Source organism: Neopelma chrysocephalum, unplaced genomic scaffold, assembly GCF_003984885.1.
Source record: "Neopelma chrysocephalum unplaced genomic scaffold, ASM398488v2 Primary Assembly neopelma1_98, whole genome shotgun sequence".
Taxonomy (NCBI): Eukaryota; Metazoa; Chordata; class Aves; order Passeriformes; family Pipridae; genus Neopelma; species Neopelma chrysocephalum.
In genome coordinates this window covers 2,375,268-2,442,641 of record NW_020897761.1, presented here as the reverse complement: position 1 = coordinate 2,442,641, position 67,374 = coordinate 2,375,268, and the positions used below count along the sequence as shown (strand labels likewise).

The window sequence follows — 67,374 nt, the reverse complement described above, 5'->3', positions numbered from 1 at the left end:
CTGCTCGTGGTGACTCATCCCCAGTGAGGGCAACCACTTTGACGATACTAAATTAGTCACAGCCAGAGAGTTCACTGGCAGCCTCAACCTACATTTCCTAACCTCTTCCAGCTTCCTAGAAGCATTTCACCTTGCTCCTCTCATTTACTATCAATCCTCGAGCAGGCTATTAGGTTCATTCCTCACAGGACACTTTGCATAGAACAATCCCAGGAATGACTAACGTGTTGACTCTCCCGGGAGGAGTGTTTATCTGCTGACTAACTCCCAACTCAATTAGACCTCCTGAAAGACGCGAACAATAACTCCGAGCTGAACAAAAAGTGCAGTCGCAACGCAGAGCCTGGAATTGTTAAGTCCTCTTTCAAGTACTGACAGGCAGATGCAGCTGTGATGCAGCCCAGTCGTGATGCTGGGTTGTGTTATTGTACTCATAACACAACCACGAGGGCCTGACTGCACCCGCCCCCCCACGGGGGTCCCTCTGCTCCGCTGCATGGGTGCTTGGCACAATCCAGGTGCCTGCGAGGGGAGCCCCCTACAAGGGCTAGTTTTACTCTATTTTTGGGCTAGGAAGGCTATTGCAAGGCCACTGAGGAGGACCCAGATTTCCACCAAAGCGTGTGGGTGTCTCAGGGAATGCTTCAATGCCCGCTGCTCTCCGTTAGCGTCTTCCTGCTGTTATTCATGAAGCTGGGTGAGATTTTAGGGACTGGAGGGCTGAATCTTGATTACAAATGTAGAGTACAGGTAGGATGGGGGCTCTCCTATAATTTGGTCCAGTTGTGAAATTTCCTTAGCACTGTTATAACGTTGGCATGCTTAAATGTGAAATGACCCTTAAGCGATGCAGAGGGTTAATCTGTATTGCTGTCACCCACAATAAGGCAGACAGCTTTACTTTCCAGGCTCCTTTAAGTTTGGACACTGGGTTAGTAACAACAAATACCAACTTTTCAGCCATTTTTTTCCAAACAATAACCCTAACAAATGCTGATTGCTTTGCTAGGGAAAGAAAACAGGAAAACTCCCTTAGCTGGCTTTGCAAACAAAAGGCAGTCATAAAAGTGGGGTGGTTTATTTTTTCAAGCCTCTGCTCCAGATATTGTAACACTAAGCCGTTATGGGAAAAATCAAACAATTTATTTTAGATCAACAGAGTTTGAAAGCATTTAATGAGAATGTACTAATAGTTTAACCCCAGTTAAAAGTTCATTCAGCTGTATATCGGGCATGTTGTGAAGAATAAAGGGAATAGAGAAATCACGGTTGGCAGGAGAGAGGTTAGGCTGAGTCAGCACTTTTGGATGATGTGCTGCATAAGAGTCTGAATAAAAGTAATTTGATTTCAGAAGTGCTCAAACCACTATAAATCCAGTTCAACTTTTCCAGGCTTGGGGCAGGATCCATACCACTGGACCACTAAACTCTGCAGAGTTGTGGGGGCTGTTTACGCACGGCTGAGGGTGGGACCTTGGTTCTGCTGCTGTTTTACAGCCATGGCTGAGGGGGAATGTGCCATTGGAAGGAGGCAAACTGGTCACTCAGTACCAAACTCTCTTCTGCTGCTTTTCCCAGGTGAACATAGACTTCCAGACACGGGAGCTGACGAGAAGAAATGTGCAGGAGCCCTCCCTCTCCTGCTTTGACCAAGCTCAGGGGAAGGTGCACAGCCTGATGGAGAAAGACTCGTATCCCAGGTTCCTGAGATCCAAAATTTACACAGACCTGCTGTCTCAGACCCAGAGGAGGCTCAGCTAGAGCAGCTGTGGGGCCCTCAGAAACCATGTGCTTCCCACAACAGCCAAAACCCATGTCTAAATGTGAAAATTTCTTGGTGTTAAAAGCAGTGGGAATGAGAAAAGAGGGAGAAGGGGAAGAGGAGGCTTCCAGATCATGATCCAGGCACGGTATTAAGACTCTTTGACTTTCTGTGCTTTTTTTTTTTTTTGGTTAGCAGTAGCACCTTGCAGTTGTTGCCTCCCTCTAAGCACAAACCCACAATCCTCTCTAGTCACGGGGTCATCTGTTGGGAAGGCAGGTTTCCTTTAGAATTACTGCATTGGTTTGTGTGTAAATAACACCATGGCACCTTTCCATCCTTCCAGACATCCCTCTGGCTCTCACCTCTCCCCTGTGCTTGGAAGGGCCCTAAAGGCAGTTCTGACTCTTGTGAAGCCATGTCCAGCCCAAAGCAGTGTCTCTTGCACTGGCTGCTGGGGTCTGGACCCAGAGACCAAGGGGAGGGAGAGAGAAGGAGAAGGCACATGATTCATGCTGCTTCTCAGCACAGAAACCATCAGCAAACTCAGCTCACCTTTTGATTTTGGTTGCACACCTTATGACACCAGCTGCTACCCTGTCACTGCCCCTTACCTTTCAGGGATGGAGACCAAGAGTTGTTTTCCACAGGACTGCCAAGGAGCTGAGATTTTCTCATGAGGAAGGCAATCCCAAAAGCTCTCGCTAGACGTGGTCAGGCAAGTCTTCTAGTGCAAATGATTGTTTTTCATTACTATTATTTATTTGTGCTGTAGCTCAGCCTCAGGACCCCAGTCGTCGTTCAGGCTTCGTTGTGTTGGGCACTGTACCAAAACCTAACACGAAGAGGCTCCTGGCTGCCACAGACATTAACAGGCTTGGTGGCTTCTCAGGAATGATCTGTCGGCTGTTGGGAGAGAGTCAAGAGAAAGAATGTCCCCCCTGCCCCTTTCTGAGATGTAAGAGAAGCACAAGACCTGTCTGCTATGGTAGATGGTATTTTTCATGTAGTACTTGACCAGCGCATGGCAACATGAAAAATCACAATTATATTTTTATCATTCACTGATTATTGACTGTTGTTACCTACCGATTGTCCACTGTGGGTTCAATGCCAACTACTAAAGACACAGACCCTGCTGCATGGTGCTTGTTTCAAACAGGATAGGGGGAAGCATGGAGTGAGCAGGATGGGTGTCTGGGTGTGCAGTGGGGTGTGAGGTGTTCCTTGGCCCTATTCCCACAGCCTGGATAGCCACTGCAGGAGAAGACTCTGTGCAGATGTCAGTGGTGTAGCACCTCCTCTGTGCCGTGCAATAATTCCTACCATCCGATGGCCCCATTTCCATGGCATTGCCGTTCCAGCTTGTCAGATTCTTGCAATATTTTCTAGTGGAGAAGCAGACAGCCTGTCTGTGGATTTGAGCCTACAGACCAGAGGTCTGTTTTCTTAATTTTATGAAGGCCTGGAAAGTGACCCCACGGATCTTTTCCTTCTCTTCATCATCGACAGACCAGAGGCTTTAAACCTCTGCTCTGTATGAGGGTGGTGGGTAGATTGGATACATCAGAAAGCTGCTGATAAAGATTTAGTGTAGTGTGGTGTAAACTAGGTAGAGTGAATTCTAAAGCTAAGCATGATGTGTTTGGAATGAGATACAAAAAGCCTGCTTGGATGTTAAAAATTATTGTCTGTGAACTAGGTAGGAAACAGTTTTTGAGGCTTTTTGTAAGGATGCTGTGCAGGACATTAGAACAAATAGCCTCAGGAGCAAGATAGAGGTGGTAAGCATGTTTGGTTTAGTTGGAGGTGTATTCCTGTGGTCTCTAAGACATTTAAAGTCCAAATACAGTACAATTGCAAATTTTATGTTCAGTAAGGAAACCTGCTTTTCAGTACCTGTTCAGTCAGCAACAGAATTCTCCAGGTCTTTGGTAGGCGAATATCATCTCCAGTTAACTTTCCCTGAGGACTGGCCAGAAAGAGCAGCATGCTCTGGCATCCTGGCCAGTGTTCTAAGCTGTCCTCTGCCCCTGCAAGGATACCTGAGGAGCAGGGGCTGGAGTGTGGTGAGAGATGTGGCATTCTGCAGCCACACTCAGGCTCAGTGGCACAACTTTTGGAATTGCTGAGGTACGTGATGTCCCTAATGCTGTGTGTCCAGAGAGACAATGCTCAAGGTCTGGATGTTGCTTTGCAAAATTTGACTGTAGTGGCTTCAGGCAAAGGTCTGTGCTACTTGTTTGAAAGTGGGAGCAATGACAGACGTCTGAAAAATGCCCTGGATTTGCCATGATTCATCTAAGGGGTCCATGTTGTGCAGTAGTTCCAACAGCCCAAAGCTTTATGGCAAACAAGATACTTGGCAAAGAAGGTGCAGTGGCACGGGTGTCTGGGGAAACCTGTGCAATGCTGTGGAAGGAATCAAAGATGGAAGGGAAGGATATACAGCTGTGCATCCAGTGGCTGTCCCTGGTGGTATCTGGGCCATAGGAAGTGGAGCAGAGTCACATCACCTATACAGCCCCCTCCTGACCCAGGGGGTGAGGGCAAACCCCCCAGCGTTGTGGTGAAACACTCTCAGTGCTTGACATGCAAGGGAGGATTCAAAGCTTCCCTCACTGACAGTGAGGAGAGACTGGAAGAACTGCCCTTTCCAAGAGACACTGCCTAATACACCTGTGTAACACAGGATGGACTGGGATCTCTCAGGGGCACAGGCTGCTTTGGCTGAAATAGTTCCCCTTGAGATGGCCTGTGGCCCCAGTTGTACCCAGTGCCACTGCAACTGGTGATCCCACTGCTCCCAAACGGCAGCTCAGCTTCCTGACACTGTGGCATCAAACGAGTCCTGCAAGGGGTGAAGAGAGGCCGCCTTGTCTGGCCCTGCCTTCCTCACTTTCAGCCTTCTCTCACCTGGACATGCAAAAAGCATCCCAGTGCTGCCCAGGATGCGAGAGCCAGCAGCAGGAGGCTTATGCAGTCACAGCTTTTAAAGAGAAGACAGAAGGCCACATTAACTGCCTTGTGGTACTTCTCTACAAGCCCCTGACAGACCTCCTGAGTGGGCTTGGATGGTGCTGACCTCTAGTGCCAGCTGATGCACCCCGGACAGGGCTCTGCAGCAAAGCCCCCCACGGTGGGAGGGTCACAGATACAGCCAGGAAAGGAGGACACAGCAGAAACAAGATGTTTGTGCCAAGGAATGGGAGTGAGGACAATCCCCAGGCTTCCCTGATGGCTACAAGGGCTGGTCCTGTTCGGAGTGTGACTCCAGGAGGTAACATCTCTCCACAAACTCCTCCAGCGTTGGTGCTGTTGTCCTCTCAGTTTATGTCAGAACTCATGAAGAAACTCCAAAGTATCCAACACCCTGTAAATCCAAGCTCCCCACTCTCCTCCATCAGCCTGGAAAATTGCTTTGAGTGGGAGTATCCAGAGATGCCATTGCTGCAGTGGTGACAGGAGCTGTAATCACACTGGCTGGTGTAGGAGAAGTGTTTTGCCCATTAAAGTTGTGCCAGATAACATCCTCCACGGGAAACATCATCCTAGAGCACAGAGTGGAGCAGGAGTATTGTCTGAGGCATACGAGTCTATCACAGTTATTTTCGTTGCTGCTCTTACAGTTCGCCTCTCTTGAAGGAAAGCAGACTAGTTATTTAAAGCAAAACTATATTTTTCTTAAACAAAAAATTGGCACCAGCTGCTTCTTTTATGCCAGATGTCAGTCTGAAGTGAATTAAAATAGGCAGCCTATGGCTCTTCCCCTTAAACCAGGGGCTGATCAAGGAAATAATGACTGAACCAAAGCTTCAGAAAGCACTGAGTGATGACTAATCCCTATCAAGGACAAATATCCTACCTTTGATTCATCTCTTCCTCATGTGAAAGGGATATTCATAACTTAGAAACCCCATTTCTCTTCTCCACAAGCCCACACCTTCAAAATTTTCCTCGTGTTCCAAGTAATGTCAGAGTGTGCCATCAACAAGAAGACAGGGGAAAAAAATTGGTTCACTCAGCTCTTTTTATTCTGTTTGCTGGTACATATCCAGTCAGCTCCCAAGTCCCTTGATAGCAAAAGGGAAAAAGAGCTTACAAATCTCCTTTCTCTTTTCTATAAGCTCCAGGTGGTGTTAACTCCAAGATAGAGATGCAGAACCCCAATTTGCTTTAAGATTCTCCTGCTTCGGTCCATCAGCCAGGCTTGGGATGATTTCCATCACTTTTAGTGGACTCATTAATGTACAGAGGGGTCCCTGTCCTCACGCTGGGGAGGTGTGAAGGGCAAAGTCTCGCTGGTCTAAGCAGGGGAGGAAAATCTGTGTGTGTGTCTGCGGGTGTGGGTGGGTGAGAGTGCATGTGACTTCATGTGTACCTTATTTAGTGTCCTCTACTACAGAAGCTTTTCTGAGACATAGATGTGCATGTTAAAATAGGAGAATTAGGCACAAATGACATAAAATGAGATTTTTTAGCCAGTGTTGTGTTTGCCTTGTGTGTAAGTTTGACTAGTAGTAAGAGATGTAAAACTCTGCTAGGCTTCCAGTTACCCATAAGAGCACATGTATCAAACTGAACTGAATGTTCACTGATAGACACAAAACCAAAATGTTTACAGCATTCAGAGCAATAGCAAAGCATACCTCATGCCAGTCCTGGAGTGCCTCTCACCCATCAGTGCAAGCTCTCCCCTTCCTTGGGGCCTCTTACTTCTCCCTTCGAAGCCCTCTGTCCTTCTCTGTCCTATCCTGGGGGTCTTCCCTCCTCCTTATGCTTTCCTCCCTGAAGTTCTCCAAGCACCTTTCCCTCCACCAGCACTGTCTGTCCCCGTATATCTGAGTCTGGGTCTCCCATAACTCCTCCCATGCCCTCCTGTTTCCCTACACTCCATCCCCATCTATCCCTTAACTCTTCTTTACCTTTTCCTTCCCCAGAGACTCATCTCTGGCCATGCCACCTCCCTCCTACACACCTCCCACTGTCACTATAAAGCTCCTAGTAGCTGTTCCTTGCCCATTATATAAGAACAAAACGTTTCACACAATTTCTGCGTTATCTTTCATTCCTGGGGCTGCTGCAGTTGTCTCTTTCCTTGGTGCTGTGTTCCCTCCAGCATCGTAGCATTATATCCCAGAACTGCAATTAAAGTCCATTTTGCTGCTAGAACAGAACGCTTTTCTCTACTGTGCTCCCCCTGGGCTTTGCAGAGGCTCGTCTTGTCCCCACCAATTTGTCTTCCTTCTTCTTCCATCCACGCTCCACGTGCTGTGCTTGTGGTAGGGGCTGGCTGCTGGAGAGGGCAGCCGTGCCGTGCAGAGGCAGTGGCTGCATCAGCAGGGTCACAGCTGGGCTTCCCCTTGGCTTTCTGGTACATAAAAGTGGTGTCAATAAAGGTGTTTGTATTGTACTCGCTTGGTAAAGTCAGTTGTCCTGCTCTGTGCCTCCCCTTGGTTTTACTGGAGGGATGTATCTCTAATTTGAGACTACTCCCTAAACTCAGCAGGAGTTCAGGGAACTGAGGGCATCGGAAGGAGGGGGCAGAAGGAAATGAGTTTGTTATCGAAAAACTCAAACATTTCTGGCACAGAATTACAGAAGAAAAGGCAGTGCCTGCTTCTGGAGGGACCTAGTGTACCAGGGAGCTATGGGGACTGGTTGTGGTGTGAATTGTTTGTCTCAAGTAGCCCCTCAACTCCCAGTTTGCATCATGTGCTGCGTGCCCCAGGCTGGATCTAAAACATGACAGATGAGGAGCTGCTCAGCTTTGCATTTACAACGTAGATAACAGCGTCATCCTAAGAGAAATGTCTTCACGTTGCTCTATCAGTGCCTGCAGCCACCAGCTAAAAAGCATGGAGGGGAAGGAGGCACCTTCTGTTGTGTTTACTCATGCAGATCTCTGCGGGATTACTGGCAATGAAGGGAGCAGGGTACAAGTACATCCTGGGGTGGATCCCCCTTCCTTAAAAACCACCTCTTATAACCTCCCCTTATAACCTCTCCCCCTTCTCCTCTACAAGCAATCCAAATCGGACACACAGAGTTCAGATTTGTCTTTAAGCTCTCTGGCACCTCCACCTTCGGTGGGATGGCCGTGTCCCAGTGGCAGGAAGGGGCCTTGAGGACCCCACTCCAAACCCAAGCGTCAAATAAGACTGTTTTAGGTAATAAAGATGTCTTGTTCCTGTGGAAACACACTTATGGGTGGCTCAGAAGAGATGAGGATAGCAGTACTGTATGGGGTGAACTCAGAAGTGAGCCACCAGGTAGAAAGACCAGCTCCAAAGAGCTTCCCTGTGCCACATTTTTTATTTTAATGAGATCCTGATGCTGCAGCTGCCTCTGCAGTGTCTGGGTGCTGCTGGTGTGGGTAGATAACAGCAGGAGCTGTTTGGGCAGGCCATGCAGGCTGTTCAGTCTGATCCCTTCCCACTCAGGGAAAGGCATGGGCTCGGGTTCCGTCTGACCTTCTCTCTGCATTAGCTGCTTGTTTGCTAGGCTCACCTTCCCTGTGAGGCTGGAGAAGCTCCTTGTGTCACCACATTGTGAAGTGTTACTCACCTGTACTGTATAGAGACCGTGAGGACGTAATAAACAGCCTGAGACTATTTGTTCTCTGCCTGAGTGTCTGAAAAGGTGCGAGTCAAGCACGTTTCCCTGTCTGCAAAGTGGGAACTGAGAGCCTGGGGATGGAGAGGTGTCTCCTAGCAGAATTGCTGAGGAGAAAAAGAGTGGGACAAGCTGGTGCCTCCTCAGGTCCTGGTTTCACTGGTGGAGACATTCTGGATGGGGCAGCAAAGAGGGAATATGACTAAGCAGTCACTCTGCTCTGTTGAAGCGATTAAGAACCAGGCTCCCTGGAGGTACAGTTTGGGGACATGAGTCACAAATGTGTCAGTAGGACTGGGGAGACTACAGGGAAGGAAAATCTGAAGAGCCTTCCACCAGTGCATTGCTGTCCTTTTCTGGGTACACCCCACTGCAGCCTCTGATGGATTGTCCACCCCAAACCCCAAATCCAATCTGCAGGACCTTCCAGAAGGGGATGGCCCCTTTCCCAGCTGGGAACGTGGCAGAGGGACAGAGGGCTGCAAAGGCAGCTGGTTGGGAGAGCCCTGACCACCTCCAATACACATACTGCCTTCAGACAGGGAGAAGAGGTGATGGCTCCAGAGCAAATGCTCACAGACAAGCAGCCAGAAGTGGCAGAGTTGGGGCATCAGCTCCTCTGTGGTGGCACAGCTCCCACCTGCCCCTCTGTCAGCCCTCCCATCACACTCCCTCTTTACCAGACATAAAAACAAATGCCAAGTCTGCTCCCTGCACCAGGGCCAGCGGTGGGGGATACACAAGCAAGGCCTCCCAAAAAAGGGATCAGTGTAGATGGATCAAGCATGACCAGGTCATGAAGAACAAACAATGAATGAAGAGCTTTCTCCAGTCCATAAAAAGCAGCCCTGGGCTCCAGCAGGCAGCTCATACCCAGGCCTGAGCTTGATTCATCCTTATGGGATAAGCTGAGGAGAGACAAGACAGACTGAGGTACTGGCCAGTCATGGGCCAGTTTAGGAGCCTGGGCTTGCTGGAGGAGGGTCAGGCAGCAGCTGAGGGCAATCCCAGGTAATAAAGGGGGAAGGGGAGGCATTAGTAGGGGTAGAGCAGATCGGGGGAGGTTGAGTGTTAGCAGGAAATTCCATGGTGAGAGATCTGCTGTAGAAACCCTCTTGGGGCTTCAGTAGGGAATGGCTGAGGCCAAGCAGATCATCTTCTGAGCAGGTCTGGCCAGCAAGGAAAAGCAGAGACCTGGACCCCACCCAGCCCTGGGCACACAGAGGACACTCCTTGCCTGGTGCACAACCCACCCTGCCTGCCAAAGGTGAGTGTTTGCTCCATGGTCTGCATGGGGTTTCATTTAAAAACAAAAATTAAACAAGCTTGTTTTTCTCTGGAAATGGGTGCAGTGGAATTTATCAGTCCCTCTGGCTTCTTTCTATCCCCCTTTCTTTTTCCCTAAATCCCTTCTTTTATTGTTTTTCCTTTTCATCTGCTGCTTCTTCCCTCTAAAACTGTCTCTGAGCCAAACCAATTTGAATGCATCCAAGGAAGGATCTGCTATTAGAGCTGCTCTGTCTCTCCTCTTAGTTAGGATATATTTAGCCATCATATTTAGCTTTCTTTTTCCTGGCAGTTCAGTGGCTTTAAAAAGCAGGTGCCGGGAACGGAAAGAGAAGATTAAGAGTACCTGCTGTCAGCTACCTCTCCCTGTGCAGCTGTGCAAAGTGAGCACGTGAGCAGAGTGGTTAACAGCTGCCCCTTGAAAACACTCATTTGTAATTCTAATTTTTTTATTTTTTTTTTAATTTCAATAATCTCTTTCCGCACTGCTACAAATTTCCAGAGCAGCTATTTCCTCTCGTGTGCCGCCTGTGAACACGACGTGTGCGTCCCCTGGGAATCGATTAAGCACCCCCCCGTGGGTTTGGGGCGAGGGATGCCAAGGGGTGAGGGATGCCAAGGGACCAGTGCTCCTCCCTGCATGGGCAGCTGCCTGTCCTGTGATGGGGAAGGCATGGATGGAGCCAGGCTCACCTGCAGCCACGTGGATGTAATGTCCCACAGCAGCCCCTGCCTGTCCCTGTCTCATAAGCTGCACCCAAGCCAAGGCCCAGCTGCAATCTGTCTCCTTGGGGGGACCCCTTGCAAACACCCTGCTGCTGTCTCAGCCTTGGCAGCTTCCCCAGTCCTCCCTGGCACCATCATAGAATGGTTTAGGTTGGAAAAGACCTCTAAGGTCATCAAGTCTAACCATTAACCCAGCACTGCCACGCCCATCACCAGGTTCTGAGTGATGCTGTGCTCCTGATTGCACAGCAGCAACTTTCATGACAGGCAACCCCCTGCCAGCACCTCATTCCCCATCTCCTTTACCTACATCTCTCCTTAAATGCATCCAGAGCTTAACAACAGCTTGCAGGTGGAAAAATGGGCTGTGCAACACGAGCAGGGCCTTTAAGCCTCCCATTTCTCTTTGTGTTCAGCATCTCCCCATTTCATGCAGGGTCCACAGGCTTCTGGCAGGCTCTGCTGAAGGGATGCAGGGAGTGCGTAGTGCTGTCTCCAGGTTCTACCATTCCTGGTTGCCACCTCTCTGGATACCCACTGGTTTAGGAGAAATGGGGTGTCAGGCTCCTCAGTGAGGAGCCTCAGTGAGCTCACCTTCTGTGATGTAGCGAGACCTCAGCAGCATGGCTTACCCTGGCTCTTCCTCTCCTCCTCCTCCCTACCTTCTCTTCTCATCCATTACTGTATCTTCCCCTTCTTATTCCACCCAAACAATACAAAAATACCTTGTACTATAAACTCTCACTGGAGCTTGACTGTGCATTGGGGCACATGTGCAAGGGCACCCTCCACCCTGTCGCCAGTCCCTCCTTGTTTCCGTGTTACCCACCTCAATTGTGTAATTTTGGGGCTGAAGCCTTTATTTTCCTATTTTTTGAGTCTGCTGGTGCTTTGCAAATACTAACCCAGAAACACCAGCAGCAATACCTGGTGCTCAGAGGTTTTGTGTTTTGTTTATGGGGGTGAAGCCAGTCCCCCCAGAGCACCCTGCCTGGTTTTCCAGGACCTCTCTAGTGGAAATAAACTCTGAGGGGGCTGGTCCCCGTGGATGAGAGGCAGGCTTGATGCCAGCAAGGCTGTGGCACGGTTATGGGAAGGGAGCCTGGCCCCAGGCGTTGCGACACAGATGAGTTTTTTTGTGTTCCTAAACAAGGACTGATAATACAGGCAACTGAGCCAGAGCTGCGGGAGGCTGCTAAGCTAAATGAGACAGGAAGGACGTAATTAAATTAGATACAGAGCGGCATAAAGACATCTGAGCACACATACATCGCTGGGCTGAGAGCCTATTGCATAATCCTGCTGAAGAGCCCTGCAACATAAACCTTCTCACCTAATGCATCCCATGCTGTCGAGCTGCCTGTCCTGGAATAGCATCTCCCACCTCATTGAAGGGGAGAGGCAAAACAGCTGCCCCGAGGGAGCAGAGGTGCCAGCCAGGTGCTGGCTTGTGCAAGGGGCTGTGGCAGAGCAGGTGGAGTGTCTGTCCCAGGCTTGTTGGGGAGGACATTGCTGGAACAGCCCAATTCCTCTCCTGTGCCTGGGCTCAGACCTGCATACGTGGTTCTGGCACTGCCATGTCCCAGAGCCATGCCCTGCTTCAAACACCCCAGTGTGGGACCTCCATGGTGAGTGTGACACTTCCTATGGCTTTGTGCATCTTCTGGCTGAGCCACTGTGGTGCCCAAAAAGACACAGCCTTTGACTGACTTTTTCCCTCCCACTGAGGTTTTACAGGGCTCTCTCTCCCCCATGGGAACTTGCAGGGACCAAGCTCCCACCACAGGTGGTTTCTCACCTCTTGCCATCAGCTTTGCCTCACCTGAGCCAAGAGCTTCAAAAGCTGCCACAAGGGACAAGGTAAAACCACACACACACTTGTTCAACACTCATTATGGGAAAAAGCAGTGAGGACACATGGACTGAAGCAAAGCAGAGTTTTGGCAGGCTGTAATCTCAAGGCAGAGATGTGCACAGTTTCTCCTCTCTGGCTCACATCCCCCATGCTCCTTTCCCATTGCTGTTGCTGCCATCCTGGGTGTGTTTTTGCCATACAGTTACTTTTCCCTGGCTGCTTCAAGCACAGTGGCTTTGCTGGGCACCATGGAATTGCTGCCAGAAATCATCTGTCCTATGTGCCTGTAACACGTGTGCAGCCTCCTGGAGGTTTTCTTCTGGCATAACGTGCTCTGAGGATGCCTCAAACACCAAGGAGAATTACCAGAACATCCTATGACTTTGCAGATCGGCAGGTGGGAGAATGGGCTGCAGTTTTAAAGGGGAAAAGGAGAGAGATGAAGTCCTGCTTAACACCAGGCGTGCCCCAAAATGACGAGATAGAACAACACCAGGGCATTGCTGAGCACTGCATCTGTGTGGAAAACCAGGGAGGAGACAGAGATGCAGGTGATGGAGGAGAAGGGACATTGCCACCCCAAACCCACAGCTGCTGGTCACCTGCTGCAGCTGGGAGGTGAGTGCCAACATGCTTTAGCAGGGGGTTGGACTGGATTATCTCCAGAGGTCCCTTCCAACTCGAGACTTATGTGACTCTGTGAAATACCTGGGTGTGACCCCCTCCTGTGGCTACCAGGAGCCCATGCCCCCGTGAGCATGGCACTGCCACTGCGACACCAGTGCTCCCAGCATGGTGGTGAACTGGGCTGGAGCACCGGGCTGAGGTGGCCAAGCACTTCCAAAACCTGTGGTAGGTCAAGTGATGTCCACTCTGTGGGCTTGCATGGACCTTCTTGGTGTCTACAGAGGCAAAGGCAATCTTACAGCCCTCTCACCTCTCCTCTTCCCCTTCTTTCCTTAAATCCACAGCAAGGATCACAATGCTAACCACGGTTTCAAGGCACAGAGAAGGCATGAATAAGAGCTTTCTGTAGCTCCATTTATCTGTAGCTGAATATCTGCTAACCAAGAAGGCTTAAACTTGATTATTTGAAGGGAAAAAACAACCAACAGAGCTATTGGGAAAGAGGCTGCTCTTGCTTCAAAGCCAAGACAGGAGCTAAAAATGTGTGTTCAGTCATTAGTCCTGATGCATGTTCCATGGTTCTCTTTGGGGAAAATAATTTTGTGGTTTTTTCTAAGTGTTGGGAGAAAGACAAGACTCCCCTTTACAGCTCAAGGGAGGTGAGGTGCCTAGTGCTCCTTCGAAAGTTTTCCATACTGATATCCTCACACCCTGGTTCCCTGAAGGCAGCTTGAGAGAAGCCTTTCTTCCCAGCACAGGGCCAAGATGGTTTCGTGCTGCCACTCTCCTGGCACAGCTCATCTCCCCTGGGAAAGATGCTCTGGCAATGTGTTCTGTGTGATGAATGCAGGCGGCAAGGGTAGGAGACAATCTGAGCTCTGGAAAAATGTCTGTGCTGGCTGTGGAGCTTGGAACAGCAGGGACCAAGTGGGGAGGAAGGGAGAGGAGGAGTGGAAGTGGCAGCTCTTGCCCTTGCCCTGGGACAGCTGTGAGCTGGGGGAATTAAAGTCGTTCCCTGAACTGTGGTGAGAGCTCCCTTCCAAGAGCCACTGAGTGGGGGGATTTCAGGTCTCTGGAATCCTGTGTGAGCCTGACTTTGGCATGGGGGACCTGCTGGCTGTTGTGGACCTCTCTGTTTGTGGCACCAGACCTTGGGGCTTGCTGGTGTGCAGTGTGTGACACTGGTTTAACCCTTTCTCTTCATCTTTCTGTTTTGCTGGTTCAGTCCTTCCCCTCCAGCTTCCAACCCCTCCCCTGCTTTTAGTCTCCTTTCCATCTTCAGGTCTCTTCAGGATCCACCTTTCCCACATGCTTTCCCCGGCTTTGCTCAGACTTTCTTTGATGTGCATCCCCTCCTCTTCCCTTCTCCCACCATACACCCCGCAGAGAATTTGTGATGAAGAAATGCAACTTCAGCCAACTTGTGGGCACAGGCATCGATCCTTACGTATTCCAGCCGTGGACTGGCCGTGTAATTTGCGAGGAATTGGAAACAGCACACCCTTCTGCTCTCTGTGGATTGCATTGCCTCAGGAAGTGCAAATCCTCCTACCCCTGGGATGCTGCAAATTGGCCTGACTCTGCTGAGGACTGGCATCCCCTGCTTAAACCGTTTGGGAAAAGCCTGCTGCTGCCATGGAAGTGCTGGGAGGATTGGAAGTCCTCGGGCAGCAGGAGGGAACTGACGACTTGCTGTGCACTACAGCGTCTGTCCTGTCCCTCTCGCTCTCCCCACCCGCGTTACCACCCGCCGCCGGTTACTCAGCAGGCTCCACACGTCGGTGGAAACGAGCCTGTTTTTTCCTGTTATCGAGGAAGCAGCTATGACTGTGATGCTCAAGGACAAGCCTGGGCCTCCCACACCCCCCTCCCCTAACAGCACACACTAACTTACCTAAGCTGTTATCTTCACGGGCGCTGCCAGAGCAGCTTTTGGTTGGCTGGAGGCTGGAGCGATGCTGGGTCCCCCTCCCCGCTCTCCCGCCTCCCACCCGATATAAAGCACAGCTCCTCGCCGCTTTTCCAGCCGACAGCACACGACCGCGGGCGCAGGTGGTGCTGCAGCCACCTGTTGCACACCCCTGCCATCGCCGCAAGGACCGGATGAGTTGCTGGATGCCTGGGTGCCCAGCTCTCAGCATGTGCCGGGGGTTAGCCTCGCTCCCCATCACTTGCCTGGAAAGGTAAGGAGCTTCGCCACGCCGCAGGTCTGGGATGCAGAGGGTTAGCTGGAAAAGGTGCACCTGGACCAGCCTCTGCTGCTGTGGCTGTGATGTTTCGGTAGAAACTGGGGTGCAGACTGCAAGCAAACACGCAGCGAAGTGATTTGTTTTGGCTGCACCCGTTCTGCTCCCCAGGAGGGGAACGCAGAGGTGAAACATGCGGAGGGAGAGGAGGCTGGACAGGGCTGCCCGGTGTCCGGGTGAACAAACACATCAGGGTTTCTCTGGCCCCATCTCTGCGGAAGTTGCTTCAAGTTGACAGCAGCAGGAGTGTTTTTGTCAACACGGTTGAACTGTTAAGTGACATGTTGCTCCTCCTGCCAAACACGGCTACGGAGCCCCACGCTGCCGGCTTGACATTTAAACACTTATTTTTGTATGGGCGCCTGGGGACGCCGGAATGAGCTGCAGCACACAAATAGCAGCGGGGCCGCACGGTGCCTCGGGGGGACCCTGGGGAGAGGAGCCGATTCTCCTGCCGTGTTGCCGCAGCGATTTCCCGGTAGGGAGGTGTCTCCATTCCCTCGCCCCAGAGCCGCGGTGACAGGCAGTAGCATCCCAGCCTCTGGCACAGGAGCATCGCGCTGCCGCCGGGCTCGCTGGCTCTGAAGGCATGGGGTAGGTGGATGGTGCCACTGGGGAGCACGGCCCTCTCCATGGCGTGCTGACAGGCTCCTGGTGACTCAGGGGCACCCCAAAAAGAAAGCCGGGGAGCAGCAACCTTGCAGCGGGGACAGGCTCCCGCTCCCCCGGGCAGAAAGCAATTGCTGTGTTTTTCCAGTGGTTTGGGAGAAGTGTAGTCCTGCCGGGAGAGCGGGATGGGAAAAGGAGCCAGGTTAGCTGCGGGGGCTCCAGCTGAGCACTCAGCAGCTGCTCTGCTACCTGCCCCAAAGGAAAAAGCTCGTCGTGCTTTGTATTTCATGCGGCTCTATCTGGGAAGCAAGCGGGAGAAAACAGTCCCGCAGGCTTAATGCGCTGCCGAACGTGGTTGCCAGGGAGCAGACAAAGCAACTGGGGGAGCATTTATTTCATACATCGGAAAGCAAAGAGGAGGCTGAAGCTGGGGAGCGAGGGCTGCCCCCACCGAGCCCGCGGGGTGCAGCCCCTGCGAGGTGAGGGGGTGGCAGCAGCAGTCCGACAGTCCAGCAAGCCCACCTCTCCCCTTCCTCCCTTCCAGAGCCAAGGATCTGAAGACCCGCTTAGGGATCCTGCTTCATAAACCAGAGCTGGGACACGGGATCGGGACCTCCAGCAAGCTGCAGCTGGGCTCCAGGCGGAGGTAAGCCAAGCAGTGCCATGTCCCAGGTTCAGCCCGGGACAGGTCCCCATGGACCAGGCTGTCCCGAGGGATAATCCTGCCCATCTGCGCAGCAGAGAGCACAGAGCGCCGTTCCCCCTCCCCATAGTCCCACCCAGGCAGGCCGGGAAGGCGGATCACTTCCCAGCTCCACCGGTTATAAAATCAGACGGGGGAACTGATGCTCTGGCATTAGGCACAGAGAGCAGGGCCTTAGCAATAGGCAAGAAACCCAGGGGGCTCCCACAGTTCCCGGTGTCTCAGACCAGTGCCTGGGATCCCTGGGGAATGCAGGCAGCATTAAAAACAAAATACTAAATACTGTTGCTGAGGGCTGGGTGTCTGCTTGCAGAGGAGGCTCTGCTGGGCTTGTACCAGCAGAAAAAGGCTCTTCTGAGCATTCTTTAGAGAACCTCCTGGCCAGCACTATGGAGCTGAGGTCTGGTGAGCCTTCAGGGACAGTAAAAGAGAGAGAGAAAGGAAAGAGAGCCCACAGGTAATGGATATTGGCCTCTCGCTTTGGTTTCCTGCCGAGTGCTGCTGCCTCCCTTCTTGCACTGTCTCCCAATGATGGAGCCACACAACTGAAGTGCTCCCATCCTTCACAGCAGGACAGCAAGCCTTACATCCTTTTGTCTTTTCCAGAGACTCCTCACGAGACGTACTGGAATGGAGGGAGTCCTTCGACCAGCTCCTCAAGAGCAAAAGTGAGTAGCATTTTGTTTTCTTCTCTTGGTGGAGCATGTAGCACAAAATACAGCTCTCAGTGAGCTGTATGCCTGAAGTGAGCATCCAAGGAAATCTCGTCTCCTCCTCAAATTAGATGCTTTAGGATTTATAAAGAGGTCCCTTTCCTGCCCAGACAGAGCTGATGCATGGGGTTCATTGCCTGACTTGGGAAGCTGTACCCTTTTCTTCTGGCTGGGTGCTTTTGGGGGCACAAGTGCTGTCTCACAATGCCTTGCTGCTGCCTCGGGACAGGAGCATCGTCATGGGCATCCCATGTGGAGCAGTCTGTCAGGGAATGTCACGGCATTCCCGGACCATCCCTTTCTCCACACTCAGGAGAAGGCAGAGTGTCTGCTCGCAGTGCCCTCCTTTGCACAGCGATGCAGCCACCTCCCCACAGCTTGCTGAGAAAACTGCATTGCTGCCCTCTGTCTGTCTGTCCTGTGCCTCCGGGGATGGCTCTTCCACAGGGAGAAGGAATTCAGCTGCTTTACTGAGTTACCATAGCCATTTCCCCCTCCAATATTGTGTGTATGTGGTGCACAGGGCTCCTGTGAGGTGCTGTCTCCCTCTCCTCCATGCAGACAGCACCTCCAGACCCAGAGAGGGCACCTCTTTTTGAGGTCCCCATGTAATCCCTCCCTTACAGCAGGCACACATTGGCAGAAGTGCCAAATTTTAACACAAGAGTAGTTGTCTACTTTAAAAGCTATTCCCCAGCAAGACAAAATCCTTCCACAGCAATAGTTCGGGGCTAGGCATATTTTTTTTTTCCAGGCTTCATCACGTGCTGTGATGGCTAACGAGCATCTCCGGCTTTGTAACTTAATCCATCCTCCCAGCATGGCTCTGAAATCCTTGCTGCAATTACTCTCCCATCCTCAGCATCTTGTCCCCCCCAGATCTCAGCTGAGAAATAAAAATAAAGGCCTGGTTCCTGCAGACGCACCGATGCGTCAGTGCATTTCTCCTTAGGTAGAATTAGCTCTTTTCCGAAGCTGTAAAGAAAATACTCTGAAGCCTCATTACAGAAAGGTTAGATAAACACAACCAGAGGATTACTTGTCTGTGGGAAAGGATTTTATTGGAGTCTAGAGGCCAATTAGCAGTGTCTCAGAGGGTGGAATTTGCCCGGAGGGAAAGGAAATCTACAGATGTCATGGTCTGAGCTCCCAGGGCGATGCTCGAAGGGCAGCGCTGTGTCTGGTGGTGGTCCTCCTTTTCCTCCTTGCCTTCTGCCCCATTAACTGCTCTTCTCCTCCCTCCCCAGGTGGGGTGAATGCTTTCCACACCTTCCTGAAGACAGAGTTCAGCGAGGAGAACCTCGACTTCTGGCTGGCATGTGAGGACTTCAAAAAGACCCGGTCAAAAACGAAGCTGGCCTCCAAAGCCAACAGGATCTTTGAGGAGTTTGTCCAAAATGAGGCGCCCAGGGAGGTGAGAGCATTTTCTGCCTCTGTCCTGTAGAAACAAATAGGGGGAAGAAAGGAATAAAATATCCTGGTGGATTTAATTAAAGTGCTCTTGTATCGGTGGGAAGATGAGTGCTTGTTCGTGAGAGCTTTCATCTCTAACATCGTGTGGTCTGTCACCATCGAATCATTCATGTCGGAACAGACCTCTAAGGTCATGGAGTGCAACCATGAAGGGATAGAAAGGCTTGCAAGAATCTTCACCCTCACCTGAAAATGCAGAAAACCAGGTTTTTCCCTCCCACAGGAGGGGAGTTAATGCCGAGCTAATGTTTATGGATGCTGCTTCCTTGCAGGTGAATATCGACCACGAAACCAGGGAGATCACCCGCAAGAACCTCTCCGGTGCCACCTCTGCTTGCTTCAACGAAGCCCAGGCCAAGACCCGCACTTTGATGGAGAAGGACTCCTACCCCCGGTTCCTGAAGTCCGCCTCCTACCAGGACATGACCAAGCAGGCCACCAGCCGCGGCACCAGCAAGAGGTCACATACCTGACCCGAGCCTGAAGCCACCACGGGGGGACGAACCGGGGGACCAGGCGGAGGCTGGGATGTGGTTTGCAGGGTCTGAGGTCTGCACGGCGGGGTTTCAGCTGAAGTCCTGGAATTTCAGCAGGATCCCCAGGACCTCGAGTGCTTCCCGCTGCCCACTGAGCTGCTGGGAAGGGCAGTCCTCCCTCCCTGGAGGAGCGGAGCAGGTGGGAACCTGGTACCTCCCCTTGCAGCTCAACTGGAGACCTGCATCTCTGCAGAGACCGAAAGAAATCAGATTCGAGTTGCAAGCCCTGGAAAAAGATCGGATTCCCCTAAACATCCATAACCAGAGAGCTCCCACCTGCTCTCAGGACTCTGCCCCTGAGCTGCAGCATCAGCCACTGGCTGGGAGGCCAGCACAGGAGCCTGCCATTCCCTCATGCAGAGCTTTTCCTGTGAGGGAATGGCCAGAATAAAAGCCCAAAGACTACGTGGCATTTGCAGCTGGAGGGATCCTGCATCTGCCTTCTCCTGATCCTGAGATCCTTCTGCTGTTTCCTATGCATGCTCTGCATCAAAGCTTTACACCTCCTTCCAGTGCAGCGCATCCCGAGCAGTGATGACATTTTTATCCCTCGCTTGAGCTCAATGACCTTTAGATTGCACAGAATCTTAGGTCACATGTGTAATTTTTATTACTATTATTGTTATTTATTTTATCATTATTGTTATTGTGTTATATATATATTTATTAGGAGAGCACTGCTGAAAGCATACACGCAGCCCTTGCTCTGAGGAGCTTGTGAATTAAATTATTTTAGCTATTGTAGCACTTAGCATGTGTCCCACCTCTTCTGTATAATAATTTAACGTGATCAGATAGATCTGTAATGCGACCATGGAGCAAGGTATGCCCACAGCAGCAGGGAGAGCTGCTGGAGGGGTCTCAGGAGGCAGGTTTTCCCTCAGCTCAGAGGACCACGGATGGCAGCACAAAGATGCTTTGCAGTGCATGTTTTTCCTTTCTCCCTTTAAAGATGTGGACGGCAGCTTGTCCTAGAGAGAGAATAGCGATGTGGAAAAGGCACTTTGCTGAGTGACCCTATGGAAAACGTAATTTTCACACATGGGAGGGAAAACCTGGGCTTTGTGCTGGTTTATAATTGGGTTTGGTATTCCCTGGGCTGGTGAAACCAGTCTGCAGCCATAGCACTTTACCAGAAACCCGTGGTGTGAGCGAGACAGCAACATGTGCCGTGAATTCAGTGTCTCGGAGGGGCGTCAGGATATATCATCAGCTCAGACCTGGGGGAGAGCTCTTCTGAAAGTCCCTCTCAGCAGGAATTTCTGGGTCCTGCAGCCACCTGGAAAGGTGTGGGTCCCATCTGGCAGCAACGGTGCCAGAAGCTGTGCCGGTGGGTGATGGGGATTCCACCAGTGTCCTGTGCTGGCTGATGGGGAACATGCCACCAGCACAGTTTCCTGCTGAGAGAGCCTGGTGCCACTTCATGTGGCTCCATTTATCCCTAAAACCCAAACCTAGATGTCCTCACCCACTGGTACTCACCCCTTGCCAAGGGAAGTGTCTTTTGCCCCCCTGCCCCAGCAACAGCTTGAGCACAGGATCACTCGGCTTTTTGCAGCTGTTTGAGCAGAACAAGGCACTGAGGACCAATTTGGGGATGTTATTCTACGAGTCCTCTTCCACTGTCCCCATCCTGGTCCTACCTCTGAGCTTCAGTAGGTCCCAACTCCATTTACAGGGAGATATTAGCTGCTTTCTTATTTATTATTTATTTTTACAACTGGAACCACCTTCGCTGTGTTACTGAAGTGAACAATGCACAATGGTCTGTTTTCATTACTGACGTGATGTTGTCATTACAAAACCAAATGTAAAGAGGAAAATACCGTGAGAGCATGGGCTGAGGCTTTTTTGCTTGTGGGCTTTCAATTAAATTTTACATTTTAATTTTGGATGCTTTGCAAAGCCCACAAAACCTGCTTGTGTTGGGTGACTTAAGGGGCATTTCCAGTCACTTTAAAAGTGGCAATGTCAGGAGCAGAAAAGGAAGGGGGAAGATTTGTGAAGTGTAAAGCTTTTTGGTATTTGGCTTATTGGAGAAAACCAAACAGTTCACAGCAAGAATGAAAGCAGGAGTTAAGTTTTGAATATATTGCAGGGAGGGGAGCATCTGAGTGTAGCTTGAAGATGTTAATGCTCTAAATAAAAACCCAACCAAAGCATGGTTTTTAAGCTGCCTTCTTTCTATTTATTGTGTGTTTTGGAAGCCAAAATTAACTGGCCTGCGTCAGCAGAGGAGAGCGTGTGGGGACTGCTGAGGAGGAGATGGAATCACTGGAGCATGTGTGTTCCAAGGTGTTACTGTGAACACAAGCCATCCTCTGCCATTAAAATGCCTTTTACAAGCACCTGCAGCTATAACAGAACTTTATGTCCCTTCTAATACAGCCATGCAGGGTGCAAGGATCACCATTGATTGTAAAATACATCGATGTTGCTCCACCCCTATTCCCTACCTATCCAGAGGAAGGCAGGTTGAACTTCCCCGTCTTTTATTCCCTTTTTAATTAAGCATGGCCTTGTCTTACAAGCCAGGTGATTTGGAATCACAGCAGTCTGCATGTATACCTAATCTTTGTGCGTGTCAGAGGGAAGAAATGAGCTGAAAGGTGTCCAGGAAGTGCTTAAATTATTTGTCACAAAAGAGTTAGAGCAGTTAAGCAGTCTAGAAGCAGCTAGAAACAAAAAAATAGTGTTGCTGATTTGTTTTTTTAACTGCAGCTCCTAAATGAAAAATATGAATACCTTGTCTTGCAGACCTTGAAGCTAATTTAACACTGATTCTCCATTAAAAAATATTTAAGTAAGCCAACAAAAAAAAAAAAGGTAAGAAAAATATAGAATTACAATCTATGTGAGCTTTCTTTAGAAGAAAATTTATGTCCATTCTTGATGCATCATGCATGGCCCAAGCTGAGCCTCAGCCTTGCTGGTAGCACTCAGACCCCACTGCTGATTCTGGAGAATCCCATTTGCAGCACAGTTTCGTCTTTACAAGCCTGAGATGCTTCCCAGAGAGACAATTCCACTAAAAGCAAGCCTGGATCCAGCGCATCTTCCGCAGTTGCTTGCCATATCCAGTGGCAGTATAACAAAACCTTAAAGCCTTGGGGGGATAAAAGACTCCAACCCACAAAACCACGTTGAGAAAGAGGAGCCAAAGCTTCCCATGACTGCCTTCGGGCACGGCCGGCAGCGATCGCTTCCAATAAACCACGGCCAAAGTTTCCCAGGGAGGAGGCTGCGAATTTGGAAGCAGCAGAGAAGATCTGAGCTCTGGCGAGCAAATGTGGGGGCTGGTGCTGGCCCTCCCGCCCCCCCCCGGGGTGTGAACACATACTTGCTCCAGGGCCAGGTTTCCATGAGCCAGGATGGGGGGAGGGTGGATTTATTTGGTGGAAAAAACCACCGGTTTCCCTCTGCCCTGGGACCAACCGTGTTCCCAGCAGCTGCTCAGTGGGGTGGCATCGTCACTCAGGGGGTCCCCGCTGTGGTGGGACCAAAAAGCTTCAGGGTGGCCTTAGGACGTGGACACAGGTGCACAAGTGGCCCCACAAAGACATGTATTTAGGCAGGTGGATGTGCACATACAAGTGTACAGATGCTGAGCCTTCATCTTCCATGGATACACATGTGACAACATACACATGCAGGGAAATCCACATTTGCATCCATGATATAATTATTTTTTTTTTTTTAAAGAAAGACTGCAAAGAAATGCAATGTTATTTCAGGATGTATTTGGAGGAAGCTCAGCAGCAAAAGGGATGCACTGAGCCATTTCAAACACGGCAAATGCCCTACCCCGCGTTCCGCAGTGCTCTGACAGCCCCCGGGCCGGCTGACAGGGAGGAAGCAGCTGTATGGCACTGATTCCCACTCGGCAGCTTCCTCTTCAAGGCCTTTGCCTGAATAAAGTGCCAGAAATCACAGCTGATGTGTTTCCATACGGCTCACTCTCCCTCGCAGGCAGCTAAATGCCAAGGTTGCCAATCCGCTCCAGCTGCGCGCAAGGATTCTTATCCCCGGGGTACCTCGGGATCTGAGAAAAAAATTAAAGCTAATTTTCATGTTTTCTGATGCTGCTGGGGCACCGAGGGTAGTGTTGGGGTCTGCAGCCGTCCTGCCTCCCCGGGGTTGGGCTGCCCTGTGCTGGAGGACAGCTCGGATATGGTGCAGCAGCAAGCTGGGCTCAGCCTGGGGCGGGGAAGATGGGGATGAGAAACAGCTGGGAGGAACAGTGCTGGGGAACCGCCTCCACTGCTTTTAAGCTCAGATGCCTGGTATAGTTCCTCCTTTTTTGACCTACCCTGGCTGATCTGTGATGTTTCCAATGGACCTGCTCTGCTCTCCTTGCCCAGGGGCTGGGATGTGCTGCCCTGCTTGGTGAGGTCCCTGCCTGCCTCACTGTTGTCCTCACCTCTCCTTCCCTGCTGCATATGTTGGGTTTTTTCCATTTTTTGTGGTGATGAGGATTGAGCAGCAGTCAAAAAAAGTAGCAAATGCAGTTAAAAAGTGTAGAAATACTCCATGGTAAAATGTGTAGATGTGGCACTGGGGCACATGGTTTAGTGGTGGACTTGGCAGTGCTGGGTAACAGTTACCTCGATGATCTTGGAGGTCTTTTCAAACCTAAATGGTTCTATGAAATGTGGTTGATGCTCCTACATGGATAGCATCACCTGTTAGTGTTTAAACTGCATCCTTCTGTGGACTATTTTCCAGAGCTGTGTTCCAGCACAGAGAGTCACATCAGCGTGGCCAAGCATATAAACCCTGGGATATTCCCTCTTGGAAATATAATAAGAAAGCACGGGAAGGGAACATGGAGAAAAAAACCTCATCTTACTATTTCTAGCTCCTTTAAAAATTATTTTGCCTTTGGCAGGCAGTTTTTGTTGCCCCATTTTGCTTCATTTTTATTTGTGGCTGGTGGCCGGGACACGGATTCCCGGAGATGTTATCTCAGGGGAAGGGTTGCAAAAATGGATGCAAGTCCATCAGGATGGAAGAAAAGGAAGATTTGCTTAACTGTGCCCTTGATTTCCCTTCTGACTGTGTCTCTGCAGCTCATCTCCTGAGGCCCTGTGTTCATGGGGGCAAATAATGACTCTGCAGATCTGCGAATACAGCAGGAACTACATAGCCCAGGGCTATAGGAATAGCTGTGGAGAGGAGCTCTCTGACTCCTGTGCTTTAGAAAACCTTTGAGACCCTTATACTCACCACAAACTGCCTGTCACAGGGACTGAGTTTAAGCTTATGACTATGGAAAGCAATTTTTGGATCGGGGATGAGAGATAAGGAAAGTGTTACCAGCAAATCCTTCTCTGCTGAGGTACAGGCACAGGATACTTCTGCCACAGATCTGCTGGTTGCAAACACCTTGTTCTCACTATCCTAGGGTTTGGGTTCCCACCATCCTAGGGTTTTTCATCTTCCCACCATAAGATAATGAAAGACTTTAATTAAATCAGCAAGCTGAAGAAGGCTTTTGTACTTGAGTGGGTGGTGTGATATTGTTATGTACTGTAATGTTGACTTCTTTTGGATCTGAGCCTGGGATGTGCCCCTGCTCTGCTTATTTGCCAGCCTGCAAATGGGTAGTTTAACACTGGCAGCTCCAGCTCCAGCTCTGGTTAAACTGGGAGTGATTCTTTCTGTGAATTAAAATGAGATCTTGACAGCCCTGAGAGTGATTTGAGATTGTTCCCTGAGTTTTCAGTGTCTTTGTCCCTGTGGGGCTGTGTCAAGGTCTCCTGTGGCAACACAAACTCTGTGAAATTCCATCCAGAGACCGTGGGATGCTCCCAGACCCTGTGGATGGACTGCACACTGTGGGAAGCAGGATGCCCCATATGACAGCAAGGCAGAAAGACGTGACTGCATAGGCAGAGTTTTGTGAAAGCTGGTGTGCAGGCATGAGCCAGCAGTGCAGGCATCCATAAAGGATTGGGATATGCATGTAAAACATGTGCAGGACTGTATCCATGCAGCCCTTCCAGGTGAGTTTTCTGCATTTTCGCCCTGCATTTGCATCTGGCCATGTCTCCATGTACATCTGCAGACTCCCAGTTTGTGCACGTACCAAGGCACCGTGGAAAGCCAGGCATGATTTTAATGACACAATTTCATCCCTGTTTCATGCCTGAACAGAATCTTGCAGCTGGCACAGTTCAGTGAGGGTGGCTGGGGAGGTTGTGTGGGCCCTGCTGAGCTCACCTTATGTCATGGGGCAATGGGGGAAACTGAGTGGGATGTCACAGCCTGAGTTCCTTCATGTTTCCTTCACAGGCTTTGCAGGTAGATGTGAAGGGCTGGAAGACCAGGCTCCTCGGGCAGCACTGTTTACACAGAACTGGCTCCAAGGAGGAGGAGGGTGCCTGGGCGGTGGGAGCTGCCTCAGTGCCGTGAAGAAACCGCGGATCTGGAGCTCAGCGGCTCCCTGGGCGTAATTTAGCAGCAGGGCTAGTTTCCTCATGTGGATGGATTCATCAAAAGGCGAGGAAAAACTTAAAATAATAACCCAAACCACCCCAAAGTCCCCCAAACCCCAGCACTGACGCACTGAACGTCTCCGTGCCTTCAGCTCCTGAGCCGCTGCTGAGCAGATGTTTGTAAAGCGGCTCTGTGTGTATGGGACCGTATGGGGAGAGCACTTTGCTCACGACCTCTCTGCTACGCGCTGAAAAAAAGGCGCCAAACACCCTCCCCGAAACCCCAACATTCTTCCGCGAGTGGGTTAAACGCTCCCGGGGCTTCTCCTTCCTGGGATGGGACAGCGGGTGCAGTTGCTGGGAAACAAACGCCACCTGGGGACACTCGCTGGGAAGCAGCAGCGAGGAGCAGCTGCTGAGAAAAGCTGCTCTGTGGGCTTTAAAGGCATTTTAAGCAGCGTCCGGGTTTCTGGATGGGCAGAGGGACCCCTTCTTCGCCTTGCCTGGCGGGTGACACCGGGCAGGGCTGTGTGACACCAGGCGGGCAGGGCTGTGTGACGCTGCACATCAGCACATCGCGATACGCAAACGCGAACGGCTCGCGGTCAAAAGTTCAGTCGGGGCGGGATAGAAATGTTTACACATTTTCTAGAGTACGGCGCTTGCGACCCTGCGGCTCGGAGGAGGAAAAGGTAGGTGCTCAGCCCCTGGCTTCCCCCTCCCCAGTCTTCTGCCTTCCCGACAGGGGCGAGGAACTTGAGCCCCACCGTGCCCAGGAGATGCTCTGCTGCTTTTCTAGCCAGGGAAGTAACGCTTTGGTTTTGTTTTTTTTTTCTATGTGGTAAAGGGCATAGAAATTATTACAAGGAAATGAAATGCATCTAAATGAAATAGGGTGTTCATTTCCTGCTGGGTGGGGAGATAAACCATTCAGAAAATGATCTTTGGCTTTCCTGAGAGTATATTCATGTGAGTTGACACTTTACTTTTATACCTAAGACTTCTCTCTCCCTTTTCTGATTTGCTTAGGTAATTTATTTCCAGTTCAGCTTGTCAGACAATGATTCCTGAAAGGGCTGGTCACTTGAACCAGCCTTTGCAGGCAGCAAAATGGGTATTGGAGTTTGAGCTTTTCTAGACACTAGATAGATACAGACAGATCAGGTCCTACCTGAGGCCCTACCCTCTTAGTGTCATAAAAAGCTTAGGAAAAGCTTTCTGTCAGGTAGGGTCTCCTAATTGCCTATGGAAGCAGGAGGGATTAAGGCTGGTTTTCCATCTCATTCCAGGTATTGGATCAGGGACATTCAGGACTGTGTGTGGCTGCCATACAAAACTGAAGGGGAAAGCCCATCTCTGCCTGCCCGCTGTGTTCTCCACCTGAAACTATTGGTGGGGGATGGCTTATTAGGTAACCTGTAACAAGTCTGAGGTAACATTTATAGCAAGAACAGCCTGGGTTCTCCCCTGTACCCTCACACTGATGCCCCAGGGGACACCTGCCTGGGCTGTGAGAGCTGCTGAGGCCAGGCAAGCAAACACAATGAGTCCTTCCTTAAGTGCTTCTTGCCAGGCCTTGGCTCTCCTGGCTGGCACTGGCATTGTTGTCCTTAATCACCCCTCACACAGACCTGCAGGGCATCAAGTGTAAATGGTGAGGTTTTGCAGGCTAATAAAGCAGGATTTTCTGTTTATTAATTAAGTGAAAAAGCTGTTAACTAGTGTGTTTCATCAGCCAAACCCAGGCATCCCCCACAATGAAGGCACTGAGCATTGCATCTCTCCTATCCTTCAGCAGGATTCCTTGTACAGAGCCCTTCTGACCATCATGGAACCCACAGCTCACAAACAACAGGGGGTCTCTACCCCTTCTAATGCAAAGACAGCAGAAGACCTTGCCTTGGAGCTAAATGCTGCTGTGAAGAACAGAGAGAGAGAACTTGTGCTGGAGCTGCTGGAGAAAGGGGCGGATGTGAACTCCAAAGTAGGAAGTGGCTGGACACCACTGCAGACCGCTGTGCAAACTGGTGAGGAGGACCTGGTCCGACTTCTGCTGGAAAAGGGCGCTTGTCTGCATGCCAGGAAGGACAATGGTGGCACTGCATTTATTGAGGCTGGGAGCATGGGAGATGTGGAAATACTGAAGCTCCTCCTGGACCATGGGGCAGACATTAATGACCCTGACAGCAACGGCTTCACAGCTTTCATGGAGGCTGCATGGTACGGCAAGGAGGAAGCCTTGAAATTCCTGTACAGCAAAGGAGCCGATGTGAATTTGAGGAGGGTAACTAGTGAGGAGAAAGCCAAACTGCATAAAGGAGGTGCGACAGCACTGATGGATGCTTGTAGGGAGGGCTACTTCTCGGCTGTAAAAATCCTTGTTGAAGAGATGGGGGCTGATGTGAACATTCGTGACAACAGAGATAGGAATGCCTTGATCCATGCTCTAAAGAAGGGTTCAGAAACAAAACCACCTGAGTCAGTTCTTGCCATAGTTCGCTTCCTGCTGGACCATGGTGTTGATGTGAAGAGCAAAGATGAATGTGGGAAAAGTGCCCTCATCCTAGCTGTTGAAATGGAGAGCCCAGAGCTGGTGAAAACTTTATTGGAGAAGGATGAAATAGATATTGATGATGCAGATGAGGAGGGCAACACAGCGCTGATGGTGGCTGTAGAGAAAAATGATCACAATACAGCAAAGGTGTTGTGTGAAAAAGGAGCAAGGACTGATGTTGGGAACCTTATCGCAGTTGCTAGCAGAAAGCGTTCTCGTAACATGGAAAATCTCCTTCGTGTGCATAAAGCCACGTTTGTTCCAGAAACCCCCAGAGACTGGGAGCCAAACAGCAAACGCTGGAGGGAGCAGCTGAAAAAGCTTGATCAAATCTATCGCCCTATGATTGGCAAACTGAAGACATTTCATTACATCGAGCAGAGAATTCGGGAAGGCATCTACCTCGGGCTCCACGGAGGGACAGAGGTAGCAGTAAAAGTAACCCTCAGCAAAGAGGGTGATGAAGAGAAAAAGTTCTTTGAAAAATGTTGTCACTGTGAACGTCTACTGAAGCTCTTCCAGTCTGAGAAGGAAAAAGGCTGCACGTACCTGTGCTTCCCACTCTGGGAGAAAACCCTCCAAGAACATCTGCAGGACCCAGAAGACCAAAAGGATTACAAAGCTGCTCTGAAGATGATCTTCCAGGCACTGAGAGAGCTGCACTCCCTTGGATTTGCTCACCAGGATCTGCAGCCCAGGAACTTTGTAATAGGTTATCTTTTGCTTTCATTTTCATTTTGCTTTCCCATTACCTGCAGTTAAGAGAATATGTTTCATAGCTATCTGTAAAAATATAGATGGCTTTATGCCAAATGGGGTGTCTGTGGCATTAGATCTCTTCTTTGAATAACTATGTTCACAGACAGCCGCTGAGGAGTGAAAAGAACAACCTTACATATCACATTAGCTTTGCCCTCCTCTCCAGGGCTGTGAAGACTGATCAGCCCACAGCATATCAGCCCAAAATCTCTTCAGAAAGTTGTTTTCTAAAGGAAGGACCATCCAGAAGTCAGTGGTGGACTGTATCCAGTTTTTTCCACCATTATTTGTTAAGAATTTCTCTTATTTCCTCAGATTTAGGTGGCAAAATTTACTTGGCAGACTTTGATAATAAAAAAAAGTTGATTGAAGGCCAAGAAGAACTTGTAAACTCAGATTTAGAGGTAAGTTCTCTGCGAATCAACCTATGGCTTAAAATTTCAGGTTCTTTCTGATATTTTCTGTTGCTGTGAGTCCTAAGGAAAGCCCTTCTGCATCCTCAACTAGAAAACACCTTGATTTGTGGGGAAGCCCATGTAATAATAGATTTTGCATAAGAATTATAGTGATTAGGATGCAAGACTGTGCCTGGTCCTGGGATATCCACAGATCCCCTGAGAGGAAGGTTATCATGCCCGTCTCCTCTGTCCTTGGGCACACAGCTTCCAAGTTTGTGTTGGTGTGTATTTGCACACTTCTGGGGACCTACAGGGCTTAGGAATACGAGTCCCCTCCCATTTGGTAGGAAGTTCCATGCACCTGGCAGGTGAGCAGTGATGTGTCTCTTTGCAGGCCCTCAGCAGGCTCGTGCTGTACGTTTTAACAGGGGGTAGGAAACCCCTTCAGCAAGTCAGAATCGAGGATTTGGACGCTAAATCCCTGGATTACATGGAGGCTCTGGACCTTGTAAGAAGCCTGTCCTCTCATGATGAACGGGGCTTGGAAGGTTTGAGCAAACATCCCTATTTCTGGAGCAAAGAGATGTAAGTCCTGGCAGTATACAAAGGGAAAGCTTTTGGTACAGGAACTGACTGTAATGCTGGGAAAAGGCATGTCCTACTGTAGCTAAGGAAGCTTCTCATTCCACAGCAGGTTCAACTTCCTGAAGAGTATATGGAATCAAATCAAAGGTATCGACAACCGAGAAACTATTTTTCAAGATCCTAATGTTACTGAAACTTTTCCTTATCCAGCGTGGACCAAGGAGGTAATCCTCTTCTCTTTGGACTGATATGAGGTTTGAGCTATAGACATTCAGGCAGAAGCTTCTCCCGAGTGTTCCATAGGCTGTGTTTAAAAATGTAACTGGGAAAAGTAGCCCCACACAAATACAGACAACTGGGAGAAACAGTTAAATCTGAGGCACTTGGTCGAAAGACATTGATGCTTAAGGGAGCTCTATTGACTGGGGTGGTCATTATAGATTAGCTGGTAAACCTTCAAAGGTTTTTCTGTTCCTTGTTGCCAGCAAATTTCTGGCAAAAGTGTTTTGTTGATTGTCTCAAAAGCAGCCAGACCAGGCCTGCTTCTTCAGGTAACATTGTGCTGCATCATTTGGGATCTGACAGTCTCAGTTCAGTACAGCAGCCCAACTGGTCCTCAGTGGCACAGTTAGATCAAGACTCTTGGGTCCCTCCTGCCCTCCAGGCAAGCAGGAAAATCTCCTGTGCCATGTTGACAGCCCTAATACAAATGCCACACCTTGGCAAAGCGGGAGAGGAAACCCTTAGCAGAATCAGGGGGGCTGCGTGGTGCATTCCCTGCAGAGTGGACTCTTCTGCTCGTGTTGGGAAATAGGCTTTTAAGGGTCAGGAGATTTTTCCCATGCAAGATGATGTCCCTGCGGAAAGGCAGTGATGGTAGATGTGCTGCTGTGGTGTGTGAAAGGCAGAGAATAATCTATGTCCTTTCTTTCAGATTGACAAAGATGTTCTAGATGTAATGAAAAATCCCAGGAATCCAAAATCATTCAAATCGAGAAAACAGAGCAAAACCTTCAACTACAGCAATGATGTCACTGACCTACTGCGGCTCATCAGAAACCTGGATGAACACAAAGATAAAGGGTACACATTCTCATCCTTGCCCCTGCCACAGTTGCATAGAATCACAGAATATCCCGAGTTGGAAGGAATCTAAAAGGATCACAGAGCCCAACTCCTGACCCTGCACAGAACCCCCCAACAATGCCTGAGAGCATTGTCCAAACACTTACTGAGCTCTGTCAGGTTTGTTGCTGTGACCACTGCCCTGGGGAGCCTGTTCCAGTGCCCAGCTGCCCTCTGGGTAAAGAACCTTCTCCTAATATCCAACCTAAACCTCCCCTGACACAGGACCATGCTGTTCCCTCAGGTCCTGTCACTGGTCACAGCGAGCAGAGATCGGTACCTGCCCCTCTGCTTCCCTTCGTGAGGAAGCTGTAGACCCTGATGAGGTTTCCCATCAAGCCTCCTCTTTTCCAGGCTGAACAAACCCAGTGACCTCAACCATTCCTCAATCTTCTCTAGTCATGGGCACTCACACGTGAGGTTAGAGGGGGTGTTAGCTCCTAGTGATGGTTTCACTGAGGATGGTGGCCACCAGTGCCCTTCAGTGAAGACGCAGGTGGGATTAGGTAGATGGAGGTGCTGGAGGAATAGCAAAAAAAAAAAAAGAGGCTGAGGAGTTTAGGTAAGGTATAGAATAGTCACAGCTCTGGGATTTCTAGGAAACCTTCCTGTGTTATCAGAAAGCTTCTGGAATGGCATTTTCCCTGCAAGGGAGGAAGCAGGGCATCCTGACTACTGACTCCTTGGACAAGCTTTAAAAATCCTTATTGTTTTTGTTCTCTTTCAGGATCAGTGACAAAATAGGAGACTATGCTGAGTATTTCCTGAAGACTTTTCCAGCTCTTACCATTTATGTCTACAACAGTTTACGCCAGAATCCCACATACAGTCACTTTGCAGACGTCCAGGACCCTTCTCTGTAGGATGTCTCCTGTCCCTTGCCTGATCCCACCATCACTGCCTCCTTTTATTCCTTATTTATTCATCTGCAAAAGAGTTGAAGAAGTGGGTGAAGGAGATGGGAGAGAGCACATGCAGGGACAGAGTATGGAGGACTTAAACTAAGAAATGAAAGATGCTTCAGAAGTGTTTGGTGTAACAACCATGACCTTCAGAGAGGAACCAAACTGAGTGCCAGCCCAGGTTCCCCTTGATGACCTACCTCTGTCCCTCTGGGTTTATCTGCCTCTGAGATGTGGAGATCCAGGCCCTGACCCTTATGGAGAGTGGGGAGATGTGGGACAGCCCCTGGGGTAGCCAGCACATCTGGGAGGCAGGAGGACAGCATTGTCAGACAACATGGGACCCTCTGATAAAGAAAGAGGAATTTGAGCTCCTTGCAAGAGCCAATCTTCCCTGCAGCTTGCACTGAGGAACTGCTCATCTACCCCTAGAAAGACATGGATTCCCTCTTCTCAGTCTTCTGGAAACACAGCAGCCAGAAAAATGGTATGTCTGGCTTCAGTGTTGCCCTTGGCCATTATCCCTCTGATCTGGTAGAGGCACTCTCTGTCCAGCCTGCTGGGACCCGAAGGACTTCCATTTGGGGAATGCAGGAGATGCTTCTGCAAGGAATGGATGTAACGAGCACAGTCCCACAAAACTCTGCTACTGTGCGTAGTCTTGACCCACCTGAAAGTGGTCATTGACATCAGAGGGGCTACAGGGACCTTTTCCTCCTGGAGAGGACAAGCTCTGCCACGGCAGGGCTGTGGACAAGCACTCCCTGTCTCCGAAACAGTTGGTGTGTTACTGTCCTCCTGCCAGACTCAGCTCCCCTGCACAGAACTGTGTCCATGCAGCCAGCCTGGAGCTTTGACACTGGCAGCTGGGTGGCACAAACCCCTTTCTGAGATTCCCACAGCATGTCACGTGTGCCTGGTTGCCCAAGGGCTTGCTTGTTTCTCTCCTAATGCTCCAACTTGCACGATGATTATATGTTGCTTATGGAAGTATTTTTCAGCTGTTGAAAAGATTTTTGTTGTGGCTTTTTTTCCTGTTTGTTTCTTGGTTTGTTTGTTTCCAAACTGAGATTGTTATTCTTTCAATTAGCCTATGGGGAAACACTTGAAATAAACTTGCCTGGAAAACTGACTCATTTAGGAATGAGGTTCTCCCATCCCCCCTGCATAGAAAGAGATACTCTGCAGCATCAAGAAACTCTCACCTGCATCAGGGGTCCTGGCTCACAGCAAAGGTCCTTCTGATGGTCCTGAGAACCTTTTAAATACGTAATGGAAGTCTGACTATGCAACTGTCAATGAGGTGCTAGTAGAGAAAATGCATCCAAGAGAATGCTGACTTCTTTTGTGTCAATATTTTTATTTTTTCCTTTCCTCCCTGCCCTTTTTTTCATTGTGTCTCTCACGCCCAGAAGGCAGGAGGACACCCAGAGACGTGTGCCCAGGTCTCAGCAGTGTAGGGAGCAGGGGTGCTGTGGGGAGCATGGTGGCCTTGTGCCACAGCAGCATTTCTGCTCTTGCACGAGGAGACGTGAGGCCACGGGCTGGGTTCCTTCAGTCTCTTGTAAAATGCCACATTTCCAGCTTTCTTCGACCTTTGCATCTTCTTCCATCATTCTGCTGTTTCACTAAAGGGCTGTGACTCGGCAGCCTTAAAAGGCATGCCTGAGTAAGAGCAATGATTGAATCTGAGGAGGCTGGAATTTATCTCTTTGGGGCAATCTGGCTGCTGGGAAGAATTTCCAGAGAAGGCTTGTGTCCTGCTTTCCAAGAAGCCAGAGGTACCAACAGGCTGGTGTCAGAGAAAAAAATGTGATCCACGCACAGCATCTGCAAAGTAGATTGCTCACAGAGGCCATGGGAGGAGGAGGGGATGCAGGAGACTGGGAGCAGGGCTGGGGAAAACACCAGGCTGCCTCTCCCAGGGGGATGGGCAAGAGCCTGGTGAAAGCAGGTCAGGCAGGATAGAAAACCTGTGGCCAGGGCAGCTGGACAGTATCACAGCTGGGTGGTGTGGCAGTGTCTGGTGGCACAGCCTGGGGGTGGAGGTGTCCTGTGGAGTTGAGGGCAGATCCAGCTGCCAAAACTGTGGGTTGTGCCAATGGCTCCCAGCATCAGTGCCCATCTGGGAGGTGCTGCCTGCCTTTGCCTCGTAAGGCAGGCTTGCAGGCCATGGGTGGTGCCCAAGGACATTCTGGTTTGGCCCCACACACTTCATTCCCCGTTGTCATGCCTGTACATTGTGTATTTGCTGTGCCTCTGCCTTTTTCCTCTGCTCCTGCTGGGTGACTCTCAGGACAGTGGGCTCAGCCCAGTGTGATGGGATCAGGTGCTCCCCATCTTGTGTGCTGAGGACATGCCTGTGTGCACAGGGATGCTCCCAGGTCACTGTGGCCCATCTGCTGCGCTGAAAAACAAAACCACAAACAGTCCACAGGAGCAGTGGAGTGAAGATTGCTCTTAGCTGTAGTTTTGCTGTGTTGAGCTTCAGGCACATCTGTGAAGCCTTTGAGGGACCGGGCTCAGCTGGGCTCAGGAGTGTTAGTGCAAAGCTCACAAAAATGCAGGAAGCTGTTGGGCTGAAAGCTTCTGGGGCAAAGTCAACTTACAGCACAAGGGCAATTTTGAGAAGCTGGTCACATTTCATGTTGTAGGAGTGGCATCAGCTTCCCAAGCCCTTCACTTAAATAAATGTTCCTGGACTTTGTATTTGGTTGGGTATTTTTGATCCTCCAGAAGTGTTGATAATCATAATTGACAAATATGAAACATGTTGTCATCTGCCTTAAATGCACCTGTGTTATTCCCAGGATGCAGTCTTCTAGGATCAGAGGGATTAAAAAGTGGTTAAAAACAGCTAAAATTACAAAGCCAAGAGCCTGCCTCTGACAGAGTCAAACTCTGATGAAGGTTGTGGTCTTTACTTCAGGAGGTCCAAAGAACATTTGGGATGTCTGCAGCTTGCTGCTGACTTGGCAAAGCCACTCTGACTCAGTTTCACCTGGGGAAAATGAAGGCCTTTGGTATGATTTGGTTAATGCTTGGTAAACATAATGGTTTAAAAAAACCCAAACAACTCAAAAAAAAAAAAGCATGCTGAAGCCCCAGTCAGGCATGAGCTGACTTTGACTGGAAAATCAGAAAGGCTCTGGCAAGGCAGGCACCATCTCATCACCCAGGGACAGCTGGGTAGTGAACCAGGTGAGCTCTCTCAGCCTTGCCACCACAGGAAGTATTTGATTTGTGTGGAAGGTGGGGAGAGGTGAGGAGCTGAGATACATTTTACAGATAGATGTGAGGAAGGAGATTTGTGTGGATGAGGGTGTCTCCTTGGCTAGAAGCACATGTTGTGGCATGTCCCTGTCACGGTTGCAGAGGTTCAGGTTGCTGTGCTATGTTACCAGGTAAGCTGGAGTTGCTTTATTTTTAGGTCTTACTGCTGATTAAGTGCAAACTATTCAGTGTGGCCAGGCTGCTCAGCTTCCTTGGATCACACCCCTGTACCACTCCCTGTGGGTGGTGTTTTGGGAGGGCTGTTGTTCGAGGGAGGGCTGTCCTTTCCTTGGTGCCTGCAGGGAAGGCAGAGATGTTGCATCAGTGGCTGCTGCTGCTGGAGGCAGGGTGAGGGTGATCAGGGATGAGCACACGGCTGTGTGCTCCTGGGGAGGAGTTTAGGGCGTGGAGAGGTGCAGTGGCTGAGAGTTTTCTGAGAATATTACTGGAGATGGTGGGGCTGACCAGCATCCTGCACGAACCTTTGGGTTTTAAGAGGAGTTGTAGCTTGTGCTACTGTGCTTTGGGGGAGGTAGAACACCTCTGTGACCACCTACCCGCTCACTTACTGAGGGAGGGCCTCTTCTCAAGATTTTTATCTGCATCTGGGAAAAACAACAGGCACAAACTTCCTGTCATGGACTAATGCATGGGGCCCTAAATCCCAGCTCCCATCCCAGCAGCCGGAGCTCCCCTCAGGAGCAGGAGCACTCCTTTCAGCACTGGCTCACCTTCTTTCTCCTCCAAAGGCTCAGTTTTCTTCTGGGGCTCTGGCATTTGGATCTGGAGGCCTTCTGAGAGCGAGAAGACAAGGACAGGGCTTTTCCCTGGTGGGAGATAAGATATGGAGTGGTTACTGTGCAGCAAGTGCTCCGACGGCAAAGGAGGGAGGACAGCAGTGTTGTCCCCCTCGAATCCCATGGGCCTCGTCTGGAGCACAAGGAAGGGTGGTTGAGTGAGGACTTGAGTTACCCAAAACGGCAAGACAGTTTGGGGGCTGCAGGATAGGGGTGTTATGTCCCACCCTGGATCTGTGCCAAGGCTGGGGGGCTCCTGTGTGGCAGATGTGGGAGGAAATGGAATATGGAGACACGGGGGGAGATGTGCTCCTGGCTTTGTGCCTGCTTGGGCAGCATCTCCGTGCTGATGGCCGTGAACGGGTCAGGCAGCGTGCCCAATCCCATAGCACCGTCCCTCCGCCGAGCACAGGCACAGACAGTGCCACAGTGACGCCTGGCGATGGGAGATGGGTCCCTGCCTGCCACCTCCCAGCCCTGCACACGCCGCGTCTGCGCAACCCTCGGAGTGAGGGAAAAGCAAGGCGTGGGCGAGAGCAGGTTTTCTCTGGAATTACAGGTATTTCCCCCAGCATTTTTGGTGCTTTTTAAAGGCAACAGAGTAATTTTTTTTTTTCCCAGCTGAAAAGGAAGATTTTTATCTAAAGGTCAGGAAAGCAAGACCCTTAGATAAAGGTCATTGGTGAGAGTGTGATAAAGCACAGAAAAGTGACTCAAGCAAAAGGTGGCCTGGACATCAGCACAGTCAGAAACAGCAGCTATTTTGGATCACACATCTATTCCCAAGACACACCACTCAAGCTGAGGGATTTTTTTTCTGCCTGGCTTCTGTTATTCATCCCTGCAAGATGCTACAAGGAGCTGTGGCTTGGGGACAGTTGTCCCAGGAACAGTCCCTGTAAGATTAATGTCCCTGTGAAAGAGATCACAATCTTTTCTACGTGTCCAGAGCAACCCAAAACACACACTCTCTGTGGCTCTGGGTAGTTAAACGTGGGCTGTGCCTGCTGGGGCAGCAGTGGGACACTCCTAACCCTTTCAACAGTTTGTACTGGTTTAATCAAACAATAATTTGGGTTGGAAGGGACCTTTAAAGGCCATCTAGTCCAACCCCCTGCCAAAAGCAGGGACACCTTCCACTAGATCAGGTTGCTCAAAGTCCCATCCAACCTGACCCTGAATGTTTCCAGTGACGAGGGCAGCCACAGCTTCTCTTGTCCAACCTGTGCCAGTGTTTTACCACCCTCTAGTGTAAAAAACTACTTCCTTACATCTAATCTAAATTAACCCTCTTTTAGTTTAACTGTCTCTCTCTCCCCTCCAGTTCCCTGAAGCCCCTGGGAAACACATGTCCTTGTCCTAGATAACACAGCAAGCAGCTTCTGTATAACACAAGGCTTCTGGCTTGTCTCTAGCTTGGAAAAAAACCCCTTGGTTAGGTTTTTTTCTGTTTTGGTTTTTTTGATGGCAGTAGGCTTTTGCATTAAGAGAACCATGTCTGAGGAGGTCCTTGAATTGCAGTGAGGCTCTGTAGCAAGGTGGAAACCCAAGATGGATGTTATCCATGGGAATACCCGTGGTGTGAGGTGGTTTCAGCTAACAGACACTGGCCTGGCAGTCCTGGAGCACAGGGGTCTGTCACCCCAGCCTGGCTGTTGAGCAGCAGCTCAAGCACCTGCCTGTAGCTATCAAAATCCTCCAACTCTGCTGCTTTTTAACCAGAGCTTGACAGTGATAAATGACAGGGAGCAGAACACCAACTTGCTGACGCCCACTCAACCATCAAAGCAAGATTAGTACGTGCCTATTTTGGTTTCCCCTTTAATCAAAAATCAATTAGACAATTTCCAAATGAATATTCAGCCAAGGAGCGGGTTGTCAGGCAGACTGACAGCGCTCAGCACCACTTTCTTTGTGTTTTTCACTTTAGAGTTATTCAGTGTATTGAAACTAAACAAGTGGATGAGAAAGGAAAAAACATCTTTCTCTTTCCCTGGAGATGTCACCTCAAATCCTGATGAAACTTATTCTCCATTCCAGATATTCAAAGCACCCTCCATGGAATGCAACTGAGTCCAGTGTTTGGCTGCATTCTCCTTTTCCTGCTCCCATCTGACTTGCAACCCAAAAGATTAGTTGTTTTATTTCTGTTTTTGGGTGTTTGCCTGAGTATTTTTAACTTGGTTATTGAAGTAAATAGGAATTATGCAACAGCTCTTTTCCTGTGAAGTCTCTGCACTCACTTCCCTATTCACCAAAGAAATTTCTAAAATTCCACTGGGCAATTCTGACTGATTCTGACAGGATAAAAATATTCCATTCCATTTTCCAGCAAGCCTGCACCACATACATCCTCCAAGCTGTGTGAAGGAGGGGGTCTGGCTCTGTTAAGAGGAACTCCATGGGACCCCAGGTGTGGGTGTCTGTGCATTGGAATAACAAACCTGGAGCAAAATCTGGAGCAATGGGAATGGGCTTTGGCTGGCGGGGAGTGCGGATCTTGGATAATTTGGAGGTTTTTGTAGGAAGTGGAGAGACGGGCACCTTGCCCTTCTCAGAGACTGGCACTCTGTCCTTCTCAGAGACTGGCACCATGTCCTTCTTAGAGACCCGTCCCATGTCCTTCTTAGAGACCCGTCCCATGTCCTTCTTAGAGACCCGTCCCCTGTCCTTCTTAGAGACTGGCACCATGTCCTTCTTAGAGACCAGTCCCCTGTCCTTCTTAGAGACTGGCACCATGTCCTTCTTAGAGACCAGTCCCCTGTCCTTCTTAGAGACTGCCACCATGTCCTTCTTGGAGGCCTGAAAGGTCCTGTCCTCCTCACAGACCCGAAAGCTCCTCATCACTTTCCAGGTGCAGAACCTGTGTGAGAAATACCGGAGACAGTAAACCTCCAAGCAGACATCTGAGCTCCTGGGGAGTGTCTCATCTGCATTTTTTGAGCATGTCAGAGTGACGGGTGGCTGGAGGAAAAAGGCTGGAATCCACAGAGCCTCCTCCATCTTGGGAGAGAGGGAACAGGTAGGTACCTTTTCCAGAAGTACATCAGGATGGGGACGATGGTGGCCTTGGCCTTGTGGTAGATGGCCCGGGTCAGTGGCCCCTTGGAAGATAAACGCCAGATCAATTCTCTCTCTTTTTCAGAGATGTTCACCTGGGCACAGAAGAGACCAAAGCAGTTTGCAGCATGCCTGATGGGCCCTGGAGGTAGGTTTCTCTCCCTGACCCCCCTTGCATTTCAGCAGTCTCTAAGAACAGAGACCCCAGTTACATCCTGGCTGACTGCCCCAGCCACACGGGCAGGATCCCACCTGGATTTCTGTGGAAAGCATTGTGCTGTGCTGTCCAAGAGGGACACAGGCAGAGCTGTGGCTACTGCAAGGGGAGAGGGTGGATGCAATGGGGGGGGCATGATGGTGACGACCTCTGGAGAGTGAAGGGACCGGGGTGTGGTGTGCAGCACCCATCCTGGTGCTTCAGCTCTGGCATTTCTCCAGCAGGTAAAGGATCTCTCCATCTCCCCATCCACATTCTTGTTCTCAGTCTGTCTGGGTCAAGTGCTAGTGTGGGTCTGGTGCTGGATCACTTCCCACCCCTTGCAGCCCGTGTGGAAGTCCCAAGCTCCAGAGCACGCCCTGAAGCCTCAGAGCATGCCTTGCTGGAGCAGATCCAGACCTCTGCCTGGTTCCTCTTTCCCCACAACCCTTCCCAGCTGCGATGCAATGGTCTTGAGCAATGAGCAGCCTTCAGCCTTCCTGGGCGGGTCCCAGGCTCTTACCCGCAGCTTCGGGGGCATATCGGAGTCTAGGAAGAGATTGTTGATGACAGCAACTTTCTTTTTAAGAAAAGCAATTTTCCTTTCTGACACTATGTTGCAGGCTGCCAGAGCTTCCACTGCATCAGCCATCCGAGAAAACCTGCAAAGGCATGTGGGGTCCTGCTCTGAGACAAGTGCTGGGCTAGACAGTCGTGCTCTTGCTTAATTTAGTGTTTGCTAGGCCAGAAAAAGCAATCCACAAGGTGTGGAACAGAGAAACAGGAGGTATGAAAAACTACTTCCCTCTTCTACCACCCTCAACATTCACCTGGGGGAGGTGATGTTTCATTTTTTTGGGAAAAGAGGAAGTAGAAAGCCTGTGGGGGTGTGTTGGCTGCAGGGCTAGGGTATGTTGGCCATGGATTGCTCCTACAGGTTTGTTGGGGAACTGGACAAAGTCAAGGGAGAAATGCCACCACAACCAGCACATCAAGAAAGCTGTAGGCAAAATGTTAGATTGCTTGGGACTATCAAAGCACAAATACTTCTAGGATACCCAAACAGGAACCCTGAGCCAGGGGATGATTTCAGGTTGAAACAGGGACTTTGGAGGTCTCCATCAGAGATGGGTACTACCTGTAGGATGGGTCTGGACCAGAGCCAAGGGAGGCTGATGCCAAGGCCAGGTTGGATGGGGCTCTGAGCAACCTGGTCTAGTGGAAGCTGTCCCTGCCCATGGCAGGGGAGTTGGAACGAGATGATCTTTAAGGTCCCTTCCAACCCCAACCATTCTACGATTCTGTGGTGGTACCTGACCATCTGGTGGAAAGGGAACTTACTTGTCCATCTCCAGGTAAAAGTGGAGGTCGTCCACGAGGAAGTTGACGACAATGACCTCTTTGTCAAATATGCAGCGTTTCACCAGCACCACGTTTTCCAGGCGGGCTTTGCCCTTGCGGGAGGTACTCGCGGGCCTCTTGCTCTGCTTCGAGCTCACAGGCAAGTCTGAGAGAGGAGAAGAGCTGCTGTGTCCTGCTTCTGGGTGTGAGGAAAGCGGCCACCTGGTGCTGAGCTCTACCCTGCTCCTTCACCTCGCCTGTGCTTCCTTTGCCTTTGTGCAGTTAATTTGCTGAGGGTCTTTCTACCTATGTGGACTACAGCTTTTCTGCAGCCAGGCTTTCCAGGGAATCCAGACCATCCAGTGTGCAGCCTTCCCTCTAGCTTGATAACCATCCACCCTCCTCTTTGCACCCACAAAGTGTTTATGATCATTGTTTCCCCCAGGAACGGCCACAGACATTAGATCTAAAGCCTGCTGGTCTGTAGCTGTTACCCTGGTTCTGACAGAGGCCACAAGCAGATAACAAGGGAGAAGGAAAGGTAAAAATCTGTGTTACTTCCCCCAAGGACAAAATTCTCTTGATCTAGGTGGGGTTTCTGTGTGTTGAGCAATTTCTGTGGGTTTCTTTTCTAACTGCTTTTCCAGCCTCTTCTCAAACCTGCGTGTAAACCTTCAAGATCTACCCCCTTTGGCAAAACACTGTAGGTCAGTTCCCTGTTGCCCAGAAAACAATTTCTTCCTGCCTCACCTTAGCTCCATTTAGTGTTTCCTGGTTTTTTTTGTGGAAGGGATGCAAACCTGCATATACAATATTGTTTGAGACAGATGCAACAGCATAATGGGGCTGATATTGCAGAAATATCTGAAAGCCAGATATTGCATCAAAGTGTGTGTGTGCATGTTTTCTGTGCAAAACTCTGCACATCTCAGTGTTCACAGCAACATCTGGCATCCTGAGATACCCGATTTTCTGGCTCTTTATATAACTCCAGCAGAGAAAACTAAGTCGTGGGGGATAAGCCACAGGTTTGCTCCAATTACTTCTCTACCTAAATCCGGGACTGTCTTGGGGAGGGAGGAGAAGGCGTGGCAGGAGTCTAGACATACTTTCCCTCCGGTTTCTTCGTTCCCAACAGAGAAAGCTCTCAAACTCCGCACGGCGTTCGTCATTTTCCATCTCCCTCTGGAACTTGCAGAAGCTCCTGACGAGTTCACGAATGGCATCCCAGGCCCACTGCTGTGGAGACATGGCACAGCTGGCATGAGCCAGGGAGCTGCAGCATTAAGGTTGCTCCTGGACAGAGCCCTCCTGTTTGGACCTGAGCTGGAGCAGCAGAGCCCAGCCTTGGCAGTGGGATCTGTGATCCATCTATCCATCATCTTTGCTTTCCAGCATTTCTCGGTTTCACTGGTGGCCACAGGTGATAGTGTGAATTGCTTGGCCACTCCTAACCAAATTTGGTGAAGTCTGCATGGAGCAGGACTCCAGAGCCTGCAGGAGGGAGTCTTTACCTGTCACCTTTTTGCAACTCTCCAAGTTTGACCCCCTCACCCCTTTTATGTGACACCACTTGGCCCGCAGCATCTCCTCTCTTTCTTGCCTGGAAAATGTCCCCAGCTGGCCAGCAGACAGGGTCCTTCCTTACCATCCTCTCTGCCTCGAGGTTCTCTGCCTCAAGGTCTTCTGCCTCAAGGTTCTCTGTATCGAGGTTCTCTGTCTCAAGGTTCTCTCCTTTGAGTTTCCGTGTCTGGATGTTCCGTGCCTCACGCCGGACAGCGCTGGTTCTCTGCACACGACGCCTGGACTTTGGCTTTTTGTTCAAGGCAAACAGCTCCTGCAGCTGCTCCTCCTCCTGCTCCTCCTGCTGCCGGTCCCACTGCTGCTGCTTAACCCTGCCAGATGGGAGAGCAGAGAGAGAGAACATCAAGGGCAGCCGGACACATAAGGAAGGCACTGGTTTGGTGGAATGGTGGCTAAGGCAGGGAGCAGCCGATAGGGATAGCCCTGGGGCTGGGGTCCCACTGGATTTCTGTTCCTAGAGGAGGTTGGACAATGGTGCAGGGTGCTAGATCCCCTCCCCTCCCCTGGGCTCTATTCTTGCATGTAGCAGCCTTAAAAGTGTCTGTCCTGCTTATCTGCAGTGTTTTCTCCTCCAGTCCAGCACCCTGCAAGCTGAGAGGTGACTTGGTAGTTGTGCTGGATGGAATTTCAATGTACTAGCTGATAGTTCATAGGGAAATGCCTTTTTAGCAGTTGCTGTCTGGCCCCTTGGAGTGGGATGGATTTGGAAAGGGTGCATTCGCAGAACCACTGGGCTTGAGGAACCAGCTCGACTCAGGCGCTCACCACCGTTTTTCCATTTGCTTTAAATCCCAGAGTGGAGATGTGAGGGCTCATGGCTGGAGTATTCCCAGGAGGTGACACGAGTACAGAGATTTACATGTGGCTACAGGGTGATTTTGAGTGATTTTTCTAGGAATCTGAGCACTGCCCAGGTGGCATTTCAGGGACTGATGGAGGATGAAGCGCATGAGACGTACACAAGATGTGAGGAGTAAATCTGAACTGTGTGGGGTTGTTAATATTTCTCCTTTCCCTGGTAACTCTGCAGTTCAGACCCACAGACCACCCATCTGAGAGGGCTGAATGACAGAACAGGGAGCAATGGCGCTACTGGAAAACACTGGGTAAAATATGCTTCCTGAAAGAGTGGAAGTAGCAAAAAAACTAGCAAAGCCCTGTGCTGCGAAGTGCCTGACCTGTGTCTTTTAGCTCGCTTCTTTACTGCAGCAGTGGGGAGCTTCATCACTCCAACACTCCCCTCAGGTCCAGCAGCTGTAGGGACAGAACAGGGATGGCCTCATCCTCAGGTGACAGCCAGAGCCTGCTCCCAGCTGTCCTCAGGGGGAAGGACCTGGAGCTCCCATGCTGGTCTCTGAGTGGTGAGTCTGGCTCAGGAGACACTGGGTACTGTGGGGACTCTTCACCTCTCATGGTTTGACCTCCTTGGCATCTGCTTCAGAGAAGTCTCCCCCCTCCCACTCTCTCTGGCTGGATTAACGCCCCAAAACACGTGACTGTCAAGGGTCGATAGGCCTTTCTCTCCTTCTGGAGATGTTCTACCAGGTGATGGGATGCAAGCAAGGAAGACTCCTGCTTGTCCAGTCCCCTCACAGCATTTTGGAGCACCTGCCAGGATGTGATGGTTGGGAGCCCACCCTGCTTTTTGTCTGCTTGGACTGGACTCACCAAGTAATGCACTTAGGAGATGCACAAGCTCATCATCCTTGCTTGGGCTATCCACAGCCAGCTCATCTGATATCATCTTCTGGAAGTCTGCATCAGAGAGAGAGAAGAGGGGACAGATCCCATGTCAATTACTTTTGTCAAGACAAAGCTGAGGTATGACACCAGTACCACCAGCATGGCCAGCCCCAGCATCCTCAGGAGAAGGTCAGGATGTGGAAGTGGGGTGGCAGTAGCTATTGCTGGGTTTGGATTTCAGCCACTTTGCTGCAGCCTCCATTTGATCTGGTGACTCAGCGCAGGGGATGTGGCATTTGGTGCCTCTGGTACTGGTAGGAGGGAATTTGACCCACAGGTTGCTGCCAAAGCTTGGATTACAGCTGAAGGCTCCCAGATACCCTGTCCCAACCCACTCCACGATATCCATGGCCTGTCTAGGGGCATTGGTCACTGCAGGTGCATAAAATATGCTTTACCAGACTGAGCCAAAATGAGCCAACAGAAATTCAGAGCCTCCTCTTACCTGGGCTGCACAGAAGAAGTTCCATCTCTGCCTGGGTGGAGCCCCCTTTCTGGAGGTCTCGAGAAGCAAGTAATTGCCAGTACTCAGAGGAGACACCTTCCAAGTTCCTTGTGCCATGCAAGGCCTGGCACAGCTTCAAGGTCTGGTTTATCCTCTGGGACAGGACTAAACATTCCCTCCTGTCAGCAGTGTGGCCTTGCATCTTGGGCACTGGGACATCACCACCTGGAGACTACGGCGAGAAGAGGGCAGGGTGACTGCACAGAGCATGTTCCACATCTCCCACACTGTGCCCACGTGGTTTACTGTGCCTTAGAGTACAGAGCTACCCGATTTGGATCTCTGCTTCAGCTTTAAACAGTCTAGAAGAAACCTACGTGAGCACAAAGCTCAGCATAGACCTTAAACTACCTAAGCAGCTGCTTACATCTGGCTCACATCTGCCTGCAGCTGGGAGGTACTGGGGGCAGGCAGCACGTCCCCCAGGGAGTCCAGACAAGGGCTTGCAACTCCAAGTCCACATAGGAGGGCTGAAAACAGCCCTGAAGGTGTCCCCAGCAGGCTGGTAACCTCGTGTGCCATTTTGTTGGCTGCTGTCCCTGAGGCTGGCTCTGGCTGGTGCCCTGGGAGTGCCTCCCTCATTCCCCCGGAGACCCTGCTGCAGGTTTTGTCTTTCCCCACAGGCAAACAGTTTGCACGACTCGCCAGGCAGCAGGCTCAGAGTAGCTGGTTTCTGGCTGAGATACACACTGCTGAGAGCAAACACCAAAAATAACCCTGCTAAGCCCCCAGCAGTTCTCCTGACACCAGTGCAGCGAGACCCAGGAGGAGTTTGGCTCGGGGGATGGTGCCCGTGGAGAGCAGGGCCTCCACGCCTGCTGACCTGCTAATTGCACTCCCAGACCAGGTCTGTCCTCCGAGGGGTAATTTCCTTGACAAGAGATGCTTAAAAACCTGGGCAGCTAATTAACTTCCAACCAAGAGTACTTAATGCCTTTTCCAAAAGGCTCAGCTGACTGGAACTCTGTGAGCCGGGTCTTTGAGGACACCAGCCCTGAGAGCCTCTCCTTAACACTTCCAGAATCAGCTGCTGATTAGAGAGTTCATTTTGGGGAAAATGGTTTGAAAAACACCATCTGCAGTGACAAAACTGCCTGCACAGCTCATGCAGGCACCCAAGCAGGTGGGATTCTTGGGGGGTTCTGTCTGCAAGGAGGTTTCTGGGTGTAAGGTTAGTATTTGGGGTCGGTATTAGAGGGATTTCCTCTGCTAGGAGAAATAATAGTCTGGGAAGAGTGCTTGTGTGACTCTGATTTCTTAAATCATCCCTTTACAGAGTGGGGAAAAAAAAATGTGGAAAACTTGAGGGTGGTTGAATCATAGGCTAAAAGTCTGCATGCCCTCTTTCTTCCCCCCTGTGCTGGCCCAGGCGCTGGTGCTGGGACAGGGTCATTGCCTGTGTGTCTGCACATGAGTCACATTAACAGCAGTAATTGCTGTGGGCAAGGGAAAAAGGAGGGGGAATGAATTCCCAGAAGTGCTGGTTTCACCCCTGCCTACCCTGAAAGACTTTGTGATTACGTTTCTCCCTGCTTTTAGGCTGGGTCACAGCCTGTCTCAGGGGAGCTCTTGCAGGGTGTGCCTGCAGTGCTGCTGACTTACGGGATGCTGTGGTGGCAGAGCTGAGGATCACTGCTCCAGGCAGCTGGAGCAGAGCAGGATCTGCTGCATCATCCCAAGGTGGCGTTGGCTGAGGTCATTGTGGGATGCTGGACCACAGCAGCTAATGCTGGGCTTCTTTTTCCTCTCTCTCTCTCTCTCCCTCCTTTTCCATCCTCACTGGTGCCTGCACACCCCACAAGGATGACTGTGTGCCCTGTGTATCCCCCTTACCATAAACTGGAGGAACGTCCTATCATCAGCAGCCAGAAATTCCTCATAGAAGCAGCAGAGCACCTAAGGAGGAGCAAAGGTGGGTTGTCCTCAGTGTTCCAGGAGCAACCACCAGCCCCACGGTACCCTAAGGTCACAGTGGTGGTGCCATGGGTGGATTACACCTTGCTGAGATGCCCAGGATAGGTCTGCCAGGAACTGTACACCCAGGCTGGTCCACTGGGCTGCTCAGGGGCTGCCCAGAAGGGCTTGGGTTCTAAATGGGTTTTACCTGTGTTCTGCTGGAATCAGTGACTCAGAAGTGAAAGGATGGGCACTGCCCTGTCATTCCCTGGCCCTTGGCATGTGCATCTAACAGCCAGGGTCACCAGAGATATTCAGTGACTGCTTACCTCTGCTCTGCTGCCCAACAAACCAGTGAGGATGCTCCTCTCCACTGGCCTGGTGCATCTTGGTCACTGGTTCCAGTGCAAGATGACTTGTGACTGTTTTTCCCTTCCTAATCTCTTTTCCTCTTAATTTTTCAAATACCTCTTCTCACTGCAGGGGTGACAATGCCAGCTGTGCCCCCCAGCCTGACCACTGCCAGCACCCCTTTGTACCTTGCAAATCTCCTTCTGGGCTCTGAATATCCAGGGGGAGAATTCTCCAAATATCAGATGGTTCCACAAACCCGTGAGAGTCCTGGTCTCCAAGGGAAGCTTCTCAATGTTGTCCTCCTCCAGGTAGGACTTGCATATCTTATCCCCGGTCAAATGACGGAGGAAGAAGTTGTTTTCTCTGCTAGAGTCCAGCACCACGGGCAGAAATTCCTCCAGGTCGTGCCACAGGTCCAGGAGATGAGTCTCCATGGGCCGGTCCTGGTGCTTCAAGAAGTCTCTGAAGGGTTGTCCCGCACAGGTGTCAGCACTAAGGGCCCAGGGAAGGAGACTCAAAGTCTTGGCCGACCCTTTCAGGGATGGCAGCTGGACAGGAGGTGCAGAGGAAGGCAGGTTAGAGAGGATTCTTTCCTTACAGAGGTCTTCCAGATGATTGACCTGCTCTGCACTAGGTCTTCTTGGAGGAGTTACTCCCCCTTTGCCATTAAAGGCAGCATTTGCAGGATGCTCTGACTGCTGAGGAATTGATCCCAAAGCATCCTTATCTAGATGCGATTCCCTTGTGCTCCTAGCTGACCCTGGCTGCCTTTCTGGTTTCACCCGAAAACGGGGCATCTTCATTTCTTGGGTGCCTCTTCTCTCCTTGACCAGAGCCCAGATCTTTGCTTTGGCCTTCTGGCCGCAGTAGGGCCCTGACGAGCCCTGGCTCCTTTTGATATGCATCGTGGGGGGGGGTCTCCAAAAAGCCTGAGGGCTCCTGCCAGTCAGCCTGTAATAAATGCTCCTGATATTCCTGCAGCAAAGGCTGGCAGGATTCCTCTTCCTCTATTCCCATCTTGCAGTGGGTGAAGAATTTAGGGAGCCAGTAACTCTGGATCGTAAAGAGGACCTGTTCCTGCATCTTTCTTAGGATGTCTCTTCTATTTCTGATGGACTGGATGTGCTTGGCTTTCGGCAGTGATCCTGAAACGGATATGGGGAATTACAGTGGGGAGATGGCTCCAGGTAGACTGTTCCCCAGCCAAATAAAGCGGGTGATGGTATCTCATCTCCCTGGGAGCATCCAGGAAAAACCACCTCCCTGGAAAGGCACTGCTCATCCCCAGCTCCGATGTTTCTTACCAGTGATGGTCGTGCAGAGGGTGATGACACTGGAGCCTTCACGCAGGTGAGAGGCTTTCAGCCTGTGGATCAAGGACAGGTAGAGGTCCCTCTGACTCGTATCTGACTCATCCAGACCCAGGAGCCTTTCGGTGGTGAGCCAGAAGTCGGTCAATTCTTCCCCTGTGGATCAGCCAAGGGTTGGGAGTTGGAGGGAGTCCCTGAAAGCCCCAAGGATGGATGGAGCAGTTTATAATTTTTAAAAAAAGAGAAGGGAAGAACTCCTGGATGAACTGAGGGAACAGAGTAGACAGGAGCCAGGGTTATGCATCTCCCTCCCAGCTCTGCTGCTGGCTCACCTTCCAAAGCTCTCACAGTGTCTCCCGTCCCACTGGTGCTTACCCGTGCCCCCAGCTCTGTGCCAGTGTCCCAGTGGGCAGGTGACCCACGGCTGGCTGAGAAGGAGCTGTGGAGCATCCCGTGCCCACCTGCTGTTCCTTGGACAAAGGCTCGGAAGTGCCGCATGCCCTGGCTCCCGCTGATGCACTTCTCCAGCAGCCACTGGTCAGCACTTTGCCAGTTCAGGAGTTCTGCTGTTGGAGAGATTGCAGAGCATTGCATCAAGGGCTGCATGCAGGAGCGATCCCAAGAAAGCCCTCCAGCCCCCATTGGCACCCCCAGCCTCCCTAGCAGAGGCTGCAGGAGGAGCCAGAAGAGCAGCAAATCACCCTGAACTGGGAGATTCAAACAGGCTGTGGGATGCACATGTGGTGTGTGCCAGGACAACCCCCCCCTGTCCGGGACAGTCTGTCCAGCTATGGTGCCACCTCCCATTGCAAACATCCATCTTTTTTGCTTGAGTTTCGTGCTTGCCCTTAACTTCCTCCAGCTTTGAATTTCAACCTGACTGGAGCAACAGCAGCGACATATTCAAGAAAAGCCTTATTAAATTGCTTATTTTTTTGAAAAGAGAATCTGCTTTCCTGCTGCCATAACTTTCTTTCCAGTGGCAGTTGACATGCAGGCTGACAAAAGACTTGGCTAGACTGAGATGTCTCATTTTAGGGGTAAAGTGAGCAGAATTCAGACTTCTTGCTGCTAAGAGAGACCACGGCCTGTTGTCCCAGAGCACCCTGCACAGCAGCAAACCTGACACATCAGCACCTCAGTTTCCCATGCCCCAGGATGCCCTCCATCCCTGCTCCACCCATGGACTCCATGGCAAACACTGCTAAGCAGCTACTTCAGCTCAACTCCACAGCGAGCCTGTATCAACCCGGGTGGCGGAGCAAAGCCCTGCGCATCCCATGGAAACCCCGGGATCTGCTGCATCCCTAAAAATGGGACGTGCAACGCCTTTTCAACCCGGAGCAGAGGCACGACCCACTGGGCAGGCACCAGGCAGTGACAGCCCTGGAGGGAGGAAGCCCAGCGGTGGCGGCGGCGAAGCCGATCCGATTTCCTCCGTGCCGCGATGACTCACCTGCTTCCCCCGACCGAATGAAACCCAGGAGCTTCTGGCAGAGGACGAGGTGGAGGCACAGGCTGGATTTGCAGAAGTGAGGCAGCCGGTGCTTTTCCAACCAAGCCAGTAAAGCCGTGGGGCTGGGATCCTGCGTTGCAAGCCCCGTGCCCGGGGAGAGGATTAGCTGAGAGCAAGGAGCCGTCTCCTGCCTGGGGATTGGGGTGAGTAACGGGTCTCTGATACAGGGGGAGGAGGTGGGGAAGGCACCCTGTTGCTATACGGCGATGAAAGCCATCCTGGTGCTGACGGAGAAGGGGGATACTCGAGTTACAGCCCCTGCTTGTGTCCCCACGAGCTTTGCCTACGGACCTGGGAGCCCCGGTGCTGCGGGGCTGCCTCCGAGGCTGCCTCTCCTCGCAGCCTGCCTGCCTTCCCAGAGCCCAGGCGGGGAGGCATGGCAGCTTCCCGGCAGCTGTGAGAGCAGCAGGTTCCCTCTTGCTTGCGGGATCTGAGCGCTGCCAGCGGCGCTCGTGGTTGTGGGGAAGGGGGACGCCCGTGGGGAGGGCTGAGTCAGCTTGGTGATCAACAGGGTTTCACTCCTGTTGAATTCAGGAGGACAAGGGGCTGATATTTATGTCCTCCTCCTTTGCCACCCCATACGCTCTCCTTAACTCCAGCTTTCGCTGTTTACCGAGAGCTGGACAGACCCCAGAAGCTGCAGCAGGACTTTAAATGGCTTGTGCTCCTCCCAGGGCTTAAAAGCAAAATGACGCCCGGGTTTGAAATAATCCCCCAGCTGCACGAACAGGAGAGCCAGAGAGGGGCCCTGGCAATGAGAAACCGGGTCCTTCCCTCCCCTGCCCTGCGACCTTTCTCCCTCCTCCTCCCCCTCCTCACAAGGGGCATGTTCTCACCAGGTTGCTCGACAGCCCTGGCCAGAGGTCCCACTGGCCCGTGCCACTGATGTAAATGGGTGTCTGGCCAAAAACCTGTATCAAAACGAAAGTGGAGAGCTGAAAGAGATGGAGGGTGGCAGGGGAGACCAGAGCCCAGCAGTTCTAGTTAGTTCCCACTACAAAGAAGGGCATCCAATTCCCTGTTAGACCTCTGTCTCCCAAGTTGAGATCCTCAGTTTTCCCTCATTTTCCAGCCTGAGTGTGGCACATTCCCAATTCTCCCGGGGTCTCTTAACACCACAGAGGCTGAGAGTTCACCTGAAGAGAGCTCAGAAAGGTCCCGGGCTTTATGGTGCAGAGTGAACTTACGGGAAGATTCAGAAACGTGTTGAAAAAGTCAACAAAAACATCATCTCTCAGCAGAAGCCCCATGTCCGTGGAGGCTATGGCCGCTAGAGGGGGAGAAGAGAAAGTTATCTGGGCTTTGTGTTGCCACACGAGGTGAGCCAAAGGAGGAGTTTTGAGAGGGACAGCTTTAGGGGTATGTGGTGCAACTTGAACTGTGCACACGCAGGAGGATTCGGACAGTCCATGAAATCAGGGTCCCGGTGCACCCACGTGCCCTGGGATGTGTGGCACAGGCTGCTTGGAAAGCACCAGGTTCAGCGGCACGCAGGAGCTGGGAAGTTTGAATGCCAGCTTCCTAAATAGCAAAGGTACACGGTCCATAGAGGCTGGGAGCAAATGTGCTGGCATCCGTAGGGCAGGAGAAGGGACATGCTGTGACTGGAGGGGACAAGCTGTGCTCCTCTGCCTCACCCACGTATAACCCTTCTATCATGGAGAGGAACTGTGTGCTGTGCTCTGGTGCTGCTGCTCCAGCCCCACTGCCTTGGTGCCCTCTGAGTCCTCTTGCTCTGGTTCTTGGAACAAATTCCGCCAAATTAGCAGGCACCACCAGACTGGGGACAGGTTGTGGCTCTGGACAGGGTGTCAGTCACTGCAGCCCCCACTCCATCCACCCAAGACATCAAAGCAAGTGTCAGTTAGTGCCAAACACCTGTGAAGTTTTATTCGTGTCTGAAAGATCTGGGTGCAAGGGGGTGGGCTGGCACAAAATGTCCACTTTTGTGAAGGCACAGCTGTGTTACAGGGAGGGCTCTTATTTCAGAAGCCCAATACTTCTTTTTCCCCTCACTGTCCCCTTTGGGGAGTGTTTAGAGGGCTGAAGCCTCCAGCAAAGGGTAACTCACCAGCAGTCATCATCCTGCTGTGTTCCGGGGGTGTGTTCCAAACTGCCATGCTGATTGTGACACCCTTGCCTGGCACCTTCTTGGTGGAGCTGCAGGGCTCTTGGGAACCCCAGGGCTTTCAGCAGCTCCCTCCTGATTGTACTCCAAGGCCCACTTAGCCTGGTGAGGAAAAGACTGAGTGAGGATCTTATCAATGCCTGTATGTGCCTGAAGGAAGGATGTCAAGAGGATGGAGCCAGGCTTTTCTCAGTGGTGCTGAGCAATAGGGTGAGTAATAACTGGAACACAGGAAGTCCCACCTGAATGTTAGGAGAAACTTCTTTACTGTGATGGTGAGTGAGCACTGGAACAGGTTGTCCAGAGAGGTTATGGAGTCTCCCTCACTGGAGATATTCAAGAACCATCTGGACTCAGTCCTGTACTGTGCTCTAGGGGATCCTGTTTGAGCAGAGAGGTTGGACAAGAAGACCTCTGGTGGTCCCTTCTGTGATTTCTGTGTTTACCCGTTCTGTGATTCTTTGAAATGTCACTTTTTTAATGGCCAGCCCTGAAAACACACCTGGGCAGTCCTGAAATGAAACCCTTTCCCTCTCTCCGCTTGGGCAAACTTCTTGCCTTCAAACCAGGTCCTTGGCAGCACCTTGGTGCTGTGTGTGGTTGCTGTCAGCACATCTGCTTAGGTCATGATGAAATTTCATAGGAGACTCCACTATGCCTGCCCTGGACAGACCAAGTTGTCTTGCTTCGTCAGGTCTGGGACTGAGGCACAACCTTGGAGACCCTCCAGTGGGAAGAGGGGAAAGAAAGAAAGAAGGAACTCCTCTTAGAGCAGCAGCGACCAGTTTCCCTTCCAGGAGGAGGGATCTGCTCCCCAGGTGTGTATTTGATCCTGCTGTCTGTAATGCCATGGTGTCAGGCCTGGCAGGGCTGCCACTGCCCTCCAGGTTTTGGGCATTGTCGTGCCTGGGGTCTCTGATGCACCCTGTAGCAGAAGTGTGCTGGTCTGTGGCTCTGCACTGTCAGTGGGAGTGGGAAGGGTTCTGTTCCTGTGGAGTGTGTGGAGGAGAGTTTTTGTGACCTCTCCCGCACTGTGGGATAGATTCTGCCAACATTACATCCCTAGAACGTCCTGAGCTTTCTTGCTCCGGCCACTGACACAACACAGTTGTGTTATGTTGAGCATCATGTCCCATTCTGTCGCTGTGGCTGCAGTCCCTGTTACTGTCACCTCCATGCACATAAGGGTGTGCAGCAGCCCTGGAATCGCCTCTGTGCAGAGGAGGGTACCTGCGGTGGGCACAGGCAGCGCTGGGGCAGGACAGTGTCCCACAGTGACCCCAGGAGCGGGGCCACCTCACGAGGTGGCGCTGTCAAATCAGGAATGTGAAGCTGTTCCCAGCAGCAACAGGGCTCTGCATTCTCAGCATCGGGCTTGTGACTCCACAGTGGCAGTTAGTACAGGGACAACTCCAAATTAATTGTGGGGCTGGTGCTGGGTACCCCAATGGGACAGTCCTGGGTCTCTGGCACTGGCACACTCTGTCACCCCAAGCAGGGGAGCTCGTTTCTTTGTGCATGGCTGGGCTGCCCTGTGCGAGGAGGACAACTGGTGCTGTAACAAGCCAGGAGGGACACGACAGAGATTTGTGAAAGTGTGTCAGAGATCACACCTGAACTGCCCATGCACACACATGTGCCCTGGGAGGGTCACGTCCTGTCATGCTGCATTAGTTCACAGAATTCTAGAATGATTTGGGTTGGAAGGTTTCACTGACCCAGCCTGGCCTTGAACACTTCCAGGGATGGGGCAGCCACAGCTTCTCTGGGCAAACTGCTTCACAACCCTCAGAGTGAAGAATTTCTTCCTCAGATCTAATCTAACCCTGCGGTGTTTCAGTTTGAAGCCATTTCTCCTTGTCCTGTCACTCCACGGTTGAAACTGTTGGGTTGAACAGCAGTGGGTGGTTGTGCTCGTCCCCGTGGTGCTCCTGGGATGCACATTGTCCTGGTGACAATGAGGAGATGTTGCCCTTTGGGTGATGCTTTCTTTTTGGGGTGTGTGGACTTGTGACCTGCTGCAGGATGGCTTGGCAGTGCCTGTTCTGTGCCAGCTGCAGGGATGGCTCTGGGATGGGGCCAAGCACAGCCCCTTGGGATGCACACTCACCTTCCCTTGGTCGCAGCCTGGGCACACTGGCTGGTCACTATGCCAAAAAACAAATTGATATGGGAAGGGAGCAGCCATGGGCCACAAAACATCTGCTTGTCCTAGTGGTGCCAGGCAGAGCTATGGGAAGGAGTAGCTCTGATCATGAATTCATAAGGATTTGTGCTGTTAAGCCCAAAAGATAAGAGGAGGGGTTAGGGAGGAGCTGGAGTAGTGGCTGCCTCACACATGAAAAACTCGTAAGTACTCAGGGAAAGGTTGAAATTAAAAATATATATTTTCCGCTTGGCAACTGACCAGTGGGCCAGTGAGATCCTCAGAGGCTGGTGTAGCTCCTTGGGTGCTCATCTGGCTCTGGACTGACCTCAGTGGGACTGTGATGGCTTCTGCCAGGAAAGGACCAAGGACTGTGAGCAAAAACAGGCCAACGTGGTTACTGTGGGAGGGTGCAAGGCAATTTCCATGGGATTTCTCCCCAAGAGGAGACCCCAAGAGGTCTGGCAGGATGGAGCTCTGTTCAGCCTGGCTGCAGCTTCCTGGGATTTGCTCAGTGCATGCACGGGCACATCTGCCCTGTTCATCTCCTCACAAAAGGAGCTGACGCGAGCTGTGTGGCTATTTACAAAAAAACCAAAAAAGGGTAAAAAGAGGCTTAAAAAAAAATAGGTGGACACATGAGCACAGCCCAGATTTAGAAGGGGGCTTGGAGAGGAGCGCAGAGTGGTCAGACTCCATACAAAGATAAGGGCAGGGTTGCAACACCAAAGACGTCAGGAGCTCTGCCCAAACCCGAATTATCCACGTCCTCTGTCCTGGTGTGGTAAGCAGCCCACCCTTGGCAGACGTAAGGCCGCCAGTGGCAGAGGCTCACGTTCCTGGGTCAGCAGAGGGGATGGGGCTGGGTTTTTTTATCCTTGCCCAACATCAGCTGTCACAGCTTCCTGTGGTGGCAAAGTCCAAGGCTGCCCGACCGGGGGGTCAGCATCACCACCTGCAGTCACTGGCCACTCACAGCCTCCCCCAGCAGCCCAGCCTGTCCCTTTTGGTGCCACAGGGAGGGTGGGGGCTGTTTCCCTGCCAGATGTAGTCAGTACCCAACCCTGAACACCTCGGCATTGCTTCTGGTCTTAGGTCTAGATGGTCTAGAGCCCTGGTAATCTGGAAAACTCCAGCCTGAGTGCACAAACCTGCTCTTCCTCTAGCATAAGTACTATATCCCCAGAGTGAGATTTTGGAGGGAAATTTGGGGGTTTTTTTGCCCCTGTACAGCCCCATCCTGTTCTCATATAAATAGTTTAGGATACCTCAAAGACTGCCACCAATGGGTGTGACCCTTTAAAGCCCATAGCACCTTAAAACTGGAGTTGCCCAAGGTCTCAGGTCTGCTAACTCAGCTTTAAATATTAACTGCTTTCTTGAATATACTATGATTATTAGTTTATATACATGATTTTCACGCTTGGTCTCCTGGGTGCATAAAACCTGTTTGCTCAGCAAGGACATCATTGGTATTTCCTTACATTAATTACAAGTATTTTTGAGCTTGTTGCCATTTGTCTGTGGTTTCCTTGCTTGGGATTGAACATAAAGGCTGGGCTCTGTCCCTTACACCTGGCAGCCCCTGCAGCAAGCTCTGCCTTCACTTGCCTCTTCTCCAGCTGAAGCAAAATCACTGGTGTAACCTTATACAAGCATCTGGGGCTGCTGACTTCATCAGCCTGGGTTAAGCATGTGTTGTGGCAGGACAGGGACCTAATTCAGCCACAAGGGAGGGATATGGACAACGGCACTTTGCTGTTACCTTTTATAATTTACAGTGTCAGGCCTGGATTCACCGTTTAATCCACTTAGGTAGCACTTTGAGGATTTCTCTACTCTCACTTATGGAGCTGCAAGGTGTATTAGGCTGAAATTAATCTGCCAGCCACAGCTAACGCAGCTCCAACCTAGCTGGGGGTGCATTTAACAGTGTGAACAGTGCTAATAAAAAAAAAGTGAAAAAAAACCCCAACAAAAACAACTCTGCCTATGCACACTGTGACCAATTTCCAACTGCGGGGAAAGGCATGTGCTGAGCGCTCCCTGGGATATTCTCCACCCTTGTACAGAACAAACCGAGCCAAGCAATTTCTAGGTCTCAAATCCCGCCTGCCCCTGACGTTCTCATCTTCCAGCTTCCCCTGGTCGCTGTTGAGGGCGAGCACGTGCTCCCAGAAGACGCTCAGCCCCTGCACAAGGTCTGAGGAGCAGAGCCGGTGGCAGGTAGGTGCTGCCTGCCAGGATTGCTGCCGGATTGTCCCGGAGCGGGCGGCAGCAGTGCCCCCCTCCTTGAAGAAGGGGGGTGCTGGGGAATGAAGCAATGCCCTGGTTTCCTGTGAGGTGTGGCAAGGTGGGCAGTGGGCACGGGGACTGGCACCCAGGTGGCTGAGAAGGGGGTGCAGAGGGAGGTGTGAGCATCTGGGGGGGTTTAAGCAAGGCTTTTTCAGGTGCTCTGTCCCCAGGAACCTACAAGCGTCACGGGCACATGGTGCAGGCAAGCTGCATGGGGGAGGGAACTTTTTTTTTTGACTTGGCATGTGCCTCTGCACGTTTTATTAATCTGCTTTCCTAAACTGCCCTTCTGTGCAGCCCAGGTGATCTCCTCTGCCGCTGAAATCCCTCTGGTCACCAGCCCGTGGCTACCCTTGACCCTGGCAGCATCTTCAAAGGGAGCATGGGCCTGCTGCGGGGTGTGCAATGTTTGCTCACGCACAGGGCCAGCAGCTACAGCCCCCCTGCCTTGGGGGGTTTCGTCAGCCTCCTGCAGCGCTCCGGGGGAGACCGGTCGGCCACTGCTGCTTGCACAAGGTCAGTCCCCCCAGTGCACTCATTCCCCCCTGGTGAGCTCCCTGTCCTCAGTCAGTGACTGCTGGGCCACTCTGAGCTGGGCAACTACTGAATTAGGCGCTTGCTCAGGTGTCAGGTTTATTTTTCCAGCCCTTGTGTTGCTAGTCCTGGGTAAAAGGGGCTGCATCTCCGACTCCCCCAGCTGTGAGCCCCTCCAGAGCCCAGGGCCCAGTGATGGTGGTGGGCGCATTGTCGTGGGTCCAAGCAGAGGCAGCTGTGCCCAGTGGTGGGCAGAGATGGAGGTGATGCAGCATCAGGCCACCCAGCCAACGTCTGGTCTCACTTGGATGCATTTCAGTTCTTTATGCAAGGCCTCACAGCCCAAAACACCTCCCTGGATGGGTCTGGAAGTGGTATAGCTGATTTTGGGAATGTCTCAGCCATTGGGCATAGGGAGTGGAGAGATACTGAAGATGTCCCTGCTCATTGCAGGGGGATGGACTAGATTACCTTTAGGTCCCTTCCAATACAAACCATCCTGCTCATCCCTCCCAGCTGTGCCATTGCTGGAAGCTGGGGCATTTTGGGTGCATCAGGCCTCCTGCTGGGATCCAACCATCACAACAAAATGGGCTGTCACATCACAATTCCTGTCCCTGTGTGACATCTCTGTTTAAAGAGAAAAAAAAAGGCATTCCTTTCTATTTAAGAATTTTTTTTTAGTGCTGGTGAAAGACAAATGGGTACCTGGGCTTAGGAGTCTGGGTCTACAACCTGCTGGGGTTGAGATACCAGGATCTGTGGTGAGGGGCCACCCATGGAGATGGCCCCAAGCGCTGGGAAAAAGTCCCAGCACTCCAGGAACAAAGCCATCAGCCACCTGCCCCAGGGCCAGAGATACAGGGACATTTCATGTGCTACCTTTTTAACCCTCAAATTATCACCCCTCTCTCTTTTTTCCTTCCTATGGTGTGACATTTCTGCATTTTAAGGCATTCCCAAATTTATGAGGCTGCACTTTCTGGAGGTCCCTGCAACCAGGCCTGTTTGCTAAGAGCAAATTGTTCAGGGCAGCTGGGGAGGACATGAGGATAGGGATAGAGTGGGACACGTGGACAAAGGACGGATCACAGCAGCCCCACCAGTGGAGAGGGAAGACATGATCCTTTACTGCTTGGCTGCTGGCTGGAGTTGGAAAAGAGCAGGCATGTCTCATGCTACCTGTGAGAAACTCATCCTGGTCCCCAAACCTATCCCACAGAGCGCAGGGTCCTGGTCCTGAGGGTTTGCACAGCTGCCTTGGAGGCAGGAGGCTGCAAAGTCCAGCCTGCCTGGCCCTCCCAGCAGCTCACCAGCCACTTTCCAACCTTGGCACTTCTCTCAGGATATAAACCACGCCGGCGGGAAGTGCTGGGGCAGGAGAATAAAGGTGTTCCCGTGAATTAATAGGAGGAAGAAAGAAAAACATGTGCCAGTTGGGACTCGCCCCTAGAGCAGGACATTGTCTCCGGCTATGCCTGTGGAGCGGGGCCCTTTGAAGGCGGATTTAAATCCACTCGTGGGACGTGTCACCTGTTGGCATCGTGCCTTCCCCAGCTCCCCGAGGAGGTTTTTGTCAGCGGCAATGAGGGTCACTGGAGCACGCAGCTGGGCGAAGGCACAGCCTGAGCCGGCTTTCCCAAAAAAAACACACAGGCTGGAAGGGGAGGAGGGGAAGGAAGGCTGGCGGTAAACAAGCTGGGTGAGCCCTGCGAGGCGGCCCGGGAACGCTCCCCCCTCCCTCCCCCGCCCCGTCGGCTTCCCGGGAGAGGGCGCTGAGCCCGCGGCTGCCGCTTCTCCCCTGGCTCGTAAACATGTTGTGCAGGGCGAGGGCAGGGGCTCGGGCATGAGCCACCCACCCCAAGCCCGCCGGGGCCGGGAGCTGCATCCTCCCACCCTTGCCCACCCTGGGGGTCTCTCCCGGGCCGGGGTTTGCTGCTCGGCATGGATTTATGGGACGGAGAGGAGATGTTTACTTTGCAAGCTGCCTTTGCTCCCCGCTTCCCTTCGGGGTTGTTTGGAGCTGCCCAGCCCCGAGGTTTGGGCGGCAGGAGGTGACCCCACTCTGAAGGAACTTCCACCTGTAGACACTTGGGCTGGTTTGCAGCCAGCTCTGGCGGACAAAGTTACAGGGAAATTAGCAGGTAGCAAACATATTTCCAAGAATTTGGAAACTGTCAGAGCTCTCAGTGTCCCGATTAAAGAAACACTCTGCAAACCTAGGGAAGAGGGCTGGACGCTGCTTTACGTTTCCCGTGGCTTGACAGCTCCCCATTATGGGAGCTATTTTGGGCCTCGGCAGCAGCTCCTATCTACTTCCTTTTGCTTCAGCTGAGCTGTTACATTTGGGTGACCACAGCTGAACTTGGGCAGAACGTCAGATCCTGAGCTCATTTCGGTGGGTAAAACACTGCGTTTGTTTATGTATTAAAAAAATTTCTCTACGCACAGGGTACAGGAACTGAGGTGTTGAGAGGAGGCAGTTTCTGGGGTGCTGAGGGGAGGCAGTGGCTGTTGCAATGGTTGGTGGCTCTGTCTTGCCCAAGCAATTCCAGGAGGAGAAAAGTACCTGATTTTCACCTCTGTTCTGGACAGCCTCGGGGGATTACCACACACTGATGGCTGCTGCGAGGTGGTGGTGAGGAATGAGCCGGGTTGTCACCAGAGGCAGGGTGGGGATCTGGCTCTCGAGATGGGCAATAAATCAAGGCTCCATTTTAGCCAGCACTTCTACCTCCTCCCCCCTGAGGATCCGGCTCTCCCTGGCCATTTTCCCTGTGGATTGTGGATGTACTGTGCCTGTGTCTGCGGTAGGGCGGCTGTTGATGGTCAGGAGGCTCCAGCTTCTCGAGGAATAGCAGTTTGGTGCCATGTCCCCGAGGCTGGCATGGGGCAGCCCAGGAGCCTGTCGCCCCGGGGCAGGCGTGTGGGTGGCGTGTGCTTGGCCTGGGACCTGCGTGTGCGCGCAGCGGGTGGACACGGGTGGCAGCTCCGTCTGCTCGTGCTGGCGTTGCTCTCCTGCCCCTTGGATCCGGGCAGGGAGGTGCAGAGGGCTGGACAGGAGATGGGACAACAAGCGAGCTGTCGGGGTGGAAAAATACTGGGCAGTGCCTGCAGTTTGCTGGGTGCTAAGTGGGTGCTCCTGTGGTGGGCCTGGGGGATTTCTCCTCCCTCGAGTGACAGTGACCGGTCCTTGTGCTTTGGAGTGAGGGTCTGCAAATCCAGGTGCTGGAATCTGTCACCTGCTCCAGGAGGAAAAGCGGGGCATTGAGGCTGTTTTCCCTCTCCCAAACGTGGTCACCGAGCCAGAGCCTGTGCCCCGGGCTCGGCGGGGCTCCGGTCCCTCCTTCTCTCCCCCCGTTTACCCAGGGCGGCCGGTTTCCATCCCTGCGAGTTATGCCAAGGCAGCCGCTAATGTAAACCCTGCGGAAAGCCCTGGCTCCGCTCCCGCCTGCCCAGGGACCAGGGGTTGTTTTTCTGGGCGGCTAAAAGGACTTAAACCACCCCCACGACCCCCCTCCCCCTGCATTCTGCCCCCTCTTCCCTCTGCTTTGCGCACCCACCCACCGCCTCCACGGGGTGCGGGGCGAGGCGGGGGTGCTCCCCCTCTTCCCCGGGGGAGGCCGGGCCGCGGTGCCGCCGGAGGAGGAGGAGGGAGGCGGGGTGGTGTCCCGGTCCCCCCTCCCGTGTCCCCCCCGTCCCGCCCTGCTGCCCAATCCGTGCGGCGGGGCCGGCGCTGCTCCGCCATAAAGGGGCGGCGGGCGCGGCCCCGGGAGCCGAGCGTGGGAGCCCCGCGCCCGCCCGCACCGCCGCCGAGCCCAGGTACCGGCCCGGGGGAGGGAGCGAGGGAGGGGGTCCCACTGGCCGCCACCCGCCGCAGCCCCCCGGGGACACGAGGGCAGGGGGGGCAGCCCCGGGGCTCCCCAGCGGCCAGACGTTCCAGGGGAAAATGCCTCCTTTGGGGGAAGAGGGGGGTGAGGTGTGGGGGGGGAGGAAGTGGCAGCTCGAGTTTTCTGTTGAAAACATTCGCTTTGCAGTTTTTTGGTTTGGGTTTTTTCTTTCCCCCCTCCACGAGGCTCTTCAGCTGGTCGCTGAAGAAACGTGGGGACATCCCTCCCTGCCAGGAGATGCGCGCGTGGGTGATGCTTCTGGCAGGGGAATGGGACGGTGGGAGCTCCCGCGGGGAGCGGGTCGGCTGGGGAGGGCTCAATCCGAGCCCCCCTTCAGGGGAACAGGATGTTGGAGCGACTTTCCAAGTCACTCCACATTTCCAAACTCAGCATTTCCAAGCTCCTGAAAACACGCGTGGAGCCCGAAGGCTGTGGGTCTGACACGAGTGGGCTGGCTGGCAGGCTCCAGGATGTGCTGATCTGTGGGGATGCTGCAGCTCCCACGGACTGAGACCAGAGCCCCTCAGGCCTTCCTATCAATGCCTGGGGTGCTCAGGGCTTGTTTGTACTGCCTGTTGCTTCTCCTCCTGCCTTGGGGCCAGGTTTGGATAACCTCAGCTGGGCTGAGAAGGCAGCTGGGGTGTCCCAGCCCTCCTCGATGAGGCAGGTTTAGTAAGAAAGCCCCAGCTAAGCTTTCCTTGTATTAGCCTTGCTCAGGAGCAGTGATGAGTGTGGAGGTGAAAAGTTCATTCAGGGCTGAGGAGCACTTTGGAAGTCTGTTGCACAGTGGATGAGACCTAGTTTATTGGCAGGAGTTTGGGTTTAATGGGACTCTTTGAAGGGATCACTGCTCCTGGAGCAGGGCTTTCCTGGCTGCTGGCATCTGCCTGAGCTGCTGTGTGTTCTCCCTGAGGAATGACATGCAACCGCTGGCGATGGCAGCCAGCCCTGTGGCCGAGCTGTCTCGTGCTCCTCCCCGGTTGAGGGGGGTGAAAAATGTGGGAGCGCAGGAAGGGCTCACAGTTAGGGTTGGTTTTGATTCCTCCCTGCAGGAACCCCCTCGTCAGGACTGCAGCCATGGCCACCTCGGCGAGCTCCCACCTGAGCAAAGCCATCAAGCACATGTACATGAAGCTGCCGCAGGGGGAGAAGGTCCAAGCCATGTACATCTGGATCGACGGGACAGGGGAGCACCTCCGCTGCAAAACCCGCACACTGGACCACGAGCCCAAGAGCCTTGAAGGTGAGAGGGCAGGTGCAGGACTCGCAGCCCCTCACCAGGTGGAGAAAGGATGCCATTTCTCTCTTTCTGTGGCAGAAGGGTAGTTTTTAGGGAAGACGTTCCTCCTCACCCCCTTCTGGTTACCTCTTTGCCCAGATACCCCAGGGGAATGTTCCCAGCTCTCCAGATGTGGAGTTTTCAGTTGGATGCCTGGGGGCTGGGAGCCCGTCCTTGGTGCTGTGGATGGGGCTTTTGGCAAGGGCTGGGGGCTGTTGGCAGGGGCTCGGTGGCCCATTGACTCCCGAGTACTCGTTTTGGCCGGAAGTAGTTTGGCAGAAGAAAGTGGAGGGGAAAGAATGGAGCTATCCGGTGTAATTAAGAGCTTGTGTCCCTCAGAACAAACAGTCCCAGCTTACACAATAATAGCATTAGGATTTTCCCCAGGTTGCCATGGTGCTGGCTGGAGACAGTTATGAAATGAAAATACTGTGTGTGACTGAGCAGAATTATCTTTTTTCTTTTTCTATTTTTTTTTCCCCCTCTCCTTTACCCTTTTCCCTCTAAGGGAGTGGTTGGCACAACTCCTTTGAAATCATTGTGTTTCCCATCCTCCTGCTTTTCCCCTGGGATATGGAGGAGATAACATTGCCTCGGGTGGAGTTCACTGCTTCTCCCACTGTGCTTTGACCTGGAGGGCAGTGCACAGCCCAGAGGGGTGGGCGAGGGGCCACACTGGCCATACTCCCCCCATGAGATTCCACCCATATGTGATTTGTTTTCCCACCTTCTTCAGGCCATGTAACATGGATAAGGGTATTCCACGGCTCCCCTCATTCCCGTAGCTTGAAGATGTCTCGTGCTCTGCCATCCCCCAGCTTGCCCAGCTGAGGAGACGGTGTTCTGCTCATCCCTTTGGTTGTTGTGACATGGGAAATGTCCTCAGTGCTGCTCAGTTCGCTCGGTCTTGGCCAGCAGCCCAGCAACTTGTTATTTCCCAGGGTGGCTGAGGAGTTGTACTCTTCTGGTTTTGCTTATTTTGGTTTTTTTTTTTTTTGCTTCCTCCATTTGGAACAGAATCAGCTGAGTTGGGATTAAACCCATTGTAGGCCTGTTCTCTATAAGCATCTTCACCTCTGTCTTACTGGAAGGCGGCAGGGAGCTCATCCTCTGGTGTCCAGGGACCCTGGGTCAGTGTGGCTTGTTCCTCTCTCCACTCCAGATCTGCCTGAGTGGAATTTTGATGGCTCCAGTACCTACCAGTCTGAAGGCTCCAACAGCGACATGTACCTGCGACCTGCTGCCATGTTTCGGGACCCGTTTCGCAAGGATCCCAATAAACTAGTTCTCTGTGAGGTCTTCAAATACAACCGCCAGTGTGCAGGTGAATGGACGTTCTCCCTTCTCCTGGTGGAGGTGGTATTTCTGGGGAGGGGAAAGGAAGACCTGTCCAAATGCTGTCTGTGCCCTTATCATCACCCATGACACAAAAATAATCTGTGCCCTGACAATAAAGGGCAAAAAAAGTGCTGGTAGTGGAGAAAGGGCTGGGATTCTTCACTACTTTTGCTGGGACTCAAACTGTAAATGAAGTGGGAATGGGGAATGGAGGTGGAGGTGCTACTAAGCCTTGTGTCGCTTTTCCATTCTAGACTCAAATCTCCGACACACCTGCAGGAAGATTATGGACATGGTGTCCAACCAGAACCCCTGGTTTGGCATGGAGCAAGAGTACACTCTCCTTGGGACAGACGGACATCCATTTGGCTGGCCTTCCAACGGCTTCCCTGGACCCCAAGGTAACCTTTCGGGAGTCTGCACTGGACCAGATCAGGAGCGTTCGAACTGTAATCCCCGTGACACAGCTTCAGCTGAAAGATTGGAGGTGTTTCTAGAACCAGCAAGTGGCATGTTGGGAAAAATTAACCACAAGGTTAAGATCATTACAGAAAGGCTGAGGTGGGGATTGGCCACATCCAAATTTGCTGCTTGGTTTGTTAGTCTGCAGGGGACTTAAACCCGTGGGGGACTTGCTCTCTGTCAGTGTTCTACTCTGCTAGTTCTTCCATGAAAAACAGATTTTGGGGCTTTTCCGCACACCCCAAGCCTTTGGAGAGTTCTTTGCTGTGCGTGCTCGGTCTTCACTGAGTTTAAGCGATTTCCTTGTGGAAGCTGATGTTCACCTGTGCTGTTGCAGGTCCGTACTACTGCGGTGTAGGGGCAGACAAAGCCTATGGCAGAGACATTGTGGAGGCCCACTACCGAGCGTGCCTTTATGCTGGTGTGAAAATTGGAGGAACCAACGCAGAAGTGATGCCAGCCCAGGTAAATCATTTCAGATGCCTCATGGAACGAGACAGTAGTACAGAAAAATCTCAGGCAGAGGGAAACTGTGGCTGCCTGCACTGAGTTGTGTAGTTGTGTCACGGATCAGGGAGTGGGAGGTGCCTCACGGTGAGATAGTCTCCCACACCACTGAGCCTGTGACTCCTCCTCCTTGCAGTGGGAGTTCCAGGTGGGACCATGCGAAGGGATTGAGATGGGGGATCACCTCTGGATCGCACGCTTCATCCTGCACCGGGTGTGTGAAGACTTCGGTGTCGTCGTGTCCTTCGATCCCAAACCCATCCCTGGGAACTGGAACGGTGCTGGCTGTCACACCAACTTCAGCACCAAGAGCATGAGGGAAGAAGGAGGTCTCAAGTAAGTGTTCTGAGATGGGCCAGCGGCATCCGTGTACTGGGCAGCAAGATTTTGCAAAACTTTTGCCAACACAGGAGATGTTGCTCTAGTGTTGGATGTTAACGCTTAAGGCTTTCTTCCAGATGATTTTTTTTTTTGCTTGGTTGTTTTTTGTGTTTTGGGGTTTTTTTTAATACATATTTTGTATAACGCTACACTCTCATCTTGATGCTGGGTGGGCAGTTCAGCCAGCAGTACAGCTCCATCAGTGCTGACAAGCACAAGTGGCCAGGCTGCAACTGTTCCTAAAAGCCTGTCTGGCTCTTCATCTGCCAATGCTGGAAACAAAGAAACTCAGCCTTTTTTAAATTATTATCTTTTAATAATTTATTTTTTTTATAACTATAAGAGAAGGACCAATTTGCTTCTGTCTAGGCAAGGCTGTGGAAACAGATGCCATGTTTTCTTAAAGATGAAGATCTTGGAAATGTAAACCCTGAGTTCTTGTATGGGGCTGGTGTGCTGAGTGCAGTCGGGGGCCCTATGGCACTGGGTTGCAGTGGAGCTCTGTGGAGGGATTCCTCCTGGCAGCCCTGTTTTCTTGCCTTAATTTTGGTGATGCCCAGAGATAAAGAGCCAACTCGTACCTGTGTGAGCTTCACAAATAGAAACTTCAGTATTGAGAAATCCCCCCTCTGAGAGCAGGTTCCCCAGTGGCAGAGTGCCTGGGAGGTTTGGCTGTGGGTTGAACTGGTGGTGTCTCACAGACAGCACTCCCAAGGGATCCTGTGGGATTTGGCAACGAAGATCCTTTTCCAAGAAGCAGCTTGAGTCAGCAGTAGGAGTGGAGAGAAGCCCCATGTTGGGATGATCAGCAAAGGGGGTTGTGGGGCATAAGGCATCATCATGAAGTGGCTTGGGGACAGCAGTGAATCTTGTGTCGCTTCGACACAACAGCCCGGAGTGGCTCAGCTTGTCCTGTCCCTCAGACACTCACTGCGCATTCCCCTCTCCCTCCCTCCCTCCACAGGCACATCGAAGAGGCCATTGAGAAGCTGAGCAAGCGCCACCAGTACCACATCCGTGCCTATGACCCCAAGGGGGGGCTGGACAATGCCAGGCGCCTGACGGGTTTCCACGAGACATCCAACATCAACGAGTTCTCCGCTGGCGTGGCCAACCGCGGCGCCAGCATCCGCATCCCCAGGAAAGTGGGCCACGACAAGATGGGCTACTTTGAGGACCGCCGGCCCTCGGCCAACTGCGATCCCTACGCTGTGACAGAGGCCCTCGTCCGCACGTGTCTCCTCAACGAAACCGGGGACGAGCCTTTTGAGTACAAGAACTAAGCAGACTGCGCCCACAGACACCGCCTTCCCCCCGCTCTTCCCGCACCCCTAAACTTCCCTTCTAGATGTAATCCCAAGGGTACAAGATAACATGTTCTGTGTTTCAGTAACTCTTGTTGTCTTGAGGTGGGGGAGGAGGGCAAATTTAGTTTTATCGATGTCTGTTTGTCGTTGACTCCTCGGAAGGCGAGAGGAGGAGGAGAGGATGTTAGAGAACTTTTAACCACTGTTTTATTTTTTGTCTAATTCATGTGTACATCTGATGGGATCCAGTGGCTTCCAGGGACAGACTGCACACGCAGAAAGCCAGTAGGAAGAGTGGAGAGCTTAAAACTACAGCTGACTTCCCCGAGAGTCAGATGTGGGGTGTCAGCCCCGCTGCTGGCTCTCTGCAGACTAATGGTTCTCTAAGGTTGGTGCCCTTCTGCAGAGAAGGGAAGATGGGAGCTGTGATGGAGCCCCATGTGCTCCTGCCTGTATGGGGAGATGATGAGGAGATCATCACCTTCTGGCCACTTGGAGGTTTCTGGGAATCTTCTGGCATTGAGCTCAGCGTAGGAGCGTTGAGGAGAACTCCTGGTTCTGTCACTGGAAGTCAACCGATCTCTGGCTCATAACACAGAGTGAAGTAGTACTTTTCTATTTAAATATAAAAACAGCAAAAAAAAATTATATATGGAAGTGTTTTTTTCTTAAAAGAGATGACGTTCCAATGCCTCATCCAGCTGGAGCAGGCAGAGCTCTTGCCGGATGCTGTCGGAGAGCCTCCAGGTGGGACTTGAGGGTGAGCTTGGAGGGCTTGGTGGAGGAGACTTGGATGAGATTTGTTCCAGCGTGGAGTGGAGTTTGCAGGAGGCGGCTCCCGGAGCCGGTGGCCTGCAGAAGCATCACTGTAACTCGAGTGGCCACGATGCACTAACGAGTGTGTAGCTCAACAGGAGGAAGGTGTCCTGAACTAGGAGTTGACCGGTCAACTTCCCCGCCTTCCGGACAGAGCTGTGGGTGTGTTACCTTTCCAGCAGGGCTAGCATGTCACTAAAGCAGGGCTTTTGATAAAGGAAAAAAAAAAAAAAAAGAAGTTTTAGATATTTTTTTTTTCATAATGTTCTTAGTTTCTCAAACTGACTGGTTTTACAGAGACCGTTGATGCCACTGTTGTGTCCTGGCTCTCGGGCTGCCTGCCATCCAGCCGTGATGGGGGCTGGGAGAAAGGAGAGGCCACTTGTCCCCTCCCAGTCAGCCCTGGCACCCCCAGCTCGTTGTGGGGGGGTTCAAACGTTCCGGGATTTTACACTTGGGTATATTAGATGGTGCCAGTTATATTCCGTTGCATTTGGACTTCTTCCGAATAGTTCTGTTTTTTTAATAATAAAAAAAGAAAAAAAGAACAAAACCTTAACTCCGACTTCTGCAGCTTCTTTTTGTACGTGTGTTGCCTTCGCCATTTGAAGGGAGTTTGACTCTCAGAGTGTATAGATGGGGCTTTTCATTGTTGGGGTGTTTTTTGGGGAGACAGGGGTCTTCATGTGTGCTCTCAAGAAAATGGGGGTTTGTCAGTGGTGATTGGTTCTCCAGAGAGTGATGGTCCAGATGTGACTTGAGTGGGGTTCCTTTGGGAAGGGAAAAGACCTGGGTTTCTGAGTG

The 67,374-nt window shown here is 51.7% G+C and overlaps 5 protein-coding genes across 20 annotated transcripts in view; 4 read left to right on the top strand and 1 right to left on the bottom strand.

Annotated features, from left to right (window-relative positions):
- Positions 1-8,376, top strand: part of RGS8 (regulator of G protein signaling 8) — a 29,749-nt gene extending 21,373 nt beyond the window's left edge. For all 8 annotated transcript variants that reach the window (XM_027694787.1, XM_027694784.1, XM_027694785.1 and 5 more), the window contains one exon: positions 1,579-8,376. In XM_027694787.1, coding sequence (XP_027550588.1) covers positions 1,579-1,761 — 183 coding nt within the window. In that variant the 3' untranslated portion in view covers positions 1,762-8,376. The remainder of the gene's footprint in view (positions 1-1,578) is intronic.
- Positions 8,377-14,883: 6,507 nt separating this feature from the next.
- RGS16 (regulator of G protein signaling 16) lies at positions 14,884-21,324 on the top strand. Of its 3 annotated transcripts, none has more exons than XM_027694816.1 (5): positions 14,884-15,055; positions 16,272-16,373; positions 17,037-17,098; positions 18,391-18,557; positions 18,889-21,324. In XM_027694816.1, the coding sequence occupies exons 1-5, from the start codon at positions 14,976-14,978 to the stop codon at positions 19,087-19,089; spliced, it is 612 nt and encodes a 203-aa protein (XP_027550617.1). In that variant the 5' UTR covers positions 14,884-14,975; the 3' UTR covers positions 19,090-21,324. The 3 variants fall into 3 exon arrangements, with proteins under 3 accessions (XP_027550617.1, XP_027550618.1, XP_027550619.1); XM_027694817.1 differs by lacking the exon at positions 14,884-15,055 and adding an exon at positions 15,625-15,712; XM_027694818.1 differs by lacking the exons at positions 14,884-15,055; positions 16,272-16,373 and adding an exon at positions 16,553-16,887.
- A 4,831-nt stretch (positions 21,325-26,155) lies between these two features.
- RNASEL (ribonuclease L) lies at positions 26,156-33,027 on the top strand. Of its 5 annotated transcripts, none has more exons than XM_027694815.1 (8): positions 26,156-26,281; positions 26,879-27,021; positions 27,385-28,855; positions 29,218-29,306; positions 29,695-29,885; positions 29,995-30,109; positions 30,820-30,968; positions 31,738-33,027. In XM_027694815.1, the coding sequence occupies exons 3-8, from the start codon at positions 27,418-27,420 to the stop codon at positions 31,871-31,873; spliced, it is 2,118 nt and encodes a 705-aa protein (XP_027550616.1). In that variant the 5' UTR covers positions 26,156-26,281; positions 26,879-27,021; positions 27,385-27,417; the 3' UTR covers positions 31,874-33,027. The 5 variants fall into 5 exon arrangements, with proteins under 5 accessions (XP_027550616.1, XP_027550614.1, XP_027550612.1 ...); XM_027694813.1 differs by having other exon boundaries at positions 26,157-26,281; positions 26,879-27,000; positions 29,992-30,109; XM_027694811.1 differs by having other exon boundaries at positions 26,157-26,281; positions 29,992-30,109.
- Positions 33,028-35,053: 2,026 nt separating this feature from the next.
- RGSL1 (regulator of G protein signaling like 1) lies at positions 35,054-51,614 on the bottom strand. Its single transcript, XM_027694543.1, is given in 21 exon segments — positions 35,054-35,481; positions 35,743-35,790; positions 35,917-36,012; positions 38,427-38,845; positions 39,013-39,137; positions 39,762-39,900; positions 40,580-40,745; positions 41,689-41,818; positions 42,228-42,474; positions 43,342-43,417; positions 43,832-43,918; positions 44,352-44,583; positions 46,245-46,307; positions 46,847-47,575; positions 47,577-47,806; positions 47,966-48,127; positions 48,433-48,537; positions 49,428-49,557; positions 50,324-50,398; positions 50,675-50,757; positions 51,559-51,614. Coding segments are annotated over 20 exon segments (3,387 nt in total). The 5' UTR covers positions 51,608-51,614; the 3' UTR covers positions 35,054-35,481; positions 35,743-35,746.
- A 97-nt stretch (positions 51,615-51,711) lies between these two features.
- GLUL (glutamate-ammonia ligase) lies at positions 51,712-67,129 on the top strand. Of its 3 annotated transcripts, XM_027694544.1 has the most exons (10): positions 51,712-51,825; positions 52,310-52,433; positions 55,900-55,987; positions 56,354-56,572; positions 61,533-61,723; positions 62,922-63,083; positions 63,352-63,498; positions 63,897-64,024; positions 64,203-64,402; positions 65,412-67,129. In XM_027694544.1, exons 4-10 carry the CDS (start codon positions 56,439-56,441, stop codon positions 65,728-65,730), a joined length of 1,281 nt encoding a protein of 426 aa, XP_027550345.1. In that variant the 5' UTR covers positions 51,712-51,825; positions 52,310-52,433; positions 55,900-55,987; positions 56,354-56,438; the 3' UTR covers positions 65,731-67,129. The 3 variants fall into 3 exon arrangements, with proteins under 3 accessions (XP_027550345.1, XP_027550346.1, XP_027550347.1); XM_027694545.1 differs by lacking the exons at positions 51,712-51,825; positions 52,310-52,433; positions 55,900-55,987; positions 56,354-56,572 and adding an exon at positions 58,883-58,988 and having other exon boundaries at positions 65,412-66,287; XM_027694546.1 differs by lacking the exons at positions 51,712-51,825; positions 52,310-52,433; positions 55,900-55,987; positions 56,354-56,572 and adding an exon at positions 60,343-60,412 and having other exon boundaries at positions 65,412-66,399.
- The last annotated feature ends 245 nt before the right edge of the window (positions 67,130-67,374 follow it).

Excerpts from the sequence above, each read along its gene's own strand:
- GLUL (XM_027694544.1), top strand. The coding sequence starts at position 56,439 with ATGGGCCTGCTGCGGGGTGTGCAATGTTTGCTCACGCACAGGGCCAGC. Across the intron at positions 61,724-62,921 it reads CGAGCCCAAGAGCCTTGAAG|ATCTGCCTGAGTGGAATTTT; the intron begins GTGAGAGGGCAG and ends TCTCCACTCCAG. Across the intron at positions 63,499-63,896 it reads CGGCTTCCCTGGACCCCAAG|GTCCGTACTACTGCGGTGTA; the intron begins GTAACCTTTCGG and ends GTGCTGTTGCAG.
- RGS16 (XM_027694816.1), top strand. The coding sequence starts at position 14,976 with ATGAGTTGCTGGATGCCTGGGTGCCCAGCTCTCAGCATGTGCCGGGGG. Across the intron at positions 15,056-16,271 it reads CCCATCACTTGCCTGGAAAG|AGCCAAGGATCTGAAGACCC; the intron begins GTAAGGAGCTTC and ends CCTCCCTTCCAG. Across the intron at positions 18,558-18,888 it reads AAAATGAGGCGCCCAGGGAG|GTGAATATCGACCACGAAAC; the intron begins GTGAGAGCATTT and ends GCTTCCTTGCAG.
- RNASEL (XM_027694814.1), top strand. The coding sequence starts at position 27,418 with ATGGAACCCACAGCTCACAAACAACAGGGGGTCTCTACCCCTTCTAAT. Across the intron at positions 28,856-29,217 it reads GCCCAGGAACTTTGTAATAG|ATTTAGGTGGCAAAATTTAC; the intron begins GTTATCTTTTGC and ends TTATTTCCTCAG. Across the intron at positions 30,110-30,819 it reads ATCCAGCGTGGACCAAGGAG|ATTGACAAAGATGTTCTAGA; the intron begins GTAATCCTCTTC and ends CCTTTCTTTCAG.